At 45.3% G+C, this 71,012-nt stretch overlaps 4 protein-coding genes and 1 long non-coding RNA gene across 14 annotated transcripts in view; 1 reads left to right on the top strand and 4 right to left on the bottom strand.

The window, feature by feature from the left end:
- Positions 1-25,000: 25,000 nt before the first annotated feature.
- LOC100279500 (uncharacterized) lies at positions 25,001-31,847 on the bottom strand. Of its 4 annotated transcripts, none has more exons than XM_008653104.3 (6): positions 31,190-31,278; positions 30,451-31,089; positions 29,537-29,604; positions 27,401-29,443; positions 27,003-27,153; positions 25,001-26,089 (listed from the first exon to the last, which is right to left on the bottom strand). In XM_008653104.3, the coding sequence occupies exons 2-6, from the start codon at positions 30,593-30,595 to the stop codon at positions 25,299-25,301; spliced, it is 3,198 nt and encodes a 1,065-aa protein (XP_008651326.1). In that variant the 5' UTR covers positions 30,596-31,089; positions 31,190-31,278; the 3' UTR covers positions 25,001-25,298.
- LOC109940931 (uncharacterized) lies at positions 31,217-32,809 on the top strand. Of its 2 annotated transcripts, XR_004851413.1 has the most exons (3): positions 31,217-31,492; positions 31,608-31,813; positions 32,630-32,809. It is a non-coding gene; the product is annotated as an uncharacterized lncRNA (long non-coding RNA). The 2 variants fall into 2 exon arrangements; XR_004851412.1 differs by having other exon boundaries at positions 31,400-31,492; positions 31,608-32,809.
- A 4,265-nt stretch (positions 32,810-37,074) lies between these two features.
- On the bottom strand, positions 37,075-53,005 carry LOC103632363 (Haloacid dehalogenase-like hydrolase (HAD) superfamily protein). 5 transcript variants are annotated; one of them, XM_008654178.2, is made up of 9 exons: positions 52,617-53,005; positions 52,192-52,371; positions 51,872-51,964; positions 51,003-51,635; positions 50,820-50,901; positions 50,679-50,745; positions 37,864-38,049; positions 37,696-37,759; positions 37,075-37,613 (listed from the first exon to the last, which is right to left on the bottom strand). In XM_008654178.2, exons 1-9 carry the CDS (start codon positions 52,702-52,704, stop codon positions 37,399-37,401), a joined length of 1,608 nt encoding a protein of 535 aa, XP_008652400.1. In that variant the 5' UTR covers positions 52,705-53,005; the 3' UTR covers positions 37,075-37,398. The 5 variants fall into 5 exon arrangements, with proteins under 5 accessions (XP_008652400.1, XP_008652403.1, XP_008652401.1 ...); XM_008654181.2 differs by having other exon boundaries at positions 51,003-51,494; XM_008654179.2 differs by having other exon boundaries at positions 52,198-52,371.
- Positions 53,006-61,073: 8,068 nt separating this feature from the next.
- LOC100274378 (uncharacterized) lies at positions 61,074-68,456 on the bottom strand. 2 transcript variants are annotated; one of them, NM_001148738.2, is made up of 7 exons: positions 67,817-68,263; positions 67,671-67,715; positions 66,975-67,047; positions 62,550-62,647; positions 61,715-61,785; positions 61,464-61,593; positions 61,090-61,359 (listed from the first exon to the last, which is right to left on the bottom strand). In NM_001148738.2, the coding sequence occupies exons 1-6, from the start codon at positions 68,247-68,249 to the stop codon at positions 61,468-61,470; spliced, it is 846 nt and encodes a 281-aa protein (NP_001142210.2). In that variant the 5' UTR covers positions 68,250-68,263; the 3' UTR covers positions 61,090-61,359; positions 61,464-61,467. The 2 variants fall into 2 exon arrangements, with proteins under 2 accessions (XP_008651135.1, NP_001142210.2); XM_008652913.2 differs by lacking the exon at positions 61,464-61,593 and having other exon boundaries at positions 61,074-61,359; positions 67,817-68,456.
- A 113-nt stretch (positions 68,457-68,569) lies between these two features.
- Positions 68,570-71,012, bottom strand: part of LOC103632361 (probable protein arginine N-methyltransferase 3) — a 6,122-nt gene continuing 3,679 nt past the window's right edge. Inside the window, exon 7 of the mRNA XM_008654177.3 lies at positions 68,570-69,295. Coding sequence (XP_008652399.1) covers positions 68,858-69,295 — 438 coding nt within the window. The 3' untranslated portion in view covers positions 68,570-68,857. The remainder of the gene's footprint in view (positions 69,296-71,012) is intronic.

The raw sequence follows: 71,012 nt of genomic DNA, 5'->3' as shown, positions 1-71,012 counted from the left end.
TGATAAACTCCGATGATGTTTTAATAAATCAAGTACTCCTTAATGTATGGTTTTATGCTTTATTGTATTTGCTCTGTGCCTCACCTTCGAGTGAGTATGTGGTACTTGATCCTATTAGTGGCCTCGTCGGACTAGATCCGAGGGACTAGCGTTTTATTCCTATTTAAGTATGGTCTAACCTTTAAGGTGGGACTTAGGCACTTAAGTTGGAATAATTCGGGTGGTTCCGCCATAGCTGGTATTGGAGCTTGTACCACCACAGAGGAATCAATAAACTGTAATTTCCATCCTTTTTGAAAAGTAAAACCTGTTAGAAATCCATGTTGGATAGATCGGTAAGGCAATAGGGTTGGACATAGAGCGTGAAGCCTTAGGATAATAGAGGGATATCTAGGTGGCTATTTGAGTAAGCCCTGCAAGCTACTATAAGGGAGGGGATTTCTCTATTTCCCTATAGGTTGATGTGAGGTCGTTTAGGACGAGCATGCATGCATCATTTATTTAAACTACTTGGTAATTGGTCAAGAACCTTAAATTCTATGAGGCAGGATAATAAAAGATTAAGTACATTCTGTGACCTCATTGTATCCTTCGAAAAGCCAAGCACTGATCCCCTTTTATTTTTATAATTCTTTTCTTTTTTGCTTATGCTTACCCTTACACAGATGACTTCTCACGAATCCTCAGAAGGAGGGAACGCACATTCCCACACGGACAGACTTGCACGAGAGGGTTTTCCCCGCATCTTGTGGGAGGTGCTGCAGGGAGCCGGTTATACGACGCCTCCCCAGTACACGGTGCAGCTATTCGAGGAGCACCGGGTACCCTGCTGTAGGGTGAGGATGACCTTGGAGCCTCATCCCTTGTAGTCAGGCTGGCGTTCATTGGACTCCGAGTCTTTCGGATACCGGGCTAGGGACACTATCGAGGCCATTGCTCTCCATGGGCTGACAACCTTTTTTGGCTTTCACCCCTTGGAGCTGTCTACTCATCCCATTGGCTTGTTCCCCGCGGAAAAGGAGGACGACCCAATGTGGAAAGATCGAGTAGAGCATGCCAAGGATGTGTGGGCTCTATACCCAGGGCAGACTGCTCACCTCACGGTGCGATGCATGAATGCCCTGTACCGCCTACAAGCGGTGCGAGGAGAGGCAATGTCTCAGCTAATGGGCTTGGTGGAGGCTACCAAGATCACCCTGGATAATAGGGAGGAACTTGTGGTAGACCTATCCACTGAGATGGTGGAAAAGGACCTCCAAGTGGAGCAGATGGCCACCCAGATCCAAGAACTTGAGGAGCTAGTAGGAGCCAGGGAGAACACCATCGAGGTTCTCGAGGATCAGCTCATAAACACTCAGCAGCAACTTGAGGAAGCTAACCAGCACTTGGATATGCACCATCACGAGATTCAGGACATGGAGGCCGACGAGGATGTTGACATCGAGGGAGGAGTGGAGCCGGAGCCTGCATCTAGCCTGGACACTGCTGGCTCAGGGAGACCCACTTCCCCCGAGTCAAGCGTTGCCTCATTTGCTCATTAGGTTATAGGGATAGGGTGAGAAGTGTGTGGCGGTAGAACTCCTCGAAGCTAGCTTAGCTTTTGCACCCTTGGGGTACTAGGCTAGACAGAGTTGAGTCTTTTGATCACTGATGTAATCGTAACAAACGCTTTTGGAATTATGGATGGTGGATGATGTCAACTTTAACTTATGAGAAAGTTTTATGCCATGTGGTATCTTTTATGAAATATGCAAGGAAATGTTGGCTTTTGCAAAATTTGTCCTTTCGAATCTTATACCATGTATGAACCCAGATATCAAAAGCATGATATTAAGAGCACCCTGAATTTTCAGATGGCAGGAAGAGCGCGCCATGGACAGAATGAGCGCATTCCTCCACCACCGCCACCGCCTCTTACCATGCAAGAACTGATGGCTCAGTAGAATGAGATTCTGCGACAGTTGGTTCAGCGTCAGCCGCCACCTTAGCACTATGGTGGTGGTGATCACCATCAGCGTCCCCCAGCAGCGACCACTTATCAGGAGTTCCTCAGCACTTAGCCGCCGTTGTTCACTCGGGCAGAGGATCCCCTTGATGCTGATGTATGGCTCAGAGTGGTGGAATCCAAATTCCCACTGCTTAATGGAGTTTGTTCAGATGTGGCCAAGGTTTGTTTTGCCACCCAGCAATTTCGCGGACCCGCGCGGACTTGGTGGGATCACTTTCTCGCCATGCAGCCAATTGATCACGTGGTGGAATGGAGAGAGTTCAAGGCAGCATTCAGAGGGCATCACATACCAGTAGGCATTATGGACCGCAAGCTTAATGAGTTTCTGGCACTTACTCAGGGGAATCGTACTGTGTTGCAGTACGCTCAAGCCTTCAATGACCTGTGTCAGTATGCAGGCTATCATGCAGACACTGATGAGAAGAAAAGGGACAGGTTCAGAAGGGGCCTCAGTACTAAGCTCCACGACAGTCTCAATACAGTCAGGGCCAACAGCTACAATGAGTTAGTCAATATGGCCATTTCTCAGGAGGACTGCATCACAACCTGCCAGGCAGAAAAGAAGAGGAAGACCCCTATAGCAGGACCTTCAGCTCAGCCTCAGCGCTTCAGGATTGTATCTGACACTCAGAACAGGGGACCTCAGCAGCAGCAAGGACGTTGGGTGATCCAACCACAGCAGCAGCAGCAGGCACCCAACCGCTCTCAGCCCCCAGTTCAGAGGAACAATCAGCCACAGCAGCAGTACCGTCAGGCCAATGACAACAGATGTTTCACTTGTGGTAACACTGGACACTATGCCAAGAATTGCCCCAGGAACCAGCAGAGGCAGGGACAGAATTCCAACTAGAACCAAGGCAAGAGGCAGAAGGTGCAAGTGAGACAAGGCAGGCTGAACTTCACCACCATGACTGACATTCCAGAGGGAGCACCCATCATGACTGGTATCTTTTCCGTTTTAAATTTTCCTGCAGTCATTCTTTTTAATTCTAGTGCATCACACAGTTTTATCAGTGCAAAATTTAGTGCCAAATGCCAGTTACCTTTCCATCACACCAATGGGGGTATTACGATTTCAACACCAGGAGGCAGGGTTGCCACCTATCAAATCAACAGGCAGGTGCCTATAAAATTTGGTAGTCTTGTGATTAGGACCACCCTCCTCATCTTGGGTTTGGATAGTGTGGACATCATATTGGGAACTGACTGGTTATCAAGGCATCAGGCAGTAATTGAAATTGCAGCGAGGGCCATTGAGATACACTCACCTACTTGTGGTGAAACTACATTATATTTGCCTAACCAGGGTTGTACCCGTTCCTGTGCCTTCACCCTGATAGAGTCACCCATTGAAAGAATTCTAGTGGTCTGTGAATACCCAGATGTTTTCCCAGATGAATTGCTAGGGATGCCACCCGATAGAGACATAGAGTTTGCAATTGAGCTGCAACCCGGAACTGCTCCTATATCCAAGAGACCCTATAGGATGCCTCCAGCAGAATTAGCAGAATTGAAAAAGCAGTTACAAGAGTTGTTGGACAAAGGATTCATTCGCCCAAGTACTTCTCCATGGGGATGTCCAGCCTTGTTTGTGAAGAAGAAAGATGAGAGTCTGAGGTTGTGTGTGGACTACCGCCCTCTCAATGCGGTGACAATCAAAAATAAGTATCCATTGCCCCGCATTGATGTATTGTTTGATCAGTTGGTGGGAGCCAAGGTGTTTCCCAAGATAGACCTCCGCTCGGGCTATCATCAGATTAAAATCAGGGCCAGTGATATTCCGAAGACAGCTTTCTCTACCAGATATGGACTTTATGAGTACTTGGTGATGTCTTTCGGGCTGACCAATGCCCCGGCTTATTTTATGTATCTGATGAATTCAGCGTTTATGCCAGAGCTAGACAAGTTTGTGGTGGTCTTCATTGATGACATTCTGGTTTATTCCAAGAATGAAGATGAGCATACTAAGCATCTGCACATCATACTTCAGCGACTGCGCGATCATCGCTTATATGCTAAGTTGTCCAAATGTGATTTCTGGCTGAGGGAAATTAAATTTTTGGGTCATACCATTTCTCAGGATGGGATATCAGTTGATCCTGAGAAAGTACAAGAAGTGATGGATTGGAAGCCTCCTACCACGGTACGGCAGATTCGGAGTTTTCTGGGATTGGCAGGGTATTATTGGCGATTTATTCTGGATTTCTCCAGGATTGCAAAGCCAATTACAGAATTGTTGAAGAAAGGAGTAAAGTATGAATGGAGTCAGAAATGTGAAGATGCCTTTCATACATTGAGGCAGCATCTAACCACCGCACCCGTGCTAGCACAACCTGACAACACCAAATCTTTTGATGTCTATTGCGATGCTTCAGGCACTAGATTGGGATGTGTCTTGATGCAAGACAACCGAGTTATAGCCTATGCATCCAGAGCACTTAGGCCTCATGAGCAGAACTACCCCACTCATGATCTGGAGTTAGCAGCCGTAGTTCATGCTCTGAAGATATGGAGACATTACTTAATGGGAGCTCATTGTAATATCTATACTGATCATAAGAGTCTCAAGTATATTTTCACTCAGGTTGATCTTAATATGAGACAGAGAAGATGGTTGGAATTAATCAAGGACTATGATTTGGAAGTGCATTACCATCCGGGCAAGGCCAATGTTGTGGCAGATGCCTTAAGCCGGAAAGCCTAGTGCAACTGTGTGATTATGGACTCCAAGATCGCCACTCTGTGTGACGAGTTGTGCAAGCTGAACATAGAAGTTCTTTCCTCAGGTACCTTGAGTTATATTTCAGTGGAGCCCACTTTACATGAGCAAATAGTCATGGCACAGATTGGTGACAAGGGTGTTCAAGTCATCAAGGATATGCTCGAACAAAAGGTGGATAAGTACAAATGCTTTCGCCAAGACAGCAAGGGAGTTCTATGGTTTGAAGACCGATTGGTTGTTCCTAAAAATTCAGAACTCAGGAAGAAACTATTGGATGAAGCTCACCTCTCCAAATTCTCCATGCACCCCGACAGTAACAAGATGTATCATGATCTCAGATCTTTGTATTGGTGGACCAGAATGAAAAAGGAAATTGCTAAGTATGTATCTGAATGTGACACTTGTCAAAGAGTTAAGGCCAGTCATTTGAAGTCAGTAGGCACCTTACAACCCCTCCCCATACCATCTTGGAAATGGGAGGATATTTGCATGGATTTTATTGTGGGATTGCCCAACACCTCCCGGCACCACGATTCTATTTGGGTCATTGTGGATAGGTTAACCAAGACAGCTCATTTCTTGCCAGTGCATACCACCCACAAGACAGAGAAATATGCAGAGACTTATATTGATCAAATAGTGCATCTGCATGGGATTCCGAAGACTATTGTATCTGATAGAGGAGCACTGTTTGTGGCACGCTTTTGGGAGCAACTCCAAAAGTCACTTGGAACCACTGTGATTAGAAGCTCAGCATACCATCCTCAGACAGATGGTCAGATAGAGAGAGTGAATCAAATTCTCGAGGACATGTTGAGAGCCTGTGTGCTACACTATGGTAAAAATTGGGACAAGTGTCTTTCCTTGGCGGAGTTCTCGTATAACAACAGCTACCAGTCCAGCCTTAAGATGGCACCTTTTGAGGCCTTGTATGGGAGAAGGTGTAGGACACCGCTAAATTGGTCACAAGCTGGAAAGAGGGAAATATTTGGACCTGACTTGGTACTTGAAGCCGAGGAGAAAGTCAGAGTCATTAAGAAGAACCTAGAAGCTGCTCAGGCCAGACAAAAGAGTTATCATGATAAGAGGAGGAAGCCTCTACAGTTTGAAGTGGGAGATCATGTTTATCTGAAGGTGTCACCCACCAAAGGTGTTCAGAGATTTGGAATCAAGGGCAAGTTGGCTCCTCGTTACATTAGGCCCTATGAGATCAAAGAGACTTGTGGACCTGTAGCATATCAATTGAGGTTGCCTCCTCATTTGTCAGCAGTTCATGATGTATTCCACGTATCTTAGCTACGGAAGTGTGTCTGCTTACCCACGGAAGTGCTACCGGAAGCAGAATTGGAGATAGAACCAGACTTATCTTATCAAGAGCACCCCGTCAAGGTATTGGACCAAAAGGAGAGATCAACTCGGGCAAGGTTAATCAAAATGTATAAGGTTCAGTGGAGCCACCATTCAGTAGAAGAGGCTACATGGGAGACTGAGGATTTTCTACGTTCTTGCTTCCCCGACTTTCTGCCCAAAGGAGTCGGTACGTAATCCAAAACCCCACCCCCACCTGCCCTTTGAATCTAAATATAAGAAAAACTTGGTTGTTAAGAGTAGAGTAAGTTTTGAAAAGAATTCTAAAAGGACTTCCTTCTGAAGTTGCAAAGAGAATGACATTCGAAGAGCAGTTAACTAGAGAAACTTGGCTAAAGGAAAATGTAACACACCAGCACACCTTCTTGGTACCCCTCTAAAGGATCCCTACCCAAATCTCGGGACGAGATTCCTTTAAGGGGGAGGGCTGCAACACCTCAGGTGTTACCCAAGGCCGTGGCTCCCTACTTACACTTATGACTTGTTATCACATGTGTTTAAGTGGAGGAGAAGGAGTACCAAAACCTTGGAAGCATGGGTTTAACTAAAGAAGGTTCATGACAAAAGCATTACCCAAACATTTTATGCAATGGTCACCTTGGACAAAAGAGGAGCAAACCCTGGACCCCCCCTTAAAGCACTAGACCTCCAAGCCAGAGATTAGTGGGAAAGATAATCAAATGACAAATTCTTGTGTTTAACTCTTAACCAAAGTTTAAGTACACTAATGTATCTACAAAAACAGTAAGGGAAACATTACAAAAAAGGCCCCTCAAAGATCCCAAATCAATTCATTAAGCAGAGAGCACACTAGAGCTCTCCACTTTTCTCTAAGTCCAAAATCAACCCTAAGCTAAAGATCAGAAGTGTTCACCTAGCTAATGGCGCCAAAACCACTTGGTCTGAATATCAAAAAGGAGCCAAACTACCTAAGGAACTCACTGGAAAAATTTGAACCCGAGCCAAAACCATTTGACATGATTTGACATCCATTTTGTCTCGGGGTGAACAGTGTGACAACCCCGATTTGGCGTCCGCATATCTCCAAGCCAGGGCATATCTCCCCTTGGAACTCACATGAACTAGGTAGCCCTAGGTGCAGGGAAGAGATCTCACAAAAGCCTTATGGCGAGATTCGCACATTTGGCTGCTCAGCAGGGGTTAGAACACGGGCAGAAAGAAATGGCCATGTGTTCGACACGCCCTGGCATCGCCAGAGCACGCCCCGGCGCTCGGCCCCGCACGCGCCGCGCCGCGCCGCGCCAAGCCAAACTCGTGCCCACGCCCGCGCCTGCGCCTATAAAGCTAGCTGAGGCTTCAACCGTACGCGCCCGCTCGCTCTCAACCTCATCGGAGCACCAGATCACCGGTGTTTGCTCTGTGCACGGCGTGCCAGCGGCCGCCCGAGACCCGACCATCGTAGACTGGCCAACCGAGCCATTCCCTGCCCCGTTCGACCCTCGAGAGAGCCTCCACGTGTCTCGGTGAAGCTCCCAGAGCCGAGAATCAAACTCTACCTCGCCGGAGACACCGGATCAACGCCGTCAGACTTCACCAGATCGCCGGTGTACGTAGACCGAGCTCCACGGTGAGCCTTTCTTTGATTCCTTGCACGGGTAGACTCCTTAGCACTCCGTGAAGCTCCATGTGCCCTTGGAATGAACCCTACCGCCGTGAGCAGGCCGGAGCACACGCCGCCGACGAGCCCGACCGCCTGCGCACGTGGCCCGACCGATTCCGGCCATCACCGACGACGAGCCGTACCTCGACGTGACCACAAGGACTTCCCGGAGCTAACCCCGTCCTTCGCCGGACCTCCCTCGCCGCCGGTAAGCCGCGACACCCTGTTTACTTCCACGGGTACTGTTTAAAAGGGGGGAGGGACCTCGGGGAAGAAGGAAAAGATGTCAGGGGGGTTTTTGAATGGTCAAAGACTCAGGTGAATAGTTGCGCAGGGGCTTAAGTTAAAGGATTGTTTTAGGAACAGCCCAGGGTCCTCGGTCTAAACTGGTTTTTCAAAAAACCTTTAAAACATTATTCATCTAAATACAAATAGAGCTTGTAAAATCCATAACCTCAATTTCATTCAACCAAATTTAGTCAAACCAATTTTGCTAGGTTCTAAATAATGTGAACTACTTAGGAAAAATACAAAACACCCTAAGTGTTGCAGAAAATTTTAAAGTTTTGATTTAAATAATAAACTGGCCAAAAGCTAAATAAAGAAAGGAAAAATAGCTACACTCTTAGGCTGGGGTTAAGAAAAATCAGAGAGGTACTAAACCACTACCTAGCCTGTTTAAAAATAATAAACCCCTCAGTACACCAGATTAGGGAAGGGTTTACCTTTTAAACTCATTTTGACTCAAAGTTAAAGAAAATAGAAAAGGGAGTTTAAAATAAGAATCAGGGGCAACCACATTTTTCTAGCTCACTTATTTCACCTAGTTCACTAGAAAATTTTGTTAGACCCTATATTAGTACAAAAGAAATGCACTACCTTTTATTTTATGAAAATAATGAAAACTTAGAAAAACCTTAGAAAAATAATCCTGAGGAGAAACCACCCCAAACCTTAGGATAACTAATAATATGTTATTATGAATCTAGGAAAAATATAAGTTCTGTTGTTTGACATTTTTCAAATGACAAGTTAGTTATAAGTACCTTTTTGGCATTAAACTTTAGAAAATCACAACTAAATATCAAGTAGGCCTTTTTCTGGGATTTCTAACACAAAGACCTATTATTCCCTAGGAACCTTGGCAAAAATAAATGTTGACCCAGAAACCTCACAGAGATTAGAGCTATAGTGTAAAGTGCCCTTTTACCCTTACTTTTGTTAAGTTTGAACAAGTAGTATCTGAATTAGTTTCAACCTCAAATTTTTAGAATAACCCACAAAGGTAAAAGTTTACCCACTGTAATTTTTATAACATTTTTGGAAAATGTTAACTAACCATGATAGTTCAAAAATGCTTAATAAGAAGCACAATAGCAAGAAAAAGGGAAATTTTGGGAGAAATAGAGAATGTACAACCACAACCTTCCCAAGGATCTCATGGAACATAAAAATATAATTAAAGAATGTAAGTTCATTCAAAATTCCAAAGGTGAAGGTATAAAACCCTTAAGTATACCCAAAGGAAACCCTAGAGTACCACTAAACTTAGTCCTGTTTTACTATGCATAGCCTTTACAATTTATCATGTCATTAATAAGCATATATCTTATTCGTTGCATTCGATAGACTGTAATCTCGCTGACGGGGAGTACATCCTCGTTCCGGAGCAAGGAGTTGCTCAGGATGTAGTCCAGGAGCCAGCACCAGAGCCTGCCATCGAGGATCTGCCTGCCCTAGCTTTGGAAGGCAAGCCCCGGTTTTATGCATAACCAATTCTATATGCTACTTCACTGCACTTAATGTTTGTAGGCTTGTATTGTGCACTTAAGTGTAGGAGTTGACTAAAACCTTAGTTGCATGAACTCAGGATTTTCCTTTGTGATGAATACTAGTATGCTAGGTCGAGTAGCTGCTTTGCTAATTAGGGATCTCGGTAGAAGTCGAGTGATTTTATAGCACTCGCGCGAGGTCAGGAATTGACTGTATCCACCTTGATAACAGAATGATGATGGTCTGTGGACACGGATCCATGGGGATGCGTTGTTTATGAGACGGAAATTGGAATAAGGATTAACGTGTGAATACATGTGTCAAGCGTTTGAACGTACTAAGCACATGCCGAGAAATATGGTAAATCGATAAGCCTAGTACCTGAGTGAACCTGGCAGCAGATTGCCCTCCTCACGCGACCTGAGACGTGGTCTCCCATTCCGGTTATGGTGGGTACAAGTGTGGTCACTGCACGACGGGAGTCGAGGTCAGTGAGGCATTGTACGCCAAGGCGGTGAGCCCCTCTCTGCTGACGGGGAATCGATGGGGATGGTTGATGTGTGTGGGGACGGAGTGCCTCGCCACGTCGTGTTTTTAGGTTTACCTTGCAAGGATAAAAACTCGATTCGAATCGTCTGCTTCTCGCAGCTAATGAGACTGCTTGATCCATTGTACTGCATTGAGTAAGAAGTGGAAATGAGTTGATTGGCAAAAGATGTTGATTGCATTTCTAGAGGTAGAGGAGTAGACTCCTCACACCGGGTAAGTCTAGCTGAGTATTAGTATACTCAGCATTGCTTCTGGCATAATTTTTACAGGTTCTCTGGAGGACATGGTTGCAGGAGTGACTTGGCCGTCCATCTTGCCACCGGGTTGAACAGTCGAGTGGGACCCTACCTCGGTAAAGGAGGAGCATGAGGAGTGATAGGCCAGGCTTCCCCATCTCTCCGTTTAGTTACCGTTAGTTATATTCCGCTGCAATCCGAACAATGATCACTACTTTTGATAAACTCCGATGATGTTGTAATAAATTAATTACTCCTTAATGTATGGTTTTATGCTTTATTGTATTTGCTCTGTGCCTCACCTTCGAGTGAGTATGTGGTACTTGATCTTGTTAGTGGCCTCGTCGGACTAGATCTGAGGGACTGACGTTTTATTCCTATTTAAGTGTGGTCTAACCTTTAAGGTGGGATTTAGGCACTTAAGTTGGAATAATTCGGGCGGTACCGCCACAGTACAACTAGCGAAACCTAACGGGCAACTACACACTAGGGGAATCTTTGTAAAGGCTACTTTGTGATACCCTGCTCGATCACCTAGGTAGTGGTCAATGGGGAGTAGCACTCCTCGGACAGAAAGGGAATCACGGCTCATGGGTGAAGTGTGCAACCTCTGCAGAGTGTTAGAAATTGGTATATCAGTCGTGCTCGCGGTTATGAGCAGCATTGGGAGCTCCTTTGATTAGAGTTACTCTAGATATCTTTATGATGATGCTTAATGTTGATGGTTATAATTATGGTTTCTGGTTTTTCCTCTTGGAGGGAGTACCACTTGGGTAATAACTTGGGGTCATTACCAAAACTTGGCTTTGTACTAGTAATAAATACCTGATCAACTAAAAGCAACCGCTTTAACCTTAACCCCACATACAACTAGTCCACTTTATACAAATGGGACATTTGTTGAGTACATTGATGTGTACTCACCCTTGCTTAAAAACATCATACCCTAGGTTGTCCCCATTGCAACCAGTGCTCAGGAGAAGATGAAGGCAACATGGAGGACTTTCAGGACTTCAATGAGTTCTAGATTAGATTAGTGGCAAACCCCCAGTCAGCTGCCTGTGAAGGCCTTATCGTACTACGTTTCATTTGACACTTTGATTATGACTTAAGTTAATGACTGAAAGTCGCCTAGAGGGGGGTGGATAGGCGGAAACTGAAATTTACAAACTTTAAGCACACTTCAAGCCAGGGTTAGCGTTAGAATAAAAGTTAAGTCCGAGAGAGAGGGCAAAAACAAATCAACCAAGAAATAAAGTGGATGACATAGTGATTTGTTTTACCGAGGTTCGGTTCTAAAGAACCTAGTCCCCGTTGAGGTGGTCACAAAGACCGGGTCTCTTTCAACCCTTTCCCTCTCTCAAACGGTCACTTAGACCGAGTGAGCTTTCTCCTTAATCAAACGGGTCACTTAGACCCCACAAGGACCACCACACAATTGGTGTCTCTTGCTTTGATTACAAGTCACTTAGAGAACAAGAATGAGAAAGAAGAAAGCCAACCAAGCAAACAAGAGAACAACAAAACACAAATGATCCTCTCACGAGTCTAAATGCGCTAGAGTGGATTTTGAGACTTTGAGCGGATCGATCTCTTGAATTGTGTCTTTGGAGTGGTGTATATTGCTTTTGTATTGAATGTAAAGGAGTGAATGCTTGGATGGTTGGAGTGGAAGTGGTTGGGGGTATTTATAGCCCCAACCACCAATTCAACCGTTGGGGAAGGCTGCTGTCGATGGGCGCACCGGAAAGTCCGGTGCACTAGCCACGTCACCCAACCGTTAGGGTTCTGACAGTTTCGACCGTTGGAGCTTTGACTTCTTGGGGCACCGGATAGTCCGGTGCCGCACCGGACAGGCACTGTTTGCTGTCTGGTGCGCCTTCTGCCGGCTGCTCTGACTCTGTGCGAACTGTCCGCGCACTGTAGCACTTTTGCAGGTGTTCGTTGGAGTCGACCATTGCGCTGGAGTCATTGCTCCGCTGGTGTACCGGACAGTCCGGTGGCACACTGGACAGTCCGGTGAATTATAGCGGAGCGGCTCTCCAGAAACCCTAAGGTGGCAAGTTTGAAGTCGTACGGCCCTGGGCATCGGACACTGTCCGGTGGTGCACCGGACAGTCCGATGCGCCAGACCAGGGTTCTCTTCGGTTTCTTTTGCTCCTTTCTTTTGAATCCTAACTTTGATCTTTTTATTGGTTTGTGTTGAACCTTTAGCACCTGTAGAATATATAATCTAGAGCAAACTAGTTAGTCCAATAATTTGTGTTGGGTATTCAACCACCAAAATCATTTAGGAAAAGGTTTAACCCCTATTTCCCTTTCAATCTCCCCCTTTTTGGTGATTGATGCCAACACAAACCAAAGCAAATATATAAGTGCAGAATTGAACTAGTTTGCATAAGGTAAGTGCAAAGGTTTCTTGGAATTAAACCAATTTTATAGTTTCATAGAATATGCATGGTTGCTTTCTTTTATTTAACATTTTGGACAACATTTGCACCACTTTGTTTTGTTTTTGCAAATCTTTTAGAAAATCTTTTCTAAGTCCTTTTTGCACATAGTCAAAGGTATATAAATAAGATTTTGAGAAGCATTTTCAAGATTTGAAATTTTCTCCCCTTGTTTCAAATGCTTTTCTTTGGACTAAACAAAACTCCCCCTGAATGAAATTCTCCTCTTAGTTTTCAAGAGGGTTTTACCAATTGAAAGACATACCAATTTGAAAAAGGATCGTACATTTAGATACCAATTTGAAAATACTAACCAATTGAAAACATACCAATTTGAAAAATTCTTGAAAATTTTGACTTGGTGATGGTGCGGTCCTTTTGCTTTGGGCTTAATATTTCTCCCCCTTTGGCATTAATCGCCAAAAACGGAGTCTTTTGAGAGCCCTTTGTACTTTCCTCTCCCATTGGTACAAGTAAATATGAGTGAAGATTATACCAATCGAAGAGTGGTGTGGAGTGACGGCGAAGGTGAGAGCACCTAGAGGGGGGTGAATAGGTGATCCTATAAAATTCAACACTAATAGCCTCAAAACTTGATTATGAAAGTTAGAACGACTAAGTGCTTGAAATGAGTTCTTGAACACAGATAATCAAAGGTAAAGCACACAAGAGACACGCGATTTTTATCCCGTGGTTCGGCCAAGTAATACTTGCCTACTTCCACGTTGTGGCGTCCCAATGGACAAGGGTTGCACTCAACCCCTTTCAAGTGATCCAATGATCAACTTGAATACCACGGTTTTTCCTTTCTTTGACTTTCTCCCGGTTGTGAGGAATCTCCACAACTTGGAGCCTCTCGCCCTTACAATGATGATCACAAAAGAAGCACGGAAGTAAGGGAGGGGAGAGCAACACACACAAGACTCAAATCATAGCACAATCATGCACACAAGTTACAACTTGAGCTCAAAACACAAACCACGAAGTTCACAACTCAAATGGAGCTCAAGTCACTATATCAAAGAATCAAATGCGCGAAGTTGGAGTCTTGGAGGCTTAGAATATTTCTTGAATGCTTTGATGACTCCTCCATGCGCCTAGGGGTCCCTTTTATAGCCCAAAGGCAGCTAGGAGCCATTGAAGGCCAACAAGGAAGGCTATCCTTGCCTTCTATCGGGTGGCGCACCGGACAGTCCGGTGCGTGATCTCCTTCCTATTCTGGCACAGACGACCGTTGCAGATTCGTGGCAGTTGGCGCACCGGACACTGTCCGGTGCACACCGGACAGTCTGGTGCCCCTGCCGACCGTTGGCGTTGGCCACGCGTCGCCCGCGGATTGCGCGGCCGACCATTGCGCTGGCGGCCGTTGGCTCACCGGACAGTCCGGTGAATTATAGTCGTACGCCGCCAAACTTTCTCGAGAGCGGCATGTTCACTGGAGGCCAGCCTGGCGCAACGGACACTGTCCGGTGCACCACCGGACAGTCCGGTGTGCCAGACTGAGCTGGACTTCGGCTGTACCAAGCCAAGTCTTTTGCATTTCTTTCTTTTCCTGTTTCTAACACTTAGACACAATATGTTAGTACTCAAAACAATGTACTAAGTCTAGAAATGTACCTTGTCACATGATTTGCACTTTTTGCTTGTTTGGCACATAACAACTCAAGGATTATGTGTTGGCACTTAATCACCAAAACTTTATAGAAATGGCCCAAGGGCACATTTCCCTTTCAGAAGGGTAAATGATACTGATAGAGTGGAGTGGAAGCCTTGTCTTCGCCGAGGACTCCATTTCCCTTTCAATCTACGACTTAGTAGAAATGCACTTGAAAACACATTAGTCATAGACATAAGAGAGATATGATCAAAGGTATATACATAAGCTATGTGTGCAAAGTGGCAATCAAAGTTCCGAGAATTAAGAATGTTTAACTCATTCCTAAGTTTGGTAAAGGTTTTCTCATCTAATGGTTTGGTAAAGATATCGGCTAATTGTTCTTTGGTGCTAACATAGGTTATCTCGATATCCCCCCTTTGTTGGTGTTCCCTCAAAAAGTGATACCGAATATCTATGTGCTTAGTGCGGCTGTGTTCAACGGGATTATCTGCCATGCGGATTGCACTCTCATTGTCACATAGGAGAGGGACTTTGCTCAATTTGTAGCCATAGTCCCTGAGGGTTTGCCTCATCCAAAGTAATTGTGCACAACAATATCCCGCGGCAATATACTCGACTTCGGTGGTAGAAAGAGCTACTGAGTTTTGTTTCTTTGAAGCCCAAGACACCAGGGATCTTCCCAGAAACTGACAAGTCCCTGATGTGCTCTTCCTATCAATTTTACACCCTGCCCAATCGGCATCTGAAAATCCTATTAAGTCAAAGGTGGATCCCTTGGTGTACCAAAGACCATACTTAGGTGTGTAAACTAAATATCTCATGATTCTTTTCACGGCCCTAAGGTGAACTTCCTTAGGATCGGCTTGGAACCTTGCACACATGCATACAGAAAGCATAATATCCGGTCGAGATGCACATAAGTAGAGTAAAGATCCTATCATCGACCGGTATACCTTTTGATCTACGGATTTACCTCCCGTGTCGAGGTCGAGATGCCCATTGGTTCCCATGGGTGTCTTGATGGGCTTGGCATCCTTCATTCCAAACTTGGTAAGTATGTCTTGTATATACTTGGTTTGGCTGATGAAGGTGCCCTCTTGGAGTTGCTTGACTTGAAATCCTAGGAAATACTTCAACTCCCCTATCATAGACATCTCGAATTTTTGAATCATGATCCTACTAAACTCTTCACAGGTAGATTTGTTAGTAGACCCAAATATGATATCATCAACATAAATTTGGCATACAAACAAATCCTTTGCAATTGTTTTAGTAAAGAGAGTAGGATCGGCTTTACCGACTTTGAAGCCATTAGTGATAAGAAAATCTCTTAGGCATTCATACCATGCTCTTGGGGCTTGCTTGAGCCCATAAAGCGCCTTTGAGAGCTTATATACATGGTTAGGGTACTAACTATCTTCAAAGCCGAGAGGTTGCTCAACATTGACCTCTTCCTTGATTGGTCCATTGAGGAAGGCACTTTTCACGTCCATTTGATAAAGCTTAAAGCCATGGTGAGTAGCATAGGCAAGTAATATACAAATTGACTCAAGCCTAGCTACGGGTGCATAGGTTTCTCCGAAATCCAAACCTTCGACTTGTGAATATCCCTTAGCTACAAGTCGGGCTTTGTTCCTTATCACCACACCATGCTCATCTTGCTTGTTGTGGAATACCCATTTGGTTCCTACAACATTTTGGTTAGGACGTGGAACAAGATGCCATACCTCATTCCTCGTGAAGTTGTTGAGCTCCTCTTGCATTGCCAACACCCAATCCGAGTCTCTTAGTGCATCCTCTACCCTGTATGGCTCAATAGAGGAAACAAAAGAGTAATGTTCACAAAAATGAGCGACTCGAGATCGAGTGGTTACCCCCTTATGAATATCGCCGAGGATGGAGTTCATGGGGTGATCTCTTTGAATTGCTTGGTGGACTCTTGGGTGTGGCGGTCTTTGACCCTGTTCTTCTTGATCATCTTCCTTGTCTTGATCATTGTCATCTCCCCCTTGATCATTGTCCTCCTCTTGAGGTGGCTCATCTTCTTGATCTTCTTCTTCATTGTCTTGAGCCTGATCCTCATCTTGAGTTGGTGGAGATGCTTGATTTGAAGATGATGGTTGATCTTGTGCTTGTGGAGGCTCTTCGGATTCCTTAGGACACACATCCCCAATGGACATGTTCCTTAGCGCGACGCATGAAGCCTCTTCATCATCTAGCTCATCAAGATCAACTTGCTCTACTTGAGAGCCATTAGTCTCATCAAACACAATGTCACAAGAAACCTCAACTAATCCAGTGGATTTGTTGAAGACTCTATATGCTCTTGTGTTTGAGTCATAACCAAGTAAAAAGTCTACTACAGCCTTAGGAGCAAATTTAGATTTTCTACCTCTTTTAACAAGAATAAAACATTTGCTACCAAAGACTCTAAAATATGAAACATTGGGCTTTTTACCAGTCAGAAGTCCATATGATGTCTTCTTGAGTATTCGGTGAAGGTAGAGCCGGTTGATGGAGTAGCAAGCAATGTTGATTGCTTTCGCCTAAAACCGGTCTGGAGTCTTGTACTCATCAAGCATGGTCCTCGCCATGTCCAGTAGAGTTCTATTCTTCCTCTCCACTACACCATTTTGTTGAGGTGTGTAGGGAGAAGAGAACTCATGCTTGATGCCCTCCTCCTCAAGAAAGCCTTCGATTTGAGAGTTTTTGAACTCCGTCCAATTATCGCTTCTTATTTTCTTGATCCTTAATCCAAACTCATTTTGAGCTCGTCTCAAGAATCCCTTTAAGGTCTCTTGGGTCTGAGATTTTTCATGTAAAAAGAATACCCAAGTGAAGCGAGAATAATCATCCACAATTAATAGACAGTACTTACTCCCGCTGATGCTTATGTAAGCAATCGGGCCGAATAGATCCATGTGGAGTAGTTTCAGTGGCCTGTCCGTTGTCATTATGTTCTTGTGTGGATGGTGGGTACCAACTTGCTTTCCTGCTTGAGATGCGCTACAAATCTTGTCTTTCTCAAAATGAACATTTTTTTAGTCCCAAAATGTGTTCTCCCTTTAGAAGCTTGTGAAGATTCTTCATTCCAATATGAGCTAGTCGACAATGCTAGAGCCAACCCATATTAGTCTTAGCAATTAAGCAAGTATCGAGTTCAGCTCTATTAAAATCAACTAAGTATAACTGACCCTCTAATACTCCCTTAAATGCTGCTGAATCATCACTTCTTCTAAAGACAGTAACACCTATATCCATAAAAAGACAGTTGTAACCCATTTTGCATAATTGAGATACAGAAAGCAAATTTTAATCTAAAGAATCTACAAGAAAAACATTGGAAATGAAATGGTCAGGTGATATAGAAATTTTACCAAGTCCTTTGACCAAACCTTGATTTCCATCCCCGAATGTGATAGCTCTTTGGGGATCTTCATTTTTCTCGTAGGAGGAGAACATCTTTTTCTCCCCTGTCATGTGGTTTGTGCACCCAATATCAATAATCCAACTTGAGCCCCCGGATGCATAAACCTACAAAACAAATTTAGGCCTTGTTCTTAGGTACCCAAACGGTCTTGGGTCTTTTCACATTAGAAACAAGCACCTTGGGTACCCAAACACAAGTCTTGGAGCCCTTGTGTTTGCCCCTAACATATTTGGCAACTACTTTGCCTGATTTGTTAGTTAAAACATAGGAAGCATCAAAAGTCTTAAATGAAACATTGGGTTCATTTGATGCAGTAGGAGTTTTCTTATTAGGCAATTTAATATGGGTTGATTGCCTAGAGCTAGAAGCCTCATTTTTATACATAAAAGCATGATGTGAAACATTATGAGGTTTCCTAGCATGAATTCTCCTAATTTTATGCTCATGATACCCAGCAGGATATAAAATGTAACCCTCGTTATCCTGAGCCATGGGAGCCTTGCCCTTTACAAAGTTAGATAATCTTTTGGGGGCATTAATTTTGACATTGCTTTCCTATTGGAAGCCAATGCCATCCTTAATGCCAGGGCGTCTCCCATTATAGAGCATGCTTCTAGCAAATTTAAATTTTTCATTTTCAATTTCATGCTCATTGATTTTAGCAGTTAGTTGAGCTATGTGATCTATTTGTTGTTTAATTAACAAAAGGTGATCATGGATAGCATCAACATTAATGTCTCTACATCTAGTACAAATAGTAGCATGATCAACACTAGATGTAGATGGTTTGCAAGCATTTATTCATCAATCTTAGCATGTAAAATAGCATTTTCATTTCTAAGATTGGAAATAGAAATATTGCAAACATTCAAATCTTTAGCCTTAGAAATTAACTTATCATTCTCAGTTTTAAGGCTAGAAATAGATTCATTCAATTTATCAATCTTAGCAGTTAAACTAGCATTATCATTTTTAAGATTGACAATTGAATCATGACAAACACTTGATTTTTCAACCTTAGTAGTCAAATTAACATTCACAGTTCTAAGGTTGGAAATGGTGTCATGGCAAATACTAAGCTCTCTAGTCAAGTTTTCACATTTTTCTATCTCCTGAGCATAAGCATTCTTTACCTTAACATGCTTTTTGTTTTCCTTAATAAGGAATTCCTATTGGATATCCAAGAGTTCATCCTTCTCATGAATAGCACCTATTAATTCATTTATTTTTTCTTTTTGTTGCATGTTAAGGTTGGCAAAAAGACTAAGCAAGTTATCTTCATCATCACTAGAACTACCCTCATCAATAGATGTAGTATACTTGGGGGTGGTTCTAGCTTGTACCTTCTTTTTCTTGTCGTCCTTTGCCATGAAGCACATGTGGCTGACATTGGGGAAGAGGAGTCCCTTGTTGACGGTGATGTTTGCGGTGTCCTCGTTGGAGGAGGAGTAGGTGGAGCTCATGTTGGAGTCCCATTCCCAACACACATGGGCATCGCCGCTCTTGTAGTATCTCTTCTTCTCCTTTCTCTTTCCCTTCTTGTCGTCGCCCCTATCACTATCACTTGACATAGGACATTTAGCAATGAAATGACCAGGCTTACCACACTTGTAGCACACCCGTTTGGAGCGGGGTTTGTAGTCCTTCCCCCTCCTTTGCTTGAGGATTTGGTGGAAGCTCTTGATGATGAGCGTCATTTCCTCATTGTCGAGCTTGGAGGCGTCAATGGGGATTCTACTTGACGTAGATTCCTTCTTTTCTTCATCTGTTGCCTTGAATGCGACGGATTGCACCTCGGGTGTAGAGGTGTCGCCTTGCTCCAAGTTGACGATATGTTTGGAGCCTTTGACCATCAACTCAAAGCTCACAAACTTTCCTATAACCTCCTCGGGAGACATTAGCTTGTATCTAGGATCACCACGTATTAATTGAACTTGAGTAGGGTTACGAAATACGAGTGATCTAAGAATAACCTTGACCATTTCATGGTCATCCCATTTTGTGCTCCCAAGGTTGGTACTTGGTTGACCAAGGTTTTGAGCCGGTTGTACATTGCTTGTGGCTCCTCTCCTTGGTTGAGGATGAATCGACCGAGCTCCCCCTCGATCGTCTCCTGCTTGGTGATCTTGGTCACCTCATCCCCTTCATGCACCGTCTTTAGCACATCCCAAATCTCTTTGGCTCTTTTTAGCCCTTGCACCTTATTATACTCCTCTCGACATAAGGAGGCAAGAAGTATAGTAGTTGCTTGGGAATCAAAGTGTCGGATTTGGGCGACCTCGTCCGAGTCATATCCTTCAACCCCTACAGATGGTACCTGCGCTCCAAACTCAACAATGTCCCAAATGCTAGCATGGAGTGAGGTTAGATGATGCCTCATTTTATCACTCCACATACAATAATCTTCACCGTTAAAAACCGGTGGTTTGCCTAATGGGACGAAAAGTAAAGGAGTGTGTTTGGAAATGTGCGGATAGCATAGGGGGGTCTTACTAAACTTCTTGCGCTCATGGCGCTTAGAAGTGACGGATGGTGCGTCGGAGCCGGAGGTGGAGGGCGACGAAGAGTCGGTCTCGTAGTAGACGACTTTCTTCATCTTCTTCTTGTCACCACTCCGATGCGACTTGACACAGGGAGGTGAGTCCTCCCTTCCTTTGGCGCCGGACTCCCTTGATGGAGCCTTCCCGTGGCTTGTGGCCGTTTCCATCTCCCTCTTGGCGGATCCTCCCGACATCACTTCGAGTGGTTAGACTCTAATGAAGTACCGGGTTCTGATACCAATTGAAAGTCGCCTAGAGGGGGGTGGATAGGCGAAAACTGAAATTTACAAACTTTAAGCACACTTCAAGCCGGGGTTAGTGTTAGAATAAGAGTTAAGTCCGGGAGAGAGGGCGAAAACAAATCAACCAAGAAATAAAGCGGATGACATGGTGATTTGTTTTACCGAGGTTCGGTTCCAAAGAACCTAGTCCCTGTTGAGGTGGTCACAAAGACCGGGTCTCTTTCAACCCTTTCCCTCTCTCAAACGGTCACTTAGACCGAGTGAGCTTTCTCCTTAATCAAACGGGTCACTTAGACCCCACAAGGACCATCACACAATTGGTGTCTCTTGCTTTGATTATAAGTCACTTAGAGAACAAGAATGAGGAAGAAGAAAGCCAACCAAGCAAACAAGAGCACAACAAAACACAAACGATCCTCTCACGAGTCTAAATGCGCTAGAGTGGATTTTGAGACTTTGAGCGGATCGATCTCTTGAATTGTGTCTTTGGAGTGGTGTATATTGCTCTTGTATTGAATGTGAAGGAGTGAATGCTTGGATGGTTGGAGTGGAGGTGGTTGGGGGTATTTATAGCCCCAACCACCAATTCAACCGTTGGGGAAGGCTGCTGTCGATGGGCGCACCAGACAGTTCGATGCGCCAGCCACGTCACCCAACCGTTAGGGTTCTGACGGTTTCGACCGTTGGAGTTTTGACTTCTTGTGCACCGGACAGGTACTGTTTGTTGTCCGGTGCGCCTTCTGCCGGCTGCTCTGACTCTACGCAAACTGTCCGAGCACTGTAGCGCTTTTGCAGGTGTCCGTTGGAGTCGACCGTTGAGCTGGAGTCGTTGCTCTGCTGGTGCACCGGACAGTCCGGTGGCACACCAAACAGTCTGATGAATTATAGCGGAGCGGCTCTCCAGAAACCCAAAGGTGGCAAGTTTGAAGTCGTACGACCCTGGGCACCGAACACTGTCCGGTGCGCTAGACCAGGGTTCTCTTCGGTTTCTTTTGCTCCTTTCTTTTTGAACCCTAACTTTGATATTTTTATTGGTTTGTGTTGAACCTTTAGCACCTGTAGAATATATAATAGAGCAAACTAGTAAGTCCAATAATTTGTGTTGGGCATTCAATCACCAAAATCATTTAGAAAAAGGTTTAACCCCTATTCCCTTTCAATGACTCTATGTATATCTTGGACATCGTGATGTAATAAAGTACTTATTTTCGCTATTATTTTGAGCAATGTGTGATGATGTCCAACTATATAATCGATGTGTACGTGAGTTTCTGATCCTAGCACGTACATGGTTCGCATTCGGTTTGACTTCTAAAACCGGGTGTGACAAATGTGGAAAAGGCAAGCATTTCAGCCTTGGCCGGACCACGGGAAAATCCATGTGTCATGTGTGCTCTTGCTATGTTGTTAGCTATCTCTCTACTTTGATTGCTTTATCCTTTACACTTCTATACTTATCTTTGGTATAAGTTATTTTTGAAGTGTTGGCTATCTTGAGACAAGGACTCTAATTCTGCTGCTACCTACTCGAAGAGATCTTCATTCCTTTGGGATCCAGTCTTCGGGTAGAGTATGATTTCTAAGTTTTAGTGTTAAATTTTTATTCGCCTATTCATCCCCATCTAGGCAACATTTTGATCCTATTTCCAGGCAAAGGGAACTTTTAGGATGGTCCTGTCCTAATCCCTGATCCTGAACCAAACAACTTTATCTAAGGGATCATTCCATCCTATCTCATCATGTCATTGCAACCAAACACACCATAAGGCAACCGAGAAAAGAAAGGAAAAGGAACGTGGTGGAGATGGACATGTGATACTCAGTCGTGGTGCTATATACATCGGTAAAAGAAAACATCCAAAGAGTAAGAGCGCAACCATATAGTTTTCTAGTTAGGGGGTGTTTGGTTCCCACCTCCTAAACTTTATTTACAAAAGTTTAGTCACTTTTAGTCCCTAAAATAATAGACAAGGTGACTAAAATAGGTCTTCCAAACAGGATTTCTAGGGACTAAATTTTAGTCCCTAAAATTTAGGAGGGTGACTAAATAAACCAAACACCCCCTTAATTAGAGAACGTTAAATGGGAATCAGTTTCCTAATTAGAGGAGGTAGGTATGTAACCTCAATGCAACGGTTTTATGGTTGTGCGAGACTGCCACCAAAATAACTACAACATAAGAGCAAGTATAATAGCTAGTTGTAATTTGGCTAAATACTAACATGGAAGAGAGAGGGGAGGAGAGAGTAGAAGCGGGCTATGGGGAGGAGAGAGTAGAAGCGGGCTACAAACTAACAATCAGCTTATACACGGGAACCAAGAAATTTTGTGACACAGACAAGTGGACCTTATATTAATCATAAAGGGCTAACCATTATACATATAGGCTATAAGATAGACTGAAAAAGTCTTTATAGCTAGCAGTTGGCTAGATTATTAAACTTGCTCTAACGACATTACAATAGTATCAACTTCAATATGAAGTGGCTCATTTAGAACTGAGTATTAGGAACAACAACAAAAACAACAAGAACAATAACAGTAACAATAACGAAGTCTTTTAGTCCTAAATAAGTTAAAGTAGATTAAAATTGAAATCTAACAAAAAACCATAAGTCAAACATGCACAAGGCATATATATTTGTTTTCTACATACTTTTATTCATCATACAAAATTGAATATTAGGAACAACAATAAGAACAAGAACAATAACAGTAACAATAACTAAGTCTTTTAGTCCTAAATAAGTTAAAGTAGATTAAAATTGAAATCTAACAAAAACCATAAGTCAAGCATGCACATAGACATAGATATTTGTTTTCTACATACTTTTATTCAATACTAAATATTTAGATATATTACATCTTTTCAAGCCATCTTTTATTTTTGAGTGAAGTACACCATAGGTCTCTAAACTTGTCATGTCAGCAGGGTCCCTAAATTCTCAAAACGAATTTTTAAGTCCCTAAACTTGTCCGGTTGTGCCAACTAGGTCCCCAACTCTCAAAACGAATTTTGAAGTCCCTAAACTTGTTCATGGACACGCCACATGTCCAAACAGATCTAAACTTGCGTCATGAGCCTACGTGGGGCTACTGACATGGATAAATGATGACGTGGTGCATCCTTCAGGCACTAGATTTTTTGTTGGCGTCAAGTTTCTTTTGACAATTTGACTCCCGAATTGCTTTATAAAATTTTAAGGTATATATAAGTATAAGCATGGCACCAAAACTAATTTGACAAAATTTATAGCCGATTTTTAAAACAAATTCAATTTTTATACAGTATCTCAAATGACATATTTTATACCATATTATCATACCATAAATTTATACTAGAATTGCATGTGAAGGATTATGCCGGAATCACAAAATAAATATGAACCAACGTATTTGTTATAAATATGACTACAAATAATTCACATTATCAAACCAGAAATGCCATTAAGTGTGCTGAGCGACGGCTCCGAGATCGCTGGTAGTCATATTTATACCTCCACACTTCTTCATATTTGTTTTGCGATTATGATATAATCATCCACACGCAATTCTACCATAAATTTATAGTATGATAATGTGGTAAAAAAATATGTCATCTGAGAGGAGTACATTCTTCATATGTTTCTCGTTATTGTATAAAATTCAAATTTGTTTTTAAAAAGTTTAATATAAACTTTGTCAAATTAGTTTTGGTGCTAGACTCATGCTTATATATACCATAAAAAATTTGTAAAACAATTTAGGATTTAAATTGCCAAAAAAACTTAGCGCCAACAAAAAGTCTAGTCCTTATAGGATGTGTTACATCATTGGTTATCCATGTCAACAGCACCACGCAGGCCCATGCTACGGGATTGGATCTGTTTGGACGTGTAGTGTGTCCCGGAACAAGTTTAGAGACCTAAAAATTCGTTTAAGAGCATAGGGACCTAGATGACATGGTCGAACAAGTTTCGAGACCTTGGGTACGAATGACACGATTGAATAAGTTTAGGGATCTATAGTGTACTTTACTTTTTTCCATGACAACTTTGGTCTTTCTTAGTGGTTTTTTCTATTGCTACTGCACCTTAATATCCCCTATGCCTAGTGCGTTTAAAGATCTCTGTTGGCTATGTCTAAATTATATTAACCGGTGTTGAACAAGTTTCTGGTTTTTTCTATTGCTATTGCACCTTAATATCCCACTATGCCTAGTGTGTTTAAAGATCTCTGTTGGCTATGTCTAAATTATATTAACCGGTGTTGAACAAGTTTCTCTTTAAATATAGCTAATCCGTAGCCTATCATGTATGTCACTATTCTAGACTCAATCTCTTTTTATATGACCATAAATTCAATGCAATATACAAATTTTTACAACACTTATCTGCTGAACATGTTATCTTTTTTATAGATAAATATTATGCATCATACAACATAGTGGTCTACTCATCATCGTATATAATTTGCCTTTTACATGGCAAAAAACAACTGTCATTCGTCCATTTTTTTTACTGAAATAGCATCATCCACAGTAAATCACAAGGAGTCAAGAAACAATGGTATACATAGTATCTATATATAGCACGAACGAATGCCCATTTTCGGGTCTCTCACCAAATCTGCGCTACCCCCTCTCTCTCCCTCTTCTCTTGAGATGAAATAGGGTCTCACTCTCATGGCAAGACAAACAAAGTTACAGCTTCACAAATCAGGCCCATCCAAATGGTGGATGGCGATGGTCAAACAAACCGTATCAAGCAAAGAGCCGCCTTCTCCGTCTGCCAGCAGCCTTCATCTCCGGGCCGTCAGCAGACTCCCCATGCACCACCTCGTCCACCAGCTCCTTGAATATCGACCTTTCGATCTCCAGCACCATCCCCGGGAGCTCCTTGCTGAAGCTCGTCCATCCCTGCAGCCTCCGCAGGATCTCTGCATCAGGTATCACGCTGCTGTCCTTCTGGCTGATGGACGATCGCTCCATATCCAGTTCTTCAATTCCCGAAGATATGAACTTCGGCAGCTGTTGCCCGCTAAAAGTCTTTGCAGGTGGATCCTTCGCTCTGGTGAAGGAACTGAGCGCATAAACGGCGGTTTCCTTCTCAAACTTCTGAAGGAGAAGCTCATTCACAGTGTCAAACATCAGCTTCCGGTGCGCTCTCCTGGGATCAGATTTTGTGCCGCTTCTGCTCTGATGGATGCCATCAGGTGTACTGACCCATCCAGCCTTCCTTTGCTCCAACACGTGGAACAAGTCAGGGTTGATCGGGTAGCCAGAGGAGTGGAGCTGGAGACCTGTCTGTCCTGAACCTAGGTCTTTCATCAGAAGACCGGAGGCCAGCAGTATCTCAGACACGTAGCGGTGGTCTGGGCTCTCTGTCTCACACAAGAAAGCAATATGGTCAACCGGAGGTGCATCCTCATCCTTGTTCACGCTAAGCTGCTGGAGCTTCTCAAGCAAGCTCGCAACATTTGCGAGTTTATTGTTCTTGGACTGTATAGCGACAGATGGTTTCCAGGGTTCCTCTAATGTTTCGCGCTCATCATCTGCAGGTTTCAGGGAACAATGCTTAAGTCAATGTCTGGCTGACAAAAAAATTAGTAAACAATCATGCACAGTAGTTAATCATTCTAGTACATCTCAGTTTACAAATAGCGAGTGAACTTAGCAAAAAAGAGCTCAAACATTCTCCTAGGCGGTCTAATGTTGCTGTCGTGTAGATTTCACTCATTGTTGTCAAATTTGTAAATCTATTATAACCTATGCAATGCTTGAGAATTGAATTAGCACTGCACAAACTGAGTTATTTACACATCTGTGATGATTTGATGAATTCAATTATAGTCCACGAGTATTTATGCACTACTAGTAAAATTTAGAGTGTGTGTCCACAAAGCTAGATGGTTCAGTATCACTGAACTTACACTGCCAAGAATTTAACTGATGCATTGTGCAGTATATTGTGCTTCAAACACACAGAGAAAGCCATGTTGATGTAAAGGATATAGGAGAACATTGATTTGGTAGGTGCAAACTGCAAAGTAGAGTAGTTTTTGCTTCTGTTGCCACTTTCATTCTTTCCATCTAAAGGACTTGTAAAGGTTTTAGTTGCTGCTTATGCAACATTAAACTAACCAAGATGGCATGTGCTATAAACATGTACCACGAAACCCCTGTGATGCTTGACTAGTGTGCTAGTAAACACTGCCATCTACAAATTTTGGCATCAAAATGTGCATAATATTTTACAGTGGGGTCAGTATAAGCATTTGGGATGTACAAAATGGAGTACACATGGAACTTTGGGTTCAAATGTTGCTAGGACAGTACAATCGGCAACTAGAATAGACAATAGGTAAATTGAAACATTAAAGAAGTGAAACAAAGAAACATATTTGAGCTTCCAGTTGCTATGGTTGACAAAAGAAGTATGGAGAGATTGTAAAAAGGTTATCATACCAACAGCAAGTGAATTTGGAGTCCTGCTGGTAGGGAACAAATCCTCCTGATCAAATGAAGAGTCCAACACAGAAACTGGACTGGGCCGTTCCGAAATAGCAGCTGAAGGGTCTACAGATGGCACGTCCATATTTGCATCGTATGAGGTTTTCTGAAGACACAAACCATAAAAATGAGACATGCAGCATCGTATGTCATGCGATTTAATTTTCCATTCTCGTTTCCTGGCCCAACAACAACTAGCATTTGGAGAGAGATTAATACAAGACCAAAAACAGATACTATTTCCATTACATATTATTATTTTCTCCATAGTAGTTAAGTATTGGAAATATACATTATCATCTTAAATTAGTGAAGCTTTAGAAAGAAGGCATAATTGCAAGGAAATTCTTTACCACTTTCTGTGGGTTCCTTCCAGATGGAGTTCCAATGCCTTGCTCAAAGTTAGAAATATTAACTCCTGTAGATCTGTCATTGCTTATAATATCCAGCTCTGAAGCAACACTTATACTGCCATCTGACCTTATGGACATATCATTGTCATGCTGATACAGGCTCCTTGTCCTGTTGTTCAATCCAATGGGCATGCCATCATCACCTTGTGGGCGCACAAGTTTCCTTCTGAATTTGCTTCGGGGTGACACTGTTTCTGAATTGTTCCTATCTCCAGATTGCCTTTCGCTTTTGTTAGACTCAGCAGAAGGAATAGGTGGTCTAGCCCTCCGCTCTGGATCAAGTTTTCTCTGTAGTAATTTTGGGCTAGTGGAATTTTTGTTCTTTTGCATACTTACGCTACTATTCCTTGGCAGCTGCTGTCTTCTGGTTGAGCTCTCAGTGACCAGCAGTGAACTAGATTTTTGGTTGTTGCTGCTATCATCATTCCTTCCATATGATCTCCTGTCACAAGAAACAAGGGGTTGAGAAGTAGGCACCCTTGGACTCAATTTCGCATATTGCCCTTTGGCGGTTCTATTAATCGTTGAAGCTTTCCTTCTATCAGTGCTATTGCTTGTTTGTGGCTGTGGGAGATCAGATGAACCTCCTAATGGGAAGACAGAAGAATCCACTTTGCTGTAAAGGTTTGCAGATTTTGAAGGTTTCATTATCACAATAGGCGATTTGAAAGAGCTTTCAGCGTTGCTCTCTTCAGGCATCCACATGTTGTTGGTGTTACGGTTCAGTCTCATGTTCGCACTGGCCATCTCTTGGTCATCATGGTTTCCATTATATAGCTTTGGCATAAATGCTTCCTCCCGTTTCTTATTTTCTAATAGTCCTTTTGCAGAATCCAAAATCTGTTTAAGTGCTCTAAGGTCTTTGTTTGGTTGCTGAAAATCAAGATCCTTCAGCTGGTTCCATGGTGCAGCAGGTTCTCTTCCGTGGGCTCCTTTTGATCCCTTTGGCAGTTTTCGTGGAAGGACAATCCTTTCTTGTTGCTTCCATGGTGCAGTTTGGACAGGGAACTTAGAGTTGGGTAAATTTCTTACAGTTGAATCAGGATTCCTTTCTTGTTGAGGAGCATGCTCGTACTGGTAGGAGATGCTCAAGGAGTTCAACATGGCATCTTGCTTGTTCTCTTGAACGGTATTGCATGCATGTGATGATGCTGTACTTTGATTATGCTCTGGCAACTCTTCCAAACCCATGAGCTTTGCAACAACGCTAGGAAGCCGCTTGCAGGCAGGCTGTTCCTGCTGGGTCTCGAAAGCTGCATTGGACCCAGTAACAGTGTTGCTGTTTCTGTCTGCAGAACTCAAGCTTGGGTCCAACCTAGAGTCAATTTCACGATTCCAAAGGTGACCTTCCTTGATGTCCAATGACAACCTCGGTACCTCCCTCAATTTTGATGTTGCTTCCTTTCCATCGTATGAGAACCGAGGAGCATCATATGAGAGTCTTGCATGATGAACAGATTCAGGAGGAGTCCACGAGGCTTCCCTGAGCTTGGCTAGCACTCGAAGCGATTCGTTGATGTCCATGAGACCCTTGCTTTTTCCTTGTGTACTGTCATGGTGAGGCCCATTCAATTGCATAGGTTGATCTCCACAGTTGGATGGGTGATCTTTTACTTCTTCTTCAGTGCTAATTCTGACTGACAATTCATGGCTATCCTTGTAGATTGAATCCTTCACAAGATTTCTTATACCAAGAGTTGGCAGGCTGGATTGAACTATGGGCATGTTCTTGGACTTGGTAAGCGCATCATCAGGGTAGTCGAGTCCATTGTCACTGTCAAAAGAACTCTTGAGCTTCGGCGAGCTCTTAAACGGCCTCTCTGGAAATAGCATTCGGTCAGTGGATGATAGGTCTTGTTGTGTTGACCTGTTGCCATCAAGGGATGAGAATGACGAAGAGGGTGATGATGAATATGAGGTTTGAGATAGTTCTGTTGCTGGTGCTCTTTGGCTATCAGCCCAAGTTTTACTCGAGTTCTTCTCCTGGATGCAGTTTGCAGTAACTCAAGTCAGGATTTGTGTGCCAGTAAAAAACATATATAACTACTCTACTGCAGATAAAATTCAGAAACTTACCAGAACAACCTGGGGTGAATATCTCGTGCATTCTCCCCCTTTGCTTGGATTGCTGGGTGCATGGCCTGCTTCAAGGAGTGAAATCGTTGTCAGTGCTGAAACAGGCAAAAGAGGAGCATGCCTTTCTACTTTCTTATAACAAAACCAAAAAAAAGAGACAACATTGCAAAATCAGAAGCAAGCCAGGGAAAATCTTGCGAGGAACATATGATGATATAAAGAGAAAGAAACAAAGTGACAGCATCTAAAGTAGAAAAAGCACAGAAACATTTTTCCTTTTGATCCAATGAACTATGTGTACAGCCCTTCTCCATTTCGGACATTTTTGTCGGTGGCTGCTATGGACATGGTTAATGGGGCTGTGAAAGGATGGTTCTTGGTGTGTCAAGCACCAACTTTTCGTAAAAAAAAAAGAAAAAATCTACTTAAACCCTTGATATATTAGGAGGTTATTTAAACTTTAATATGCCATGTCAGTGAAACCAATTTCAAAACCATCCTAAACGGTTATTAAAATTTTAATTTTTTTCTATAGTATAAGGGGTAAAATACATGTTTTATAGGAGAGGAGTGAAGTAGACAACAAGAGGTGGGTCATTATCAGTTTCAACCAAACCAACGAAGACCTTTGCTGGAAAAGGTGGCAACTCAACAGTTATCAACAGTTGCAATTCATTGCAGGTTGGGTGCAATCAACACACAAGTCGGGAGCATGCATCTGCATGGACTCAAACCTGCAGAGCAGTATACTAAAATCACGAATGCAACCTGATCTAAGTGGTAAAAGATCACAAGGCAAAGAGATGGGGTAGAAATAGACGGATCACGGCCGGACAGCACGCAGAAGCTAGAATGGCATGCGAAGGCTACAAACACAGAAGCTAGAATTTCAAGAGAGGAGCAAGGAAGCGAACCTGTTGGGGGGAGGAGCCTCTTGTGGGAGGAGGCGAGATGGTGGCGGCGGTCGAAGGCCTGCAAGATCCCGGTGACGCAGCCCACCTGGCGATAGAGATCCGGGCGCCTGTCCTCCGCCAACGCCCCCAGGTACTTGGCCGGCATCCTCCGGTTCCCCCTTCCCTTCTCGTGGAAAGAGAACCCGGAAATGCAGGAGGTTGCCCTCCTTTGCAGCAGGTTACGAAGGAGAAGAAGAAGAAGATGTCATTTGTAACTGCCCCGCCGCATTTCCCGGAGGAGGGACCTCGCCGGAGAGGGAACGCTCCCGGGAGGGAGAGGCGGTCGTGCTCGTCGTACCTCCCTGACGGCGAGCATCCAGCAAGGAGGCCAGCCACCGGACCGCTGCTGCCTCTCACTCTCAGTCACTGTCCAGCTACAGCCCCTCCAGCTAGCAGGATGGCAGGATTTCCGAGTGGTGCCCTCACCTCCGTCCGTGTCCTGTTCTTCCTATGGCGTATGGCCAGGAGGGAAGTGCAGGCAGGCAGGCAGGCTCGTGACTTGGGTGAGGAAGATTACAGAATATGGGGACCTCGCATTGCGCGCTGGTGCGTATGCGTGCAGCGTATGGCTGGCCTCGCCTTCCTTTTTTCTAATCTAATCTGAAAAGTAAAAGATGGGAGAGCTTTATCATGGAGAGATTAAGGTGAGGTGACAAGACAAATAATGCTCCTGATAGCTGCAGTTACAGAAGGAAGGTACCTCTGACCTCTCAGCCTCCATGTCGAGGAGAGAGAGAGGAGGTGAGGGAAGACTTGACAGACAAAATACGGTTGGATTCCAGTGCCACTGCCATGGCCTACTTAGGACGAGACCAGCGAAGCCATTGCAAGTTCTCTCTCTCTCTTTTCTGTCCTCAGCAGCAAGCACCCCATGTGCCCCATCTCTCTCCCACCCTCTGCGCGTGTGTACGTGTACATCCCCACCAATTTGGCATCTGGTGGCGAGAAATTAACCGTGAAGGAACTCGGAAGCGACCAAGACCAGTGAAGAATTGCTTGCTTGGTTGGTGTCGTTCCTGACAGCCTGGTTGCTGGGCTCAGTAAAAGCTTGGTGGGATTCGCTGTTTGGATTACTGTACTGTTTCTGCATTGATCTTCTACTTGTAATTTTGGTTTAGGGTCAAGGAGGCATTGAATGCACGGGCCACCGAACGAACGGGGAGCTCCCACGAACCAACAACAGTGCGAGCATGCATGTTGTTCATCCGTGACGACCATACGTCCACACCGCCACGTCGTGCCGCTGAAGCATTGCAGGATATATATGTGTGCAGTGCAGTGATGCCAGCTGCACACAGCGCAACGCCAATCGACACCTACAGTAGTATGTCATTTTCCATCTTGTTGGTTTTAATTTGTACCGCTTCTGTTGTTTTTGTCTCTATGGAGTATGGATACAACACCTAATAGCTGTCTCTACTGTGTTTTCCTGACACCCGTATAATAACCATTCCCCCATCTGTCTGAAGTGCGAACTTGCTCATCTCATCTGCTGAATATACACAAAATCTCCAACACCGATATCGATATTAAAGTTGCACATACCGATCGATTTGATCTAAAATTTAAAGTTGGTAGAGAAAGGAGGGCAAGAGAGACCCTTCTTCGTATATGCAGGGACGGCCGGTGCAAAACAAGACGCTGCAATAAGTGTAATGATTCGTTTGCCCATGCACTGGACTGGATACCATTAGTATCAATTAAACTGAAAGAGGCAGCCTAACTTTCATTTGCTTCACCAGTACTTGCAGCAATAATTAGCAGCACTCGTTAACAGTTGACGCTTATTGCTTCGGTTTCTAAGGTTATTGAATGTGTGTGCCTATATATATGTGTGTGTGTTTCATATCTTCTGATTTTGTAGGAAAGAAAACATTATTGATGAGCATTTAGGATGAAAGAGATATGCCATCTATATTCCACATTGGACCAGCCGGCCATCCCTTACTACTGAACAGGAACTAATAATGATTGCGTTTGGCTTTAATCTGCATCGGTTTCTACTATTTCTATAGTGTTTTGTCTTTATAGATTGAATTGGCTTTAATCCGGAGCGAACAGCCTACAAACAAGACGTCCATATGGATTACTACTGGTCTATTACTAATTACTATATGCACTGATGCTGAGATCTTTTCAGGTTGATGGTGGTAATGATTAATAAGAAGGACAGTTGTGATCATGCATGCGTCTTGCCCTTGCACCAACCACACATGGTGATCCAGACAGTATCCACATCACTGCTAGCTTAGGCTAGCTCAGCATGGAGTAAACTACGATAGCCAAGAAAGAAACTCTAGGTGGATCTGATGCTTGTCTCCGTCTTCACCTTTTCCAGCACCTTTCCTACCTTTTTGTGTGGGTGGGGAACCATGATGTGCTATTCATTTGATCAGGGTACTAACACCTGCAAAAAAAAAAGGGGGCAGATTTCATTCAGATGCTCGCGGCTCTCCTTTCACTTCTGACTGCCCATTGTTTCTCAATAAGCAGGAGGAAAGGTGTGCACCCACCTCCACAGGGCCGCACAGGCTGAGGGAGCATCTTGTAATTATCATGCATGCTTAGGGCACCAACAAAAGAGAAAAAAGAACACCTATGTGCAGCACCAGCTAGAGTGGCTGGATGCACATGATGCTGCTGCTCCTCTGCCTCTAGCCCTACCTCTACCTCTATGAAGAGCAGAATGATGAGAAGGTTCCACCAGCTCCCATGTGACCTCTACCTCTATGAAGAGCACAAGAGTCTGAGCAGCAGCAGCAGCATGGTAGGTCAGGGTCCATAGCGGACGGATTGATTCCCTTAACAAACAGACTAGTTTGGTACAGTATCAAACAAACCAAGCAATTCTTTGCTATCTGATTCCTCCTATCGCATGCAGTACGGTCCGGCCAGTCAAAAGAACCGATATGTGTAGCTGTCAGGAGAAGAAGAAAAAAAAGAAAAAGAAATCGCGACGCACATGGCATCCATCTATCACGTTCACATGTCGATGGAGACTGGTATCTGAGTATTTTTGCTGGGTCCGAACTCACAAGACGCATCGAGATTGCAGCAATACCGTTAGAACTGGACATTTTGTTTAGTTGTTCAAGGTATCGAGACGATTTGTTTACGTTTGATGGAATTTGCAGCTCCACTTCTCGATGCAGTAGACCATGCATTCGGCCATACCCGTATGCAATGGCGTGTCTTCCCCCCCTTTGCTTCTTCGAAAGGCGCAACAAATACATGAAAAGAAAACCTACTCGACGCTAGAAATAATCTACTGCTCAAAGTACTATATATTACTGCTGAACCAAACTATTAGTAAACCATATGCATCAGGTGAAAAACTGAAAAGGGAAGGGGTGGGGTGCTGCACCAGAATGGAGGTCAGGAGCCCAAATAGTTGGTCCGTACGTCCAGAACAGAAAAGAGCAAAATCTGTGGTATACAACCCAAAGGCAAAAGGGAAGGAAAGAAGACAAGGACGGCTTTCACGAGCCGCGCATGAGATGATGTACCAAGCAGGGAGGGAGGGCATCATCATCTTTGAAGGTGATGTGCTCCACTCCACACAAAGTTGCGCCACATCCTCGTGATGATGAGTGGTCCAAGCCTAGATCAATGCAAAAACAGTTTGCACAGCACGAGTTTAGGCATGCATCACTTTTGTAGCCGATTGATGCCTACGCAGCGGATTACGGTAAGCTGGCGCTATTGTGGACGCTAAATTCCAATAGCAGCCACATGTAAATGTATGTATGTATGTATATCATGAATAATGACTTCTTCGCACATTTATAGCAACTACAAAATATAAATTATTGATACATTATTAGTGAATTTATATGGAAGTTCAAAATAAGTACAGTAATTAACAAGATTTTTAATTGAACTTGAATAGTTGATGTCTCGGCACAACATAACTTACATTAAGATTTTAAAATGATCATTGTCGATTTTGTAAAACGGTAAAAAAGATTTGTTGGTTTAGTGGCTTATCATCAATTACTTTTGTAACCAATGAGTCCACTCGTAATGGAATGGAGATACGAAAGTGGGCAGTAACAGATTTAAGGGGGTGTTTGGTTACCCCAAACTAAAATTTAGCCCCTGTCCCATCGAATGTTTGAACCTCCGTTCCGGGTATTAAATGTAGTCGGATTATAAAACTAATTTGTCAGCCGAAGATTAAAAGACGAGACGAATCTAGTCCAGTTGGTTGGGTCTATATTTCATACTCCTATTTAAAAGTCAAACGCTTGATGTGACCCAGGCTAAACTTTAGCAGGAATAACCAAACACCCCATAAGAGTGTTTGAATGTAAGCTTAGTGGCTAAAATTAGTTGAAGATATCCAAACATCAAATCTAATAGTTTAGTTATTAGCTATTTTTAGTAAATTAGTTAATGGTTTGCTAGCTATTTGTTAGCTAGCTAATTTCATCAACATTTTTTACCTAACTAATTATTAGTTCTAATGTATTAAACATCCTCTTACGTTGAGATTCACAAATAACTAGGGCTATTAATTATAGACTTTGACTTGCTATTGCAGCCTGCCGCGGACACGGCCTACTACGCTAAATAGCGGCCGGTTCTATGATGCTTTCCAGCATGTACAATCCTAAGGGTCTATTTAGTTACTTTAGTCTAGTGACTAAAATTTAGTATCTAACCTATTGGATTATAGCGACTTAAAGTATTCAGAACGCATTAAATAACTTATAAGAAGACTAAAATATCCTTTAACATTCTCCCACATTTAGTGCAACTAAAATAAATGGGGCAAAAGTGGAATTAATATGGTTTAGTTCCTTTTAATCACTCATTGAGGAACTACAGACTATTTAGAGACTAAATGTGACTCATTGAGGGGCAAATTAGTCCCTGTTTTAGTCCCACGGTTTAACTATTTAGAGACTAAATGTGACTAAAAATGAAGGTACTAATCTTTAGTCACTCAAACCAAACGGGGCCTAAGGGCAACCGCAATAGTGTAGATAGCACCCCTTCTATAGCAACATCTATATCATCTATATATATTATAATATAGTAAATCTTTGCAATGGTGTATCTATAGTAGATATCTATAGCTATTTTTAATACTTAATCCAATCTCTGCACCACCTCGGTTTTTGTATAGACTTACTCTAGGTTCATAAATAGCAGCACTCTCTTCGTTTAATTTGTTGTCATATATGATAGATGTTGACATGGATTCTTTATAAAGAGCTGATTGTACACCATTACGGCTATCCTAAGACCATGGATCGGTTTTACAAGTATAAGAGACAACTAAGAGATAACATGATACAACTTTGAGCCTCTAGATCATAAATATAATTAAAAGACAATATGTATGGAGAATCAATAGAGACGAGCATTTCATGAAGAGTATGTCTCTTATATTTTTTTAATTCACTCGGACATGTATAAAATATTTTTGTCTTAAGGTGTATCTAGAGAGGTACGGTGGCCGCTATAAATGCTATTTAGTACTACTATGTTTAGTATCGTAGTGTGGTGTAGCGAGAAGTATATAGGCAGAGAGCACCAATTTTATTGGTGATCTGGTGGCTTGCTCTGTGGGCGGCAGAATCTTTGCTTAGATCAGGTCACCTTGCGTCAGCAACATTTTTTGGCATATGCAGCATGAAAACGAGGCCTTCTTCCCAAAATAAATCAAGGTTCGAATTTAAATGCTTAGGTTTTTTTTCTTGTTTAAATCACTCATCACAAACCAACTTCTATGTTTTCTAGATATTAGCCTTGCCAGTTGTAGAAGCAGCTTGAGCAATATTCAGCACCAAGGATGATATAACGCAGACAGGCCGACGTGCAAACCTAAAAAATTGAATACTTGCAGCGTTTCTCTTTTCGGTACCAGAAGCACATAATGGCTTGGCACTGGCAATTGAAGGTTTCAGCTGGACCAGGTGGGAACTCCGGGATGTGCTGCAGAGTTGTGCCACGCGGCACTTTCAGCAAGGGACTCGGACTCTGCAACCTGCACTAAACATCATACAGGCACATCAGGCTGCATTCAGTACCCTGGACAAGCTGCATCTCAGATGTAGTGACTGCTCAACGTTAGATTGGATCTTCAATGATGTCCTCAACGTTAGACAGTACAATGGAATGATTCAGGGACACAGAAAAATCATCTTGGCGTGCTGTTCCATACAGCGTGCTGCCAACAGTTGAAAACATGTTTACCGCTCTCAAGGAGAAAAAACAGGAGGAAAAAAAAACAGATTTTGCATGAATTGAGAATCTTTCGCATGCATAGGCCTTGTTACTACCACAAAATATTCTATCAGTACTTTGTTTTTATAGCAAGCTACCTCTATTAAAATATGACGTCAAGGCCAAATTAATTGGCAAAAAACTCAGCAGATTAGTACTGTATGTCCTAAATGTCTTAGATTTCAAACGAACACTTAGGACAAGCAAATTAGCCTGTCTTGAACATCATGTTTTTAAAAACGAAGGGAGAACATCATGGCCTATAACCAACAAAATGCCCAGCCTTTTTGAATTGAACGGGCATTGCGCAAGGCAAGGTCAAGGGTTTAGACATAAGAAAGGCAAGGCAAGAAACCATGAAACTGAGATGATTTACAACAATTCGAGTATATAACAGTTCCATCGAACTGAATCATCCTCCAGCATAGTCAACCAAACTTCCAGAAATAGCTAAGTTAGCAAACCAGAAAGCCTGTAACACTCGATACAGGACAAACAATGATTCATCCCTCGGTTGGAACAACAAAACCTATCAAGATTCTTCAAATCATGTTTTGTCTATGAAACAACAATTACTAAATTAGATTACACATGATAGCACTGGCGCAATGCAAAACACCTGCTAATCAACACAAACAAATACAGAACTTTCTCTTGATTGAACCTTTGTTCCTATTAACCTAAGGACCTCTCCACTTCATCAACTATTTTCGTTTCCACTTGATCAACTATTTGCTTCTCCATCTTATCGACTATTTTCACATAGAAATTCCAGTTTGGATCACTCTCTGTGATGGACTTCTGACCAAATGGGTTATCCCGAACAAAATTTTGAACATTGTCTGCAGCAGCAATTCTCTGCAGATAAACCCGAAGATCTCCACCAGGTCCTGTTTAGTGTATACTGAACATTAGACTATATGATGATGATACTACAAAACGTAAACAGCATTATGACATGGTAAGACATACCCAAGGAATAATCATCCCTCTGGTTCATGTAATTGTAGGGTTCGGGGAAGATTGCAGTGTTTGGCTGCACAAAACAAATAACAGAAGCAAAGTACATGAATTACAAAAATGGACCATGCATTTAATAGCAATCACAGACATACTATAAAAAAAAGGTGAACCTAATACCGGGTTGCACAGAGCCTTGTAGGGCGAATCATCCACCAGTAATGTATTTGAAGGTGAAAACTCTCCCTGCCCCCATGGGAGGTCTGGCTCATCCTTATTCCAAACCCTTTTTAGTTCCTTCAGCACTAATGGTTTGTCCTTGTTGTCAATTGTTTTGCACCCTGTAACAGTGCAGTAAGACATGTCCTGACAAGCAAGATAAATAAAAACATTAGCACATAAGTATTATGATGGTTGTATAGCCTAACTTCTTGCACCACAACTGTATATCACTTGCACATGGCTATATATATGGAAGGCACCGCCACAATAGACTTGCGATGATTCTCTCAAGACCTTTCTACATGATATCAAAGACTCGGGCCTACATCCTGTCCCACCCAACCTAACCCCGGCAACACCCGTCAATGGGCCGCACCCGATCTCCCCATCACCGCCAAAACCCCGCCACGACACGTTCCACAATGTCGCATCAACCGTTCCCCAGGCCGTGCCTACCCTTCCTCTAAACCAAGCTGGCGACACTGGCACTCCACCATGCCACTATCACCTCTCCACCCCTAGCAATGATGGAATCGACAACCAACGCCTCCTCTAAATCAGATCCCGTGCCAGCGTTCAACATCTCGTTGTATGCCACCATTCCTGTCAAGTCCCACATGTCGATCACCCTTGAGTTGAAAAGCCCTAACACCCATTGGTCGGTCTTCTTCCTCTCCCTGCGTAGCAAATTTAGCCTTCACCCGCACGTCGGCAGCACAACAATGGCACATCTGGATGATTCGCGGACGCCAACTCCTGCCTCCACAACTAGCTCCTTAGCTTTGTCGCGAATTGCGTTCTTGGCCTCGCCCTCGAGCCGGACCAGAAGACCCATCAACTCTGGATAGCCACCGAGGGCCCTCTTCCACACAAACAAGGCTCCCTGCGCCATCTTCCTCAGTCACGAGTTCCACTCCATGACTTAGGGTGACCTCTCCATCGATGACTATTGCAAGACGACAAAGGCAACCGCTGATACGCTCTATGATGTCGGCCACACCTTCCTCAACCTACTCCACAGCCTCAAACCCTTGCTTCTCCAACACCGCCAACATCACTGACTCTGATCTATTGCCTGACTTCGCCATGGACCGTGAGAAGTTGATTCTCAAGGAACTCTGTCTCGACAACGAGGGTAAGGTCACCTCCTAGGTCGCCTTGTACATGGGCTCACCCTCTTGCAGCATGGCCTGTCGCATGGCCTCCTCCATCTTGAGCACCCACAACTAGGGCGTGGCAACAATGCAGTGGTTCTAGTGCGACAATGGCCATGGTCACTGCCCAGGCGACAATAGTGGCGACAACCGCAACAAGACGAAGGATTGCAGCATTGGGCCAATACTAGGGCGGTGACCACATCACCTCGTCATCAGTCCGCCCATAGTGGTGTCCCCTGACGTAGCAGCCCACCTAGTGTTGATGATGCCTCTAGTGTACTTGGCGCATTCCCTCATGTGCACACCACCTTCGCACCCACTCAGTTCTTCGACACCACTAATGTGTGTGATACTTCAATGCAATAGTAGTGGGGGACTTCTACACCATTTCTCCACCACCCTGCAGTTGCAACCTCGCCATTTCATGTCTGCCAGCGTGGCAAAAAAACATGGCTCCCCTTTAGTAGTTCCACCTCTGTCGCTACTGGTCCTTATGCTTTAACTCATTGTGATGTATGGACATCTTCGATGCTTAGTACTTTGGTTTCAAATATTATCTCATGTTGCTTCATGATTACTCCCACTTTTGTTGGTCTTTTCCCTTAAAACACAAACCTGATGTGCACCGCCATATTGTTGAGTTTCTTGCTTATGCCCACACGCAGTTTGGTACCATCTCGAAGTCCTTCCAGGCTAATAACTAGGGATGAAGACGGGACGGATACAACCGAATACAGGGTCATCATGTATCCTACCTTAATGCATTTCTCTCAGATACGAGTAGTAAAAATTCGAGACGGATACAGGACGGGATCGGATAATAATTCGAACGGGTAAGAAACGGATAACGAATATTAGTCGGGTAGATAATGGATATTTGTCAGGTAGTTCGTCCTGATAATATTAATTGCTCAACCGTCCAACAAACAAATAAAATAAGGGATACATAATCATGTACATGATAGCTCAAATATAGAAAAGCAAATCGATAGAATTGACATGATGCAGTTCAAAGTCAATAATCACAAGGTCATTATAGAAACTAACATATTTTTTTAAAAAAAACGGCAACATATCCCCTCTTTTAGGCATAATCCACAAATCTGACATTATTTTTAAAAAGCTAGTTAAATTAAGATTGATTAACTCCTCAGAATACACGATATAGAGAATTATTTTGGAATAGGGATTAGTTTAAATGAGTGAAACTAATCGGTACTACTTGTACGCTTTATTATGGAGACAAAATTTCACTTCAGTGAGGGCGTGACCGCACAACCAACACTTCTAACGAACTTCCTAGTACACCTATGTGAAGGACATGTAATAAAACCTAATAAAAAGTCACGCACCAACCTACCAACCCTCCACGTCCTCTACTCACGGCGGTTCACGTTCACGCCGGGCCAGGTGATGCGTAATGGGCCAGGGTGGTTCGGCACTTGGGCCAGCAGGCACGACGCACGCACAACGGCGCAAGACGGCAAGCCGGACTGCAGTCAAACGCTACCCTGTAGCCACCGGGATATACGGGTACTTACCGGGTATCAGTGATTTTGTATCCTACCAGTATCCAGTGTTTATTATCCGAGTAGTACATGTATCCATCCGACAACAAAAATACTCGTATATGTATCCGAAAATTCATCTCATTTTCATACCCGTATCTGGTAGACGTCCCGTTTTCATCCCTAGTGATAACGACACTAAATTTTTAAACAGTGTCATCACCACATTCCTCTCCTGCCATGAATTTGTCGTTCGTCTTCCATGCCCATACACCCCACAAAATGGAAAAGTTGAACACATGCTCCGCACAATCAACATAGTTTGCACCCTATTGATCCTGCCTCTAACCTATTGGGCTGAAGCCTTGGCCGCTGCCACATTTTTTTGAAAGAAAGACTGTGGAGCATGTGTTAAATGAGTCTATGTTTCCTTTTGCTACGACACCCTCGGCAGCTCGGTGTCGTCGTCACTGGACTTTTGATGCAAAGCCTCTCTACAATGTCGGAAGCTCCGCCTTTGAGCGTTAATTACCACTTCTAACTGTTTAATTATCAATAAATTATTTATTGTTCATGCTAAGATCATTTTGGTTAATTAGAACATGGATCGACCACCCGAGAAAACAGTGCTACCACAAGGGTGGAACCGTGGAATGGGACGCCCTTAGCCAATTAATTAGAAAAGCTAGAGAAAGATTACCTTATCCGAAAGGGGCAAGCCAGGAGGCGTCGCTGCAGAGTACAGGGAGGTTCTCGGGTCAAACTGTCTGTGATAGCTTTACGGACGAGTGATTCTTATACTCCCTTCTTCCTAAAATCGTAGTGGGCCTTCTCGAACTAGTGGAACTTTGTAAAGCCTCATAGTGCTACCCTGCCTCCGTCTCCTCGGTAGAGATGAATGGGAGTCGAGACCCTTTGGCAAACGGGTAACACGGCTTGTGGGTAAAGATGTGCAACCTCTGTAGAGTGTAAAAGTGGTATATCAACCGTGCTCACGATCAAGAGCGGCTCGAACCCTTACATGAGTAATTTATGGAAGTAAACTTAATCTGCCATGCATTGCATTGTGGGATTTTTATATGATACTTCTATATTGATCACGTATTTAATTGGGTTAGTATCTACTTACACTTAGTAATTGCTAATACAATTTTGACCAACTTCATTAAAAGCAATGCTCAGTCTTAATCATTTTCCCTAGTAAGCCTTACACTACACATGAGCCCCCACCGTAAGTGAGCTCATACACACTTTTCCCCACACGTGCTGAGCGATGACCGTATGGGAGCTCACCTTTGCTATAATCACACCAGGTGAAGAGCAGGTACCACCGGAGAAGGACTACTACGATGAGTTCGATGAGATCTAGTGGTAGGACTACGGATCCTACCAGGAAGATCGAGCAGGTTGTAAGGTGGAGCTTGGGCGCGGGAAGGGTGGCGGCGCTAGGGCGCCGTCGTGACCCAAGCTGGGTCGCGCGCAGGGGCTGATCTCACGAACTCTGGCTTCCTCAGGGAAGCCAGAACAAATTGGTATTCTGCTTAATTAAACCCATGGTGTCTTACAAGTATTTATAGGGAAAACTAGCTTATCTAGATAGAGCTGATCTATTGGGCCTTGGGCCCCACCTGGCGCGCGCCCTAGCCAGCCTTGGCCCTGTTGCGCCTAACATAGGCTTGGCCATACATAACATCTCTCCCTGCCTTGTCAAACAGCTCGTCCTCGAGCTGTAGGTCAGGGTAAGCAGCACGGAACTCGTCAAGCTTTTCCCATGTGGCGTCATCTTCAGCCAGTCCACGCCACTGTACGAGAACCTGCCACACGCCCCACCGAAGTTGAGCGCGAAGCACCTTGGCCGGCACAGGAAGCAGCCGACCATCCATCACTGGGTCAAGCGTCCCCGGAGTTGCAGGCGGATCCCCACGGTGCGGCTTCAGCGGGCTGACGTGGAAGACATCATGGATGCGGGCACCTTCTGGCAACTGCAGGCGGTAGGCTACCGACCCAATCCTTTCATGGACACGGAAAGGGCCGGCGTAGCGAGGTCCTAGCTTCCCCTTCGCACGCGGATGGAGGGACTGAAAGGTGCGGTGCAGCAGGCGTAGCCACACCCAGTCACCCTCCTGGAACTGGACCTCCCGATGCCCAGCATCGTAGTACTTCTTGGCGAGTTGCTGGGCCTGCAAAAGGCGCTGGCGCACGTCGGCTAGCATCTCATCTCTGGAGCGTAGCATGTCATCTGTGGCCTCCGTACGTGCCGTCCCTGGCGTGTAAGGTAGCATGGGCGGTGGGGATCTGCCATAGACCACCTCGAAAGGAGTGGCACGCAAAGTTGTGTGGTAGGAGGTATTATAGCAATATTCCGCCCAGGACAGCCACTCCACCCATGCTCGCGGTCGATCGCCGGTGACACACCGAAGATACATCGCAATAATCTTGTTGACCACTTCCGATTGTCCATCCGTTTGTGGGTGGAAGGCGGTGCTCATCTTTAGTGTCACCCCCGCCATCCTGAAGAGGTCGCGCCACACGTGCCCGGTGAAGACGGGATCCCGGTCACTGACAATAGACAACGGGAACCCGTGTAGTCGTACGATGCCGTCGAAGAATGCCCGCGCTACGGACGACGCGGTGTAGGGATGGCTGAGGGCGATGAAATGGGCGTACTTGGAGAAGCGATCCACCACCGTGAGGATAACGGACTTGCCCGCCACCTTGGGCAGCCCCTCGATGAAATCCATGGAGATGTCGGCCCACACCTGGGACGGCACCTCAAGGGGCTGCAGGAGGCCGCCCGGCTGCTGCGCCAGTGTCTTGTTCTGCTGGCACGTGGTGCAGGTGCGCACCCAGTCCTGGACGAGCGCGCGATCACGTGGAATGTAGAAGTCTGCCCACAGTCGATGGAGGGTCTTCTGGACGCCCTCATGACCTGCCGAGTGCGCCAGTGTCAGCACCTGGTGGCGCAGGTCGTCGTAGTTCGGCACGAAGATGCGTGTGTCGCGCAGGAGTAGCTCGTCGACGAGGCGCCATGGCGCAGCCAGTACGCCTGCCGCAGCTACTGGAGGAGGTGCTGCCCGTCAGGCGCAGCTGCCAGCGCCCACATGATGTCGTCCAGCAGGGAAAACGTCGGGCCCGAGATGGCCCGTGCCGCCATAGTCGTGTCCTCCAAGGCAGCCTCCGAGTCGCGGTGGGACAGGGCGTCGGCCACGGTGTTCAGGCGCCCCGGCCTGTATTCCACCAAGAAGTCGAAACCGAACAGCTTGCTGGTCCACTGATGCTGAGGAACTGTGGACAAGCGTTGATCCAGCAAAAATTTTAGACTGCAATGGTCAGTACGAACAGAAAAATGGCGCCCCCACAGGTACGGGCGCCAGTGACGGACGGCCTGCACGAGGCCGATGAGCTCCCTCTCGTAGGCCGCCAGCTTAAGGTGGCGGGCTGCAAATGGCTTGCTGAAGTAGGTGAGAGGTCCCGCGCCCTGATGAAGGACAGCACCAAACCCCGCGCCTGACGCGTCACAGTCGACGACGAAGAGCTTGGCGAAGTCCGGCATCTGGAGCATTAGGCCCGTCGTCAGGGCGTGCTTGAGGGCATGGAAGGCTGCTGTCGCATCATCGTCCCAGGCGAACGTGTCTCGTCGCAAGAGACGCGTCAGTGGGGCTGCAATGAGGCCGAAGTCTTTGATGAACTTCCAATAGTACCCTGCCAGTCCCAAGAAGCCCCGTGGGCCTCGTGCAGACCGCAGGGGCGGCCAGGAGGCCACTGCCGCGACCTTGTCCGCGTCCATGGCGACCCCGCCCTCGGAGATGACATGGCCAAGATAGGCCACCGATGTGGCGCCGAAGGAACACTTGGAGCGCTTCAGGTGGAGGTGGTGTGCCCGCAGTGCCTCGAGGACGATGCCCACATGCTCGAGGTGCTCCGCCCATGATGCACTGTAAATCAGGATATCGTCAAAGAAAACAAGCACAAACCTCCGAAGATATGGGCGGAGTACGTCGTTCATCAGGGCCTGGAAAGTAGCAGGCGCGTTCGAGAGGCCGAACGGCATGACCAGGAACTCATAGTGGCCATGATGGGTGCGGAACGACGTCTTGGCGATGTCATCGGTGTACATCTGCACCTGGTGGTATCCTGAGCGTAGGTCTAGCTTAGAGAAGAAACGGGCTCCATGGAGCTCGTCGAGGAGCTCGTCCACTACCGGGATCGGGAACTTGTCCTTGGACATCTTGGCGTTGAGGGCGCGGTAGTCGATGCAGAAACGCCACGAGCGGTCCGCCTTGCGAACTAAGAGCACCGGAGCGGAGAACGGCGACGTGCTTGGTCGTATGATGCCTTGTGTGAGCATGGCCTCACACTGTCGCTCCAGCTCGTCCTTCTGCAGTTGCGCGTACCGGTACGGCCGTACGGCCACCGGAGCGGTACCGGGCAACAGGTGATAGAATAAGTCATGTGGTCTTGTGTGGAGAACAACATTTTTGTTTTGTGGTGAACAGGACAGCAGCACAGCAGCAGCAGCCTTTTGACTGCTGCAGAACAGCAGCAGTGCAGTTGGAGACAGCACCTTTTGACTGCTGCAGAACAGCAGCAGTGCAGTTGGAGACAGCATCTTTTGACTGCTGCAGCCAGCAGGACAGTAGCAGTTGGAGACAGCAGCAAGACAGCAGTTGCAGTTTTGACTGCACTTTAGCACTTTAGTATCTAGAGGACAGCATTTGTGTGCTGCGGTGTGTAGTGTAGTATGTAGTGCAGTGTAGTGCAGCCCCTAGGGCTATAAATGTGTCCCCGACCCTTCTGAGGGTATGCATTGTGTAGTGTTTGAGGAAATAAACAGAAAAATTGCCCCAACTCATAGTGTCATCCTCTTGATGAGAGTTAGAGTCCCTCTACTTACAATTGGTATCGGAGCCAAACTATCCTACAGCCTAAACATCTCTTGCTGATCTCCTTCCCGCGCCTCTCCCCACACTCAGTCGGCAGCAAGAGCTCCAACTGTACCTTCCTCTCCTGCTCAGACGAGCAACCTTTCGTCTGAGACAGCCTCTTCCACACGCAGCGACCCCTCACTAGCCCACCATGTCCCTACGCTCGGTCACTTCGAGTGTGCGGCGCCAGCAGGAAGACGAGGTCGCCGCAGCACAAGAACGCGAGCGAGCAGCGACAGCGGCAGCACGGCTGGCGGCAGCGGAACTGGCAGCAGCGAGAGCGGAAGTAGAAGCAGCGGAGGCGGCGGATGCTGCACGTGCGGCGGCAGTAGAGCTTGAGGTTCTGCGCGGCAGTAGAGCTGGCAGCTCTGCTTCTGTCGACGACAACACCGACAAAGAGCTCAGGCTGGCGAGGGAAGCAGCGCGAGAGCAGGCGGCACAGTGGGCAGCCGCGCATCCCCATGGGGCGCGCGTGGCGGCAGCCCAGATAGGCGTCGACGCGCTGACGGCGCTCCGGGCGAGGGCGCACGCGGCGGCAGCCCAGACGGGCGTAGACGCGCAGGCAGTGCTCCTGGCGGCGGCGACCGAGTCGACGGAGATCGCGGCCTCTACAGGCAGCGCGACTCTCCCTCCCCGGATCGGTACCATGGTCGCCGCATGACCCAGGCCATTGTCAGGGACATCGGTCCCGGCGGTGGGTGGCCTACCCTCACCAAGACCAACTACGTCGAGTGGGCCGCGGTGATGAGGGTACGGCTCCAGGTTCGCCACATGTGGGAAGCAGTTCGGTACGGCGACGTCGACTACCACGAGGATCGGCGGGCGCTGGATGCCCTCATTGTTGCAGTCCCGTCCGAGATGCAGTTTTCGCTTTCCCAGAAGCGGACTGCCAAGGAGGCCTGGGACGCCATCGCTGCGACCCGCATCGACAGCAACCGTGCCCGCATGACCACACTGCAGGCACTTCGCAAGGAGTGGGAGAACCTGGCTTTCAAGCCAGGTGAGGATGTTGATGACTTTGCTCTCCGCCTCAACACTCTGTTGCAGAAGATGGTGCAGTTCGGCGACGACACCTACGATGAGGAGAGAGCTGTTGAGAAGCTTTTCTGTTGCATCCCCGAGAAGTACAAGCAGATTGCTCGCTCGATCGAGTCTCTGCTAGACCTCTCCACGATGACAATCGAAGAGGCGATAGGTCGTCTCAAGGTGGTCGACGGCGACGAACCACAGGCTCCCTCTGGGCCTATCGCTATCGGCGGGAAACTACATCTCACTCGGGAGCAGTGGGAGGCCTGCCAGGGTGACAAGAAGAAGGGGGAGTCCTCCTCGACACGAGGCCGCAAACGCGGCAAGCCGCGCAAGGCGCGTGGAGGCACCCAGGCCGGGGCGCGAGGACATGCTGAGGGTGGTGCCCGTGGAGGTGTCCAAGGCGGCGCCGTCGGCAACAAGAAGTCGGCACAAGATGACGGCTGTCACAACTGCGGCAAGCTTGGCCACTGAGCCAGGGACTGTCGACAGCCATGACGTGGCCAGGCCAACGTCGCACAGGCGGAGGCAGAGGAGGAGGCCCTGCTCCTGGCACATGCAAGCATCGAGACATCTCCAGCGGCACCGGTCGCAGCGGCACTCCACCTTGATGAGTCGAAAGCACGCGCTTTCCTCGGCGACGGCTCCAACAAGGACATGATCGAAGGGCGGTGCCTCGACACCGGCGCCACTCATCACATGACCGGCCGACGGGAGTTCTTCACCGAGCTTGACTCTAGCGTTCGAGGCTCCGTCAAGTTTGGGGACGCCTCCGGCGTAGAGATCAAGGGTGTCGGCTCAGTCGTCTTCACCGCCGCGTCTGGTGAGCATAGGCTGCTCACCGGAGTCTACTACATCCCCGCGTTGAGGAACTCTATCATCAGCTTGGGACAGCTGGATGAGAACGGTTCGCGCGTGGAGGTCGAGCACGGAGTCATGAGGATCTGGGACCCCTCTCGTCGCCTTCTTGCCAAGGTACGCAGGAGTCCAAATCGGCTATACATCCTCAATGTGAAGGTGGCACAACCTTGTTGTCTTGCTGCTCATCGAGACGACGGGGCATGGCAGTGGCACGAGCGCTTCGGGCACCTTAACTTCGAGGTCCTGAAGCGGCTCAGTGCCAAGGAGATGGTATGAGGCCTGTCGTGCCTTGACCATGTGGAGCAATTCTGCGATGTCTGCGTGTTGACAAAGCAGAGACGGCTCCCCTTTCCCCAACAGTCGAGCTTCCGAGCCAAGGAGAGGCTCGAGCTCGTGCATGGGAAAGTCGAAGCAGCCCAGTCGCATCCCGACACACGTGATGGAGAAGGACTCAGCGTTGATGATGACGGGGACGTCACGGGTGATGCCGGCGCAGGGTAGGCGATCATCGTTGGACACCGTGACTCGAAGGTGCTCGCCACCCGCCATAGCTAGCCCGAGGCGACTCATCATGTCACTGTTGAGGAAGTTGTGTGTCGACCCTGTATCCATGAGCGCTAGCAGTCGCTCGCCGTTGATGGTGACAGGTAGCAGCATTGTCTTGTCCGTCCGAATGCCCGCCAGCGCGTGTAACGAGACCACCAGCGCGTTGGCTCTGGTGATGTCTGGGGCGGCCGGCTCCTCCAGGGGATCGACCACACCCTCACCGGCCGCCTCGTTGAGGAAATCGTCGACCTCCAGGTAGAACAGCCGCTGGCACACGTGTCCCCGGACGTAGGGCTCGTCGCAGTTGAAGCAGAGCCCCTGCCGGCGCCGCTCCTGCTGCTCGGCCAGGGACAAGCGGCGAAACGGGCGTGTCGGAGTCGTACTGTCACCTGAAGTCGTCGTACCGGTCGGTGGAGCCGCGGGCGGTGCTGGTGTCGCGCATCCCGAGCCCTGCGCCCGTTGCGGTGGTCGCGACCCGCGCTGCTGTGATGGAGGCCAGGCCGCCGCGCGCCGCTCGAACGCCCGCGCCAGGTACATGGCAGTCTATAGATCCTGCGGGTCGCGCAGCTCAACGTCCACCCACAAGTACTCGGGTAGGCCGCCTACGAACAGCTCTATCTTCTGCATGGGGGAGACGTCCCGAGCTCGACACAGCAACGCCTGGAAGCGGTCCGAGTACTCCTGGACCGTGGACAGGAAGGGGAGGCGTCCCACCTCCGCAAGGCGAGAGCCGCGCACTGCTGGACCGAAGCGAAGTCGGCACAACTCGGCGAAACGATCCCAAGGCGGCATGACCTCGTCCTGTTCCAGGGCATAGTACCACGTTTGTGCCGGCCCCTTAAGATGGTACGAGGCCAGCCACGTGCGATCCGAGGCTGGCGTGCGCTGCCCCCGGAAGAACTGCTCACAATGATTTAGCCAGTTCAGCGGGTCCTCGGAGCCATCGTACGTGGCGAACTCCAATTTGTAGTAGCGTGGAGGCGTGCGCGCCTCAGCGCCCCCGTAGGCTACGGTCTCCACGTCGTCGTCCTGAGGCAGCACGTGGTACGGTGACCACGTCGCCATCGCTGCGGGCACGTGAGGGCGCAAGGGCCCCCGACCCGGGAAAAGGGGGTCGTTGCTGCCTCCTAACAGCACCCCGAGAGGCCCTCCGACGGCGCTGCTCGGTAAGGAAGTCCTGAGCGCCGGTCGCAGAGACGCCACATAGTACACTGGTGGTGAAACCGTCGACGCGCCCTGCGCCCAAGATGGGATGGGGGATGGGGATGGTGGGAAGCGGATCAGATGAATGGGGGTTGTGGTCTGCGGTGATGCGGTGGATGAAGGCCTGTGGTCGATCGGCATGCCGTACTGATAGGAGATTGGTTGCCGGGCAAGTGGAGGGAGTGGCGCAGGTGGCTGCGTGGGTGGAGGCAGTGCGGCCGGCGGTGGTTACGCCGGCAGGGACGGGTGCGGCGACGGTGGTAGATGGGCGGCTTGCTGGTTGGGGAAGGGGAGGTGCCCTGTTAGCATGGCGTTCATGGTGATCTGCATGTCGCGCACGGCGTGGCTGAGATCCGCCAGCGACGTCGTGATCTGGGCCGAGGTGAGCGCGGGGACGTGCTGCTAGTTGACGACCGCGCTTGGAGGGCCGAGCGCCATGGCCTCCGACGGTGCAGGGGTCGCGGTCAGGGAGGTGATCGGCGCCGCGGACGGGCTCATGGATGGCGGCGGCTGCTGTCCTGGCGACGGCGGCTTGGAGGTGGCAGAAGAACTCATGATCGTCGAGTCCTCTGATGCCAGATTGGTAGGACTACGGATCCTACCGGGAAGATCGCGCAGGTTGTAAGGTGGAGCTTGGGCGCGGGAAGGGCGGCGGCGCGGGGGCGCCGTCGTGACCCAGGCTGGGCCGCGCACAGGGGCTGATCTCACAAACTCTGGCTTCCTCAGGGAAGCCAGAAGCCCAGAACAAATTGGTATTCTGCTTAATTAAACCCATGGTGTCTTACAAGTATTTATAGGGAAAACTAGCTTATCTAGATAGAGCTGATCTATTGGGCCTTCGGCCCCACCTGGCCCGTGCCCTAGCCAGCCTTGGCCCTGTTGCGCCTAACATAGGCTTGGCCATACATAACATCTAGGCATTGTCTCCCAGTCAACTATGGCGTCGTGGAGATAATTATCTTAGTTCGATTTATTCTATTATCAGTTATTTTGTAAGACATTCTCGTTATGTAATTAAGTTTATGACATTCGTCTTTATACACTGAGTCATTGTATGTGTGGATCATGTTTCTGGCGCACATCAATGCTTTCAAGTCGGACGACTTGCCGGTCGTTCTGGCTGGCCGACTAGGGCGATTAATCACGATTAGTCGGACAATGTGGGCGATTAATCATGATTGGTCCAAACCGACTTGGACGATTAATCGAACGACTTGAAAACAATGGCGTACATATGAGATGCATCTGGATTTGCCCGTAAATCCGGGTGTGACAATGAGGACACGCTGACAATGGCTTAAGTATAGTAATCTAGTAAATGATGTGGCTGCTAGAAAAACACCAAATGACACAAAGCATTAATTAGGCCAACTAATGGCTCACTAATCATACTTTAGCTGCCTAAAAATGCATAGTTACAATATAATGAGCTACATGACACATCATTACCAGTTGATTGCCTGCCACCATTTCATATATGGAAACAATGACCAAAAAGGAAAAATTCATGACCAGATACAAAAATATACAGCTTTTCTACTACTTACCCAACAAAATAGTAGGCATTGCTTAAGACCCCTCATAAGGATATCAACAACCGATTCAACATTTTCCCTGGTGGGTTAGAATATTACAATCAGCATCATTTATTGCATAAATACTAAAAGAAAGGAGGGAGCAAAGTTAACCTTTTCCTTGATGACCATATTCCTAGCTCAAAATTCTGGAAGCAGAATCTCAGAAAATCGTCACAGTATGGTCTTCTGAAAACTGGAACATAAGGCAAATTGCAAATTAGTATGTTTACAATCTTATAGCCTACATTCCTGCTAATATAACAACAGTTTCAACTATTAAGATATCAAGCTTACCTAATTTGGTTCGAACCTTTGCATGTGCCAAGTGTGCATTATGGTAATCTTGATTTATATCTGCTAGCAGACCATTAAGGTCCAAGATCAGGAGTTTCTTCCTTTGAAACCTTACCAGTGATCCTCTTGGTGAGTAGATATTTTGGATCTTCTTTTCATGTGCCTCAACTAAACATGGAGCACATATGCAGCTAAGACCATGGTTTGCTGAAGAATGCAGGCTATGCTCAGCAACCACGCCTCCATTATCAGAAGAGAAGCCTGGTCCTCCACCGGCTGAACCCCACTTTCTTTTTCCCCTCCGTCTTTTTCTTCTTGCAGAGCTCTCCTGCAACAAGACGCTGTTCTCAGCGCAATTCTTATCCCCCTTGTTTCCATCCTTATTCTTCAGTAAAACATCAGCATCATTTGCCTTTGACTGAGCACTACTTAGATCATCACCATTTATGGGATCCATATTGATATCAGCATGTCCTGATGCCCCTACCACATCTGTGCAACCATTTTCAGATTTATCAGCTGCAATTATATCCATGGAAACAACACTAGATGATGCCTTTGCAGAATCTAGTTGCCCCTGAATCTTGTTCTTCTTTTTCCTCCTCTTCTTGTGTTTTGGTGTACTCTCAGAAACTAAAATTGGGAGCATCTCTAATCAGAGCATTCCCTTAATAGAAATTAAATATGCTCAAAAAGAGAACACTAATCTATCTAATCATGGGAACCTGTGCATGAACTGAACTACTGAAAAGAAGTAACAATTGCCATTTGATATGATGAACCTTAGCTCTAGGCCGGAGTAAGAACACTGTCACAACATATCACATATGGTAAGACAAAAAGGGTGTTAAGAGTTAGGACACGCATACCTGAAACAACAGTGGTGTTGGCTTCCTTCTCGGGCATCAGACTGACCTTCACCTTGGAGTCCTCCTCATAATATTTTGCTGTCCCCTCCATCACTAAAATCAGGAAACCAACTATGATCAGAACTCTCTCACTGTAGAAACCAGTACACACTAGAAACAAAACTGAATTGGCATGACATGTGGTGCAACCACATAAAGGTGAACAAAAAGTGAACCAGAGCACCTGCTTCCTAGTTAATAAAACCTAACTTTGAGCTTTATCTTAAGCATTGTAGGCAGTAGCCACACAATGGCAAAGGTCAAAGGGTGCGTGCACGCACAAATACCAGAAGCAACAGCATCAGTGGCATCCTGCTCCTCCACCTCGTTTCCCTTTGCCTCTACTTGTCCCTCCGCCTCTGCTGTCAATGTTGAATCCAAATCAAGTTGTAACTCTTGCTGCTCCCGAGTCGTATTCTTCTTTATCTTCTTCTTCTTGCATCTATGTGTCCCATTTAAAGCTACGAACCCGAAAACAGCATAGTTAGTACGACCTCCCCACAGAGTAGTAACAGGACTGAATTGCATACATGCGGAAGCGTACAATAAGGTCGTTAAGCAAACGCTCATCTAAGGAACTATGTGGCCGTGAACACATCCCAAGTTGATACCACATGAACCCTGGCTCTAAGGCCTACCAAATAATGGCTATGTTGCTGCGGTATACAAAGTAGGGGCCGAGTTGAGGGCATGGGCGCTCGCGTACCTGAAACAGAAGCGGTGGTAGAGTCCCGCTCCGCCGTCCCTATCTCCGCCACTGCAGCCGCCGGCGTCGCGGAATCGAGATTTGACATCCCCTAGCCTAACCAGGACTGCGATGGAGGGCTGGTGCGCCAAGGATCTGGTGGCTACGGGCTAAGGCGGAGGAGCAGTGCACGGGGCGAGCGGGCGGCGGCGTTTCTCCCTGCTGCCGGTGGCGCGGCTCGGGATTTGGGGAACTACCAGCTCCGTCACCGTTTCGCCTGCCTCGCCATTTTGGGCCGTAAATTTGAGTTAATGGGCCGTAGTAATCTTAGGCCTTTATGATGTGCGGCCTGTACTACTATGTATGTAGCTTTTTCATTTTTATATTTAAAAGTATTTAAATTAAAACTATTTTAGTATTCATGAATCTCTATCTCTAATCTCTAACACTTAAACCCACCGGTTTAAATTAAACTAAGTACAAATTTTAAAACTATTTTAGTATTCATGAATCTCTATCTCTAATCTCTAACACTTAAACCCACCGATTTAAATTAAACTAAGTACACCCCACGAACCATCTCACGGAGTCATGTCCCTACTAAATCCATCCAACGTTTTAACCCAAACAAATCCCTCTATCAAAAAACAACACTCCAAATCATTCCATTTAGCTACTATCTCTTACTCAATCATATCCGACGGTTATTCTTTAATGGATCATCCCTCAATGCTACTTCATCAATCATCATCACTGCGATAACCACCATGGTCGCCAACCGCCCCGGCCTCTAACTTGAGCACCCTGCTTCGCGCTAACCGCCGTCGCAGAGACGTCGTCGCTGCCACAGCCTCCAACACGGTCGTATGCCACCTCCACGATAACCACCACCACGACGTCGCCGCCGCCACAACCTCCAACACGGTCGAACACCACGTGATGCCCAAAGGCCAAAGGGATTTTATTAGTTTAATATTTCTTCCATGATTTTGGAGACCTTGACGGCGCTTGAGTATTTGAGTACTACTAACTTCACACTTGTATCTTGCAGCCTGTTCGCTGCGACTTTAATCCATCAGTTTGTGAGTATTTTGTCTTTATGAATTGCAACTGCAACAGTTTGAATGGCTTTAATCTAGCGAACAACTTGCTACTTGCAGATCTAAAGAGTACATAGTATAAATGGGTTTTAATATTCACAAAAATTGAGCCACGACAAATGAACCAAGAGTAGTGAGATCCAATCTAGGCACGAGGTTGCAAAGTCATGCAATGGTGTGTGCATTGGTAGCATAGTGTTTTAGTATTTTTACCTAACAATGTAGTTATAAAAATGATGCACATCTCTAACATAACAGATGAACTGAAGTATAAGGTCAAATCAGATGATGTGTACTCATCAGACATATTGGTAGACGACGTGGGTCAAGCAGTAGGGTCGATAGAGTCGAAGTAGCAAGATCGACGATGTCGAAGCAGTAGGGTCAACGACGTCGGCGGCAGGGTTGTTGGAACGAAGGTCGTCCGCCCCCTCGTTCGGACTGCTTTAATATAAATTGAGCAGGTTCCATCAGACACAGGAGGCAAAGGGTACTTCAACCCGTACCGAAGGCAAAGCCTCGGTCGGAGAACTGACGAAGGCTTGGAAGCGAAGGGACTTGTTGCTTAAAGCGGGGCTCTTCAAGACTTCGCTCATTGTCACCACCCGCTTAGGCAACTCTGAGTACAAGTCTTGGCAAGGTTCGAAGACCCAGCGCCCCCGAGCGAAGACCGCCACTCCCTGTCTGTGTGGTCTGTGGAATGGGCTCACGTGATGCCTCGCTGGCCATTTGGGCCCATTTTGTAAGCCCATCCTGGGGTAGGCTTTGTGGTATATTTAATCAGGATGTGCTTAACTTCATTGTAATTACATGTAATGACCCCCAAGGGGGAATATTCTGGGGAGGAGCAGGTAACCGAGGGCATAATCGTACTTAGAAGGTCATGCCCACCCACTTCGTTACCTATAAATACCCCTACATTGTACATTGACAGGACACGCATAACGAGACACTATTGTTCCTTGCCCATTGTTTTGTTGAGCACCTGAGCATTCCTGCTTCCCATTGTTTGGGCCTACTCGACCACGTGTCAGTCGGTTCCAACATTTGGCAGCCACCGTTCATGCTTCAACAAACCAATCATGTGATGGCTCCCAAGAAAGCGACTTCGAAGGCCACCACCTCCCTGGATGACACGACGAAGACAGCCCTCGCCGAAAAGAAAGACAAGGCGGCCCTTGTCGGCGAGATCCCTCAAGAGGCACTCGAGGATGGAGCAGTCAACAGCAAGCGACCTCGCACAGAGAACCCACCCTTGAAAGCATCGTTCGCACGTGCAGCTCTCAAGGCCTCCCCTCGAACTCTCCGCCAGGCTTTACCCCCCCCCCCCCCCCCTCGGAGGCTAACGATATCATCGAGGATGGCGAAGTCCTAGGCATCTCAGGAGAAGACTAGCTAAAGTTGTGCGCGCTCCGCATAAAAAACAATCACCTACTGAAACAAAAGGAAATACTCGCAGCCAAGAGCCAGCGCATCAACATGCAAGCTTGGGTCAGGCAGATGATCTTAAATGAGGAGCATAAAGCCAGAGAGCTGGAACAACATATTGTAGAAATGCAGGGCGAGGACCCCCTTCGCTAATTGAAGGACCCTACGCATTACCCTCACATGCCAGCTCACGCACCAGCTGCCTTCCAAGGGTTAAATTACCTTGACGAACGAAGCCCTCTTGCACCACAGCTCCAGGCCTTCCCCTGGCCAAAAACTTTAGAGTAGGCACCTACCAAAATTACAGCGACAGTACTGAAAGGGAAATAGGGTTAACCTTTTCCTACAATTGTTTTGGTGGTTGAATGTCCAACACAAACATATGAACTAACTAGTTTGCTCTAGAACTCATGTATTCAGGTGCATAAGGTTCAACACAAACCAATAAAAGATTCAAGTTAGGGACTAAATTGAACCGGAACAAAGAATTGAGTGTGTTGTGGTCTGGCACACCGGACTGTCCGGTGCCCTAGGACCGTACAAGGGTCAAACAACCACTCTCGGGAAAACACAGGCACGCTCCACTATAATTCATCGGACTGTCCGGTGTGCCATCGGACTGTCCGGTGTGCCCATCGCCAGCAGCCTCCCCAATGGCTACCTTGGTGGTTGAGGGCTATAAATACCCCCAACCACCACAACTTCAAGCATCCAAGATTTCTGAAGATCACATTCAATACAAGAGCTCTAGCATTCACTCCTAGACACAATTCAAAAGATCAAAGCCTCTCCAAGTCACATATTAATCTTAAACACTTAGTGACTTATGAGAGAGAGATTTTGTGTTCTTTTGAGCTCTTGCTTCTTGGATTGCCTTTTTCTTTTTCCCATTATTATTCTCAAGTGCTTTGTAAGCGAGGCAAGAGACACCAAGTGTGTGGTGGTCCTTGCGGGGTCTTAGTGACCCGTGAGATTAAGGAAGAAAGCCCACTCGGTCTAAGTGATCGTTTGAGAGAGGGAAAGGGTTGAAATAGACCCGGTCTTTGTGACGTCCTCAATGGGGACTAGGTTCTTTGGAACCGAACCTCGGTAAAACAAATCACCGTGTTCATTCGCTTGATTCTCACTTGATTTGTTTTCCCCCTCTCTCCCGGATTTGATTTTAGTTCTAACGCTAACCCCGACTTGTAGTGTGTGTTTAAAGTTGTAAATTTCAGATTACGCTTATTCACCCCCCTCTAGGCGACTTTCAAGTACAGACCCAACTCAGTACATCATAAGCTATCAAGTTGCAGTCGCATCATCTGGGGGGACGCCACCACCATGGCCAAGTCATTCATCAAAGCCCTCAAAGGTCCAACTCTCACATGGTACTCAAGACTGCCACCATTGTCAATTGACTCATGGAATACGCTTCACGATAATTCTTGCTAAAGTTTCAAGGGTACAGACCTGAGACAAACGCTCTACAGAACTCTTGCTCTGTAGGTAGCAAGAAAAAGAAACTTTTCGAGAATACTACAAAAAAATTTCTCTTACTGAAATCACAGCTGCCTTCAGTCGATGACCATATAGCCATTCACTATGCAATCAGCGGCCTTCAGGCATGTGTTCTATATATCCACTGCATAAGGGATCCACCAAAAAACTTGCAGGAGTTATATCAGCTATTTGAATAGTATGTCCGATCAGAAGAGCTCCACCAGAGGAAAATCGAGTCTCAGCGGAAACCCAAGGAGACTCCACAATCCAGTAGAACGTGGATCAGGCCTTCGCAACCAGACTCAGCTCGGCAAGACCGCGCCCAGTCCCAAGTGCACAATATCGCAAATCAGCAGCAAACAGGAGATAACCCCCCTCGTCGTCAAGATTACCCCCTGCAGCAAGGTCACGGTGGCAAAGCGACCAGGGGTAGAGGCAGAGGCCGAGGACCTCAACAACAATGAAGATTCTATTGTCTCTTCCACGACGAAGACTCATCACACCCAACCAGGTACTTCCCAGAGACTAAAGCAACAAAGGACCGAATGGTCAGGACCCTACCAACTGACAACCAAAGAGTCACCGCTCACACTTACCAACCCCATCAATACAACCAACATCAATTTCAAAACGAACACCACTATTACCCCCAGCAGCAAAACCACAACCTATTTCCTCAACAACAGTGCCTGCAACACCAAGAAATCCTAGTGTTGTCGCCTCCACCACCTCAGCATCCAAACCAACCCCTACCACTACCAAAGCAAGAAGACTTCGCTGATCAACCCTTCAGGGGAGTAATCCACATGATATCCAGAGGGTCTAGCTCTAAGTTCGAAACAAAACGACAAAAGAAATACCATTACCGAAGGGTAAACCATGTAGCCCGCACCGGGCCCATCGTTCAAACAAAATGGTCCCATGTGCCGCTTACCTTCAATGCAAGGGACGTCGACCTCTGCAGTGTGCCCCATGCAGATGTGCTGGTGATAAATTGTAGAGTGGCAGGGTGGGATCTTTACAAAGTACTCATCAATAACGGTAGCCAGACAGAAATCATTTTCCTGCACGCCTTCGACCGCATGGGCATAAGTCACAGCCTACTCAAACCAGCAGACAACCCCTCTATGACTTCAGAGGAAAAGGAACCTTTCCACTCGGCAAAATTGAACTACCATAATCACTCGACACTGCGCCAAACGCAAGAAGCGAGCAGATCACCTTCGACATAGTCGATATGGTTTACCCATACAATGCCATCATGGGGCAATGATCCATCAATAAACTTAAAGCAGCTCTACATGGATTATACATGTGCATGAAGATCCCAAGCCCCTCTGGCGTAATCAACATATATGGAGACTAGCAGGTCGCCAGAAACATAGAGAGAGACTTCATCCCCGGCCAGCGCAATGTGCATTGCCTCACAGCTGACCACGAAGACCCTAGTAGCCTTCGCCCAATCAAACAAAAAAGGATCAACGCCTAGCTATAGAGAAACGAAGGGGTGAAAAAATCCCCCTAGACACAGCCACCCCCAATCAAATGGTCTTGATCAGCGAGGACCTCATCGAGGCAGAAGAAGAAAGACTCATGTCATATCTGAACCGCAATAAAGATGTATTCGAGTGGTCTGCTCTAGATCTCTTCAGCGTCAGTCGCACTATCATCGAGCATAGACTGAGCACCGACCCCACCGTGCGCCCTAAGAAACAAAAGTTATGGAAAATATTTGATGAGAAAACTGAAGCAGCGAAGGCAGAGGTCCACCGCCTACTCGAGGCAAAGTTCATTGAGCCAATTGCTTACCCCACTTGGATCGCTAATGTCGTAATGGTACAGAAGAAAAATGAAAATGGAGAATGTGCATAGATTTTATGTAACACCTCAAAATCTCATTTTGAAAATTAGGTAAAATTTTCCAAAGATTTTGTGTTAGAATATTGTTTTTTTAAAAACTTTTGAAGTCACATCTCCTAAAATAAATGATAAATGTTTTATAATAAATATTCAATAAAAGGGATTCTTATATAAATTATCCTTTGTTGAAGTTGATAAGTATCATATAAGGATAAATATTAGAGCATCATTTAATCGAGATTATACAATCAAAAATATTTTTCTCAAAACAATTATGTGGAGCAACATATACAAAAGTATTTACTTATGTAGGATAATAAACAAATAAATAAATAAAATGAATACTGCATCACATGTTGGATTTTGATTGTGCTTTTTATTTTGAAAATTAAATGTGAGACCAGAGTCAATTTTGAATTTGAAAATTTCAATAGAAATAAAACAAAAATTCAAATGAAAACAAAGAAAAACAGAAAAAGGAAAAGATGAATAGTTACCTGGGCCGAGGTCTTCGTTTTCGGCCCATCCCAAACCAAAGTCCCCTACGCAGCCCAATCTGGAGTCCGGCGCCGACCTGTGGGCCATGGCCGGCAGTCTTTGTGTGCTCTCACCCCTACGCGATGTCAATGACGCATGGGTCCGCAACGTCGGCCTCCTCTCATCTGCACACGGGTCAGCTCTGTCACCGACGCGTGGGTCCGCTTGGTCGGTTATCCTCAAGCTCGCGTCTGATGAAACTGATCCCCGCATCTGGCGGGTGCTCCTCTGGCCATCACAGCCACCAACACCTAGATATGCGGCTCGACCTCCAGACTATAAGAACTGAGCCTCGCGCCCTCATCTATCTCTAAGTTCTCTTGCATTATTCCTTGCTAATATTATTTTGTGTTGCTTCAAGTTAAATTCTCATTTAGAGAAGCAACGCCTTGAAATAAAGAACTTGTGTTATTGCTCTTCTTATCTAAGCCCTCTTGCTTCATTCTCCATAAACTTATCAGTTGTATTGATTTGTCAATTCCGTATTCTTTGAAAGCAACACTCTTTGCAAGAAAAGGACTTTGTTTTACACTCCGATAATTGTGCATCTTGTTCTAACCACTAATCAAGGGATCAAGTTTGGGTTTAAAGTTATAATTTTCATGTTTCGCCTATTCATCCCCCTCTAGGCAACTTTCAAGTCGCATTTAAAACCTTGGCCGAACGTAATTCAGTCGGACCTCCATCCGTTTGAGTCCAGTCGGCCAAGTTTCAGTCGCCATGGTTTCAGTCGAACGAATCTCAGTCGACCACGTTTGTTACAGTAAACCAAAACCTTCTAATGGCAGATTGTGAAGACCTTTGAGTTGATTGATGCTCAAATCAATTCAAAGTTCGGGGGCTAAACCCATTGGGATACAAAGACAGGACAAAGCTAAACTCAGAAGCAGATTGTGAAGACCTTTGATTTGATTGATGCTCAAATCAATTCAAAGCTCGGGGGCTACACCCCAATGGATACAAAGACAAGACAAAGCTAAAATAAAAAACAGATTGAGAAGACATTTGAGTTGATTGATGCTCAAATCAATTCAAAGTCTGGAAGCTACACCCATTGGGTGCACCTACAAAGACAAGACAAAGCTAAACTAAAAAAGCAGATTGTAAAGACCTTTGAGTTGATTGATGCTCAAATCAATTCAAAGCTCAAGTGCTACATCCACTGTGCACCCAATGGATACAAAGACGAAGCAAAGCTGCCTTCAAAAGCTCAGAAAAGTCAAAGGGCACAATTCTTACTTAGAATCTCGAGCCAATTACTCTCAAAAGTTAGCTTGAGCCTCGGGGGTTTGTGGGGTATAGATATACCCATGGTTCTCACGAACACAGAAACGTATTATAGGCCGCCTGATGGGCCTTCCAGTGGTTTGCTTTGTGGGACGAGTCATCAGGCCATGGCTCGGTTGGGCGAATTCGATCTAAGGTGGGAACTGGACGTCCAAGTTAGGCGTAGACCGAATCGCTGATATCTCAGATAAAGAAGTTGCACACACCTAAAGAGTTATACACTCGGTGTTAACTCGGCTGAGGAAGCGATTGAACTCTGGATAAACAAGACTACATGCCACGATAAAGGAGGAGATATGTAGAGTAGATAGTGATCACGACTTGTAAATGGATAACCCTCTGGTCATCTATATAAGGCCGAGGGGTATCTCTACAAAAACAGCTCATCCCATCACACACTAGCCATCATCCACGACCTCTGAGCACCATCGCAACTCATTTGTAATTCATATAACCTAGAACAATTTCAGTATACAGCCTCAACAGGAAGTAGGATGTTACACATTCAAGCGGCCCGAACCTGTATAAATCCTCATGCAAGATCGACGTGCTCCTGCACATACCATCGAGTCGCAGTCAACGACGTCGTCCTAACCAAAAGCATCACGTGGGTAACCCTGTGGTGCGCAATCGGGTCACAAACACTGACATATGTGTCCTCCACTAAAAATTCAGTTAAAAGTATGATAGTTTTAGTTTACAACAACTGATAAATTTATTTGTTTTGTGATGGAGAGAATAATAACACAATAGAGTTCTAATAAGAGATAATATTAGCAAAAAATGGTGGAAGAGTGATGGGAGCCACATTTTTCAATTGTCATGTGAATGAATTGATGTATTCTTATTTTATTACATACATAGTTTTTTTTCAAATTGCAATATAGAAATATACACTCCCAAACACAAACATAAACTCACCCCTTGCAGGGGTGGATTTAAAACCTGGACTGGGGTCCAGTATATAAAACTCCATATTGTTCATGTTTTATGTAGTATCTTCAGCTCATATTAGTGTCGATTGGATCAGCACTAGCCCAGCTCCATATTATTGGGTCCTCACACCATCCCTATAAACACACGCATGAAAACCATACTTCTATAAGCACTTTGAAAAGACTGAATAGGTAGGTTTCAAGATTGATTGTACAATGCTTTTTGGGATGGTTATAACCATGTCACTTGATGAGGATGCATCTTGCAGGAGAACCTTCAGCACCCCGCAATCTTAGTGGCAAGCAATGCAAGATGTATATTCCAGGGCTAACATGCTCCAGATTCAAGGCTTCGACAAGTATGACCTCCTAAACAGATGAAAATTATTAATTTCAATTAATTAGGTTGTGGATATTTCTAATATGTAAAGTCTCAAAATGTGTGTGTATCAGATTGCTAAAAGTCAAGTGTATAGTATGGAAATATTACCCTTTTTTCAAGAAATACTAGATGAGCTGGAATGCATTCATCAAATGCGCCCACTGACAAGTAGTCAACTCCTGCATAAACTAAAGGATGTTATGCTAGGAGAAGAACATGAGATAAGTAGAAGGGGAAACATGGTTCAACACTAAATGCTTAGCATAATACACATTTGTCATCCAGATTGTATCTTGTGATTGTTTCTATAAAAATCATTTTCACTTGTTACATCTTGATATGCTTTTCATTCGTGTGTATTCTCTCACAATAAATCAAGATCTCTAACCATCCATGCAATTTTAGTAAGGCGAAGTAAATGATTACCACCAAAACAAGGAATACATAACATAGTAACACAAATAAGCTTGGTACAAATATGCCACTAAATTAACTTACTCTCACTAGTAACAATTGTACCATAGTTTTGTAACTTACATTATATTGTGAGCTTAGATCATACACAAAATATCAGACCATATGAAGAAACAATAGGATGAAAAGTGTACAACATTGTAAGATCGGACTTAGAAAATGTTGCTAACAATGTCTGTGTCTTCCATGTATAAATATTCTTTAAACTATTTACTTAAAGTCGAAGTAAAAGTTCATATATTGATCTATTTCATTCAATAAAAGATCTAAAATATTGAAGTGTAGAAATGTTTTAGATAATGGACACTTTAGGCATAAAAATATCTCACTTGTATGCACCCTTTATTTTCATAGGCAATTGCTATTTCATACGATTAACTACTACTGATAAAAGGGACATAAATATTCTAAATTCAATAGAAATATTATTGCAAGCCCACAAATGACCCTTTAAATAGAACCAACTTACCAACTAGTTTGATGTCTGTATTATCAACCAACCATTGTGCACCATCCTTCATGAAGCCAACATAACTTGTATCAAATTCTTTCTTCCACATAAGCTTTCTACATAAAAATTATGGTGTTTTAACTTATTCGACAATTAACACAAATTTCCTTATGTCACCCATGAATATAGTTTTTTATACTTGACTTCCCAAATATTAAAAATGGAACAAGATCATTAATGAAGATGTATTCCAAGATTAATAAGGTACTCCCTTTGATTCCAAATTTAAGATGTTTAGGACATTCACATTGTCTCTAATATAACACTTTGACTTAAATTTGTTTGGTAAAAGTTTAATATATTAAATACAGGAAGTTATATTCTATGAAATCATTTTCAATGATGCATATATTGATTATTAATCTATGCATCTTTTTATGGCTAAGTTGATGAAGTTTGGCAAACTAGAATACTAAAATGGCCTATATTTGGAATTGAAGGTGGTATTACATTAAGATAAGCTTCATTGGTCAACATTATTCTAAATGGGTCTAGTTTACTTAGGTTGAAACTATTGTGGTAATCTCACAATTACGTGCACTATCTTCAAAATCATGAAAAACAAAAATAGATTATCCGATACGTTGAATCCATCGATAAGGGAAATGTAGAAATTGATGTGTTTGCATGCATATGCCTATGCATGTTCTTTGGACCGTGTCATATATATGGAGGTAAAAGTGTAAGGCTGTCTCCAACAGCACCCTTAAAAGGATCCTGTCCTCTAAATATAGAGGACTGTCAGGTCCCCTACGGCTCCAGCAAGGGACTCTATAGCGTCCTCTAAATTTTAGAGGATGTGGCAGGCACTCTAAATGTGGAGGGCTCCGGGAGTGCGCTATCCGCGCAGCTCGTCCACCAGCCGCCGCGAGGAAACTTCCGCGTCCTCCTACCCCGCGCTGGCGACTGCATCTTCCGGGGCCGAGCCCTCGATCCGGCGCGCTTCGCCGCCGGCATCGAGGCAGGAGGGCGAGAAGCGGCCGTGCGGAGGCGGGTCTGTCGGCGTAGAGCTCGCACCCCTTCGAACCAAGGCCGCGCGACCCACCGCAACCCAAGATCCAAGCCAGCTTCCCCCTGTTCGTCGCCGGAGAGTCGCCATCGGAAAAAGGCTTCGTCGTCCGCCGACTTCGTCGAAGGCAACCGGCAAAAGGAAGAGAAGCTCGTCGCCGCCGTCGTCTTCGTCTTCGATTCGGTCCACCGAGCCAGATCCGCGAAGAGCGAGGTACGAACTACACAAATCCTTTTTTGTTTAGTACTGAACCATTACCGTATTTTATTGTTCGTATTTGGGGGCATGGATTAGGGTTTGTGGGATGTTTAGGGTTTACGATCTGGAGCATTGTAAATAATGCGCTTCAATTTCATGCATCAATGGCTTATTGTTGTGCCCGGATGCTTAAATTTACACCAGTTTTGGGGGATCCATTTCGGGTTTGGGGGGTTGTTCGTCCCCGATGAATCGGTTCTGTCCAGATTCAAATTACTCAACATTAATTTTGTATGCGACCATGGTAACCTAATCTGCAAATTTATAACAGGTTCACATAGATGCAATGTACATTGATTAAGGGTTCATTTCAACTGTGTACTCATAGTTTGGAATCCCTTCAATTCAGTAGTTTGTATAAGATACATAAATTGTAGTCGGTGTTAACTAATTCAACACTGTGTTTGATGTAGCCATGGATTCGGAGAACGAAAAGCTCCGTAAAGCACTGGCTACTCTGCTCAGAGTTGTTCAAAAGCGTAGTTGTGACATCGTTGATGTCGTCAAATCAGCCTTCCAGCCTTTCAACTCACCTTTGGTCGACGAATTGAACCGAGCACTAGTTGAGATTGACGACCTCGCCAAGGATCTTGAAGACGTAGCAGTGCAAACTCAGTGGGAGGTAGAAAATATGGCTAACAGTCAAGTGAAAGAACATCCACAACAAGAGGAAGCAGTAGAGGACCTTCTCATACAAGATGGTTCAGAAGACGACCTACTGATAGACGAAGAGTCACCAATTAACTATGAAGACCTTGTGGGCTACGACGATGGTCGTGACTACTCAACCGACGACACATATCCGTACTAGTGTTCTAGGTTTAACTTCAGTATAAGTATTGTAGCATGTTCAGGTCTATGTTAAGGTGTACTTGTTGGTTGGTATGATCATGCTTTTGGGGGAGTTTAATGTTCTGGTCTATGTAAACTGAATCCGGTTCAGTTACTACAATAATTATTGTGTTTTGTTGGACTATGTTTGCCTTACTTTATACCATGTTATATGATGACTACATGCTCATTTATATCATGTTTGATGTGCCTTTATTGCATAGAATGGGGAGTGATTGGAACCAGGTGATGTCTCAATATGGAAGCTTCCTTAGCCAGATTGACGAGCAGCCTATCGGAACACAACATTCTGAATTTCCAGTTGATGGGCAACCCGAGGGCTCAAGAACACCAGCTGTTACTAAAAAGCCAACTCAAAGAACTAAGCTAGCAAACTTCACTGCTGAAGAGGACACAAGGGTATGCCATGCATGGCTTGCTGTTAGTTGCGATCCCATTATTAACACAGGGCAGAAACGTCAAGGATTTTGGAGTAGAATTACTGAAGCATACAACTCAAGACGAGGAACATTGCCAGAAAGGTCCACAAAATCTTTGATGAGTAGATGGGATACTATCAAAACACAGTGTTCCACTTTTGCTGGATATTATGCATGTTTTCATGATGTCCCCAATGTGTTCAGGACTCCAACCGTATGCAGGTCCACGGACCACACCCCATCTCTTCTGGAGTACACCGAAAGCTCGTTCTATATCTTTTCGAGCAGACTCTTGAATTGTTGCAAAGTGTTGGGTTCTAACATCGTAGGGGTTACAGATTGTCTTGACAAATGCGGGCCAGTCAGGGTAAATCCCGTCCGCTAGGTAATATCCCATATTGTACGTGTGACCATTCACAGTGAATGAAACTGGAGGTGTGTCACCGCTCAGATGCCTTTCGAAAAGGTTTGAACGGTGAAGAACATTTATGTCGTTGCAACTACCTGGCAGACCAAAATATGCATGCCATATCCACAGGTCATACGACGCAACAGCTTCCAAGATCATGGTAGGATGTTTACCACGCCCTGTAAACATCCCCTTCCATGAACTTGGGCAGTTACGCCACTCCCAATGCATGCAATCAACACTACCAAGCATACCAGGAAACCCACGTGACTCGCCAACTTGGAGAAGGCGTGCGATATCTTCTGCATTTGCTGCACGGAGATAATACGGAGCAAACGCGGTTTGGACAGCCGTGCAAAAGTGTTTCAATGCCTCATGAGCAGTAGATTCCCCAATACGTACGTATTCGTCAACGGCATCAGCCGGAATACCGTAAGCAAGGATTCGAACAGCAGCAACAACTTTCTGTAGAGCAGAAAGACCAATCTCACCCGCACAATTTGGACGCTGAATAAAATAAGGATCCACTTGTTGCACAACATCAACAAGGCGCTCAAAGACATGGCGACGCATGCGGAACCTACCATACATTTCATGTGTCATAATAGGGGTCATGAAGTTTTGTACATGGTAAAAAGAATGTGTTAATTGTAAATACCTCCTACGAAATTGAGCATCCGTGTACACCGGGTTGGCTCCAAAGTAGTCCGCTCGGATTCTTGCATCGCCGCTCATGTGATCACGATGAATCCTAACACGCCCTGGAATCGAACCACCATGACGACGCTCATTGCGTACACGTCGCCTCCTATTGACCATGTGCCTCGCCAACTGCAACTCTTCTTCTTCCTCTTCCATTTCTTCCATCAACCGCACAAGAAAATTGTTTTCTAAGTAGGGATTCATGGTTGTGGAGTTTGTAAAGGCAAGGTTGAGTGAAGTATGGAAGGCTCACTTGGTATTTATAGAGGAAGTACGCTTCGGTAGAAGCCATGCGCTTCTCGTGCAAGAGAAGCTAGGCTATGGCTTCTCGAAGAAGAGTACGGGCTTACGGTGCAAGCTTGTCCATTTGAAAACATATTTTGCCAACGATATTATACTATGTGGCGCGTTATCGACAACAATTACACAACAACAAAACAAGCAATGTAATTAATATTGACATTTCGAATTTATTACTTTCAAAATTAATAAATACAATTTTTACGTATCATTTATGTAGCGTCAAATGAGAAGAAAACAAAGAAAAATGAAAAAGAAATGGAAAATGTGAATCTGTTAACACTGTAGCTTTAGGGGACGGAATTTAGAGGACGCTGCTGGAGACGGAGAATATATAGAGGACAGAATCTTTTAGAGTGTTCTGTAAAGGACAGAGAATATTCCTTTAGGGGACGAAATTTAGGGGACGCTGCTGGAGACAGCCTAAAACATACCTGTCTGTATTTAGGGTCCGAAAGAGTACACGTCGAACACCTTTAGGAATGTTTAGGGATGCCATAACATCAGCTACAATAAAAAAATAGGCAATATTTTGTGACTTGTCTTGAACTAAAGTCATGTTACACACCATCATATTAAGAACATTTTTAATCCAAAAGTGCTTGTGAGTTATGTTAACCATTCCAAAAGTCTAGCTATATGCCTATATTTTTGTAATCATCAATTGACTCTACATCATGGGACGTTAGATAATGCTTGGTCGTTTAAAACCTATGCTAAACACCATGATACCCACCTGCAATTTAGAATTTGAACCTCTTATGGAAATATTTTTTTAGATAACAGAATAGAAGTATCTAATTATTATTTACTAAAAAAATAGTAGGGTTATGGATGGTCATATGTACGTATCTAGAGTTAGGTTGTTTACACAGCTACAACTATAAGAATTCTTAGAGCTAGTCATCATCTCAAGTTTCATGAAGCTGCTGGTAAACTGAAAGAATTTGATTGGACAATCTTATTATTATTGTTATTTTGTTATAAAAACATTCTCTAAGCCAAATAATATAATCCTACCAAAAAAAGGTGAGGATTTTGGCTAATGCTAATTTACGAGCAAAGTATGTACTGCAGTAGACAGTAGTACTCAAAAGTAAATGTTGGTCTGTTGTGTCTTTTTATTTTACCTGTGATGTTCTTATCTCTGGGAACGTCAACCAACAGCGCTGGTCCTGCACACCGTTTCAACTCATTTTTTTTACTTACTTTTGGAGAAAAATAAACCCTTCTTAAAGTACAGTAAATGCTGAAAGCAACATTGATAGCAATATACCGTTGAGGACAGCGAGGTCGAGGGTGTCGACGTCGAAGCCGGTGTCGTAGTAGTGCTCGAAGACGTGTCCCGGCGCGTCGACGTGGGTGCCGGAGTGCGCAGTGAGCCGGAGCTCCGAGAAGTTAGCGATGTCGGAGCCGTTGCGCATGGACCGCGCCAGCTGCAGGAACTCGCCGGAGCCCTCTGATGACTCCCACTCCGGCATGTCCTCGCGGTAGTAGTGGCTGATGTCCACGATCCGCCCGCCGTCGAACTCTTCGCGCCGCTCCGGCGCAGGCACCAGCACCGTTGCTTTCTCCGCCTCTGCCTCTAGCATACCGCTGCATGCCTCCTCAGCGTGCGCGTAGCCCGGGTGCGCGGCGGTCTCGCCGGAGACAACCGTTACCACCGGAAGCAGCAGCAGCTGGGAGAGGAGCAGGGACGCGAGATCCATGGAATGGATATGCCTTGACTGGGGAGTGGGTGCCTAGCAGCACAGCTGTTGTAATATACGTGTGGGAGTCTAATATTTCCACGTCATTGCTTACGACCGTGTTGAAAAAAAGTATTACTTTCTCGTTTCGTAATGGAAAGAATAACGAAAGAGGTTGGAAAGAGAAAAAGTGTACTACTTAAACTTTAGTAGCTTACGAATGGAGGGCATCATATCATATACACTGATTCCATAAGCTCTACTTTTTTTGTTTAATTTTAAAGTACAATGCAGGTGTGCATCGGTTAGATAAACAGCTACATGCCATTGCTGTTTGTGAATTGTGCGCAACACGTTTGATGACTACAACAAATACATTATGTTTGCCTTCAACCCCGTCAACATCATTCAACTGAACTAGGGCCAAACCAATGCGAATTAGATTATTGTACAACATTACACCCTAACCATTCCAGAAAGCCTTCCAATCTAATTCTCACGATCATCGTTTTACCAAAAAATCAGTAGCACAAAGTGCTCCATTCAGTGTGCAAAACTTAAACGACCAAGACAAATTCTAGTAACAATTGCTTGTGGTGGTAGGAAGCCCAAAGAGGTATAATGATTGGTCACAAGTTGAATATCTGAACAGGCCAGCTGCGCTTCCGGCCATCTGAACTGATTGCTGTGGTTTCAACCGATATGTCTATGCTGCGGTGCTCAGATGCCCTCACGATGCTGATCCGAGACCTGAGCGCCGTAGCTGGGCACTCATCTGTGCCAGCCAATGCAGATGAACCCAGGGTTGATTCCTCCTTCGCCATTGCAATGGGCTCTTCAAAGGTGAAGATTGTCTGTGACCAGTGAGTTGGTGTAGAGAAGGGAGAGGTGGAGAGGACAACAGGCTTCTCCTTGCAGAATCTGTCGGTAAACCCCGTGTCAAACCACAAGACAATGCCATAGCACCAGGTCACTCCTGACACAGTGGCACTACTTTCACTGAGCATCAGCTCAAAGCTTGCAGTAAAATCCATCTCACTTTCCTTCATACTTGCAAGATCAAAGGACTGAATACAAAAAACAGAAGCAACATGTTAGTATAAATCTCTTAATTCAAAGTGGCATTTGAGCAAATTTTACAGAATACTCGAAGTACAGAAAATACTACAAGACTACAATTCATTTTTTTTTACAAAACTACGCTTTCTAAAACCAGTTTCACAAAACTTGATTTTTATCAACATAGGCATCAAAATATAGACTTGAATCATTTTTGACAAACTACACTTTTTTTTGTGAGGACATCAGTCCTTCAATTCAAATTTCAAACCACACCACCAGCTACAACAGACATGCAATGACTAGCCACTCGGTCTTGTGCACACGAACTCAATTCTGTGATTCTTGTAAGGAATGAAGGTGAAGACATAAAAAAATGAGAGCGAAACAGAAGGGGTGGTGTGCCACCTGTTCTGAGCTAGGCCCATGTAATAAAGACCACATTTAGGCAGATTTGGAAGGGATGGGAGAGAATTGTGCAAACATTGTACTTCAGTTGTGTCAGATGACTCATGCAAGACAGCCTTTGAGAATTCCACATGTGTCGAGATTGTTCTTAATATATTCCAGTTTTGCCAAAGTCAGGTTGCATAAATTGGACCTTGTTTTCAGATAGCAAGGTCAATAACCATGTCAAGTTGGTTCTGTGATTACTAAGGCGAGCCGCCCACGATCTGTTTCTTCATAGTTAGATTTAGATCACAAGTCACCTCCACCTGCTTGATAGTTAGCCTTAGGGTCACTCGTCACCCCAACAGTGTTTTGTAACCTCACTCTTCAGGTAATCAGATCTCAAAAGTGTAGTTTTTCCATACAAATGACAATAAATGTGGTTTTGTGATAGAGCATTATAACAGAGGTTTAGTTTTCTAAACTTGATTCCTCAGACCTCAAAGTGTAACTTTACAAAAGAAAAGGTTGCTAAAAATAGTTCTATGGAGCTACAAGGTGGTTTTTAAAAAGTGCAGTTTAGCATTAAGTACCACAAATTTTCCCTGTACAAAGAAACACGTGCATCACATTAAGGGCACGTTTGGCAGCCTTTCTGCTCCCTTTTCTAGCGAGAAACAGCAGGAATCGGTGCCAAACGCATAAAGGACATAGCAATTCTGGAGCAAAACCTTTCTTGCTTTTGTACTATGGGAGAGAAACGGTGAAATGGTGGTTTCTAGTGACTCATTCTTCCTTCTCCACCTCATATTTTTTCAATTAACCTTTTTTAAGCGGGCCAAGTTAAAATGGGTTGTATTTAAGTGGTTCATCCAGGAAAAAGGTTGGATGTTTTTGAAGTATATTTTTATTTGACTTTTTTGTGAATTCGTACACAGCCTATCAGTCAAGTGGTTTCACAAAGTGATTCTGATTCATCATATCCAAAACGTTTCTACGAGAATCCGGACTTCCGGAGCCCTGCCAAATGCTCCATAGGGTAGTTAACACCCAGATTGATATCTAGCTCTACAGACATTTAACAAATTCAACATCAGAAGTGAAACTAAGGCCCTGTTTGAATGCGCTAGAACCAATAGTTAGTTGCTAAAATTAGCTAGAGATATCCAAACAACCCAACTAATAGTTTAGTTATTAGCTACTTTTAGTTGGAGACATCCAAAAGCCCCCAACTAATAGAGTCCAGCTAACTATTAGCTACATCCTCAAATACCCATTAGTAATTAGTTCGTTCAACCCAGCTAAAATTAGCTAATAGTTAGCTAGCTATTTGTT

This window comes from Zea mays, chromosome 7 (assembly GCF_902167145.1).
Source record: "Zea mays cultivar B73 chromosome 7, Zm-B73-REFERENCE-NAM-5.0, whole genome shotgun sequence".
Classification (NCBI taxonomy): Eukaryota; Viridiplantae; Streptophyta; class Magnoliopsida; order Poales; family Poaceae; genus Zea; species Zea mays.
The sequence above is the reverse complement of the archived record's forward strand: the minus strand, read 5'-3'. Positions and strand labels throughout refer to the sequence as shown.

Excerpts from the sequence above, each read along its gene's own strand:
- LOC103632363 (XM_008654178.2), bottom strand. The coding sequence starts at position 52,704 with ATGTCAAATCTCGATTCCGCGACGCCGGCGGCTGCAGTGGCGGAGATA. Across the intron at positions 50,902-51,002 it reads AAAGGTTCGAACCAAATTAG|TTTTCAGAAGACCATACTGT; the intron begins GTAAGCTTGATA and ends CTTATGTTCCAG. Across the intron at positions 38,050-50,678 it reads AATGCCTACTATTTTGTTGG|GACATGTCTTACTGCACTGT; the intron begins GTAAGTAGTAGA and ends CTTGCTTGTCAG.
- LOC100274378 (NM_001148738.2), bottom strand. The coding sequence starts at position 68,249 with ATGGATCTCGCGTCCCTGCTCCTCTCCCAGCTGCTGCTGCTTCCGGTG. Across the intron at positions 67,048-67,670 it reads CAGAGATAAGAACATCACAG|CTGATGTTATGGCATCCCTA; the intron begins GTAAAATAAAAA and ends TTTTTATTGTAG. Across the intron at positions 62,648-66,974 it reads CGGACCCTAAATACAGACAG|AAAGCTTATGTGGAAGAAAG; the intron begins GTATGTTTTAGG and ends ATTTTTATGTAG.
- LOC100279500 (XM_008653104.3), bottom strand. The coding sequence starts at position 30,595 with ATGCCGGCCAAGTACCTGGGGGCGTTGGCGGAGGACAGGCGCCCGGAT. Across the intron at positions 29,444-29,536 it reads ATTCACCCCAGGTTGTTCTG|GAGAAGAACTCGAGTAAAAC; the intron begins GTAAGTTTCTGA and ends AACTGCATCCAG. Across the intron at positions 27,154-27,400 it reads GAAGGAACCCACAGAAAGTG|AAAACCTCATACGATGCAAA; the intron begins GTAAAGAATTTC and ends TTGTGTCTTCAG.